Source organism: Triturus cristatus, chromosome 8 (genome assembly GCF_964204655.1).
Source record: "Triturus cristatus chromosome 8, aTriCri1.1, whole genome shotgun sequence".
Classification (NCBI taxonomy): Eukaryota; Metazoa; Chordata; class Amphibia; order Caudata; family Salamandridae; genus Triturus; species Triturus cristatus.
Window position 1 is genome coordinate 692,547,262 of NC_140591.1, and position 72,089 is coordinate 692,619,350.

The 72,089-nt window shown below is 46.0% G+C and overlaps 1 long non-coding RNA gene across 1 annotated transcript; it reads left to right on the forward strand.

Moving 5' to 3' along the window:
• The first annotated feature begins 10,207 nt into the window (after window positions 1-10,207).
• Window positions 10,208-12,191, forward strand: LOC146802544 (uncharacterized). The gene is made up of 4 exons (XR_014967415.1): window positions 10,208-10,274; window positions 11,033-11,128; window positions 11,280-11,370; window positions 11,764-12,191. It is a non-coding gene; the product is annotated as an uncharacterized LOC146802544 (long non-coding RNA).
• The last annotated feature ends 59,898 nt before the right edge of the window (window positions 12,192-72,089 follow it).

Genomic DNA, 72,089 nt, shown 5'->3' on the forward strand with positions numbered 1-72,089 from the left:
TGGATTAAACGACTCAATACCGTGGAACCAACTCACTCAGAGATAATATTCAGTATGAATAGCACAACTGAACATAACCCCACATTCAAATCTCATATAGTCATACCCTGATTCTAAACCAAAATTAGGGATACTACAGACTGAATGTTTTCACCCTGTAGCAACCAATGGCTAGATCACCTTTTTATCTATCATTATTCTAAGACCAATAGCCTTTACGCATCCAACGACACGAACAGGTTGGGTTGTGCGAGGCGTCGTGTCTTTAAGATATTGAAATATTGATCCAACAACTAGTCTCTTAAACAGATCGTCTGAGAACTAGGTGGGGGTCCCCTATGGGTATTGGATATCCCACACCTCCGATTTTTTAACCAGACTCCCAAGTCCGAGTAGCTCAGGACATATTGAGATTACAATCTCTCGTCAGACAGTTCAGGCATAGGGGTTTACATTGATCATTTGTAGTTGTAACCGGCAATTACGCCGGCTATTATGCCGGCTATATCGCCTCTGATATATTGTGGTGAAATAGACATGAGAATACGCAGTCATATTTAGAATCGACAAACACACATCAGTATATTGATAAAGTTTTGGTTTGTAAAATTCTTAAAGAAAGTATCAACAGACACGCGTCAAGCTCGCAACTACATTTCCCATGAGTCTCGGTGATAGTCGACAGATCCAGAGACAGGATACGGAAGTAGGCGGGGCAACAGTCAGTAGCAAAGCCGTTATTAAAAGCGTCCAAAAGAAACGGAACAGCACCCCAAGCAGTGGAACCACCACCGAATAGGTTGTTACGAGGGGCAGGACCCTTGATGGCGTGAGTAAAATGCTGATGAATGACCACAACGCTAAGGTAAGAGAACAAAGCTGGTCCCCTCGCGGGATCCAGCACCGAACATTACTCTAAACGAACTTTGTTTTTTGTTTATGTTTTTGTGTGTGTCTCTATATGTACGCTCACTTGATGACCTTCCCTTCATGACTAACTGGGATATTTACATCTCATTGGGGCACTGATACTTACGCTTACGATCACGAAGTGTTTGACTACAGGGCTACCCCAGTTACGGTAGTCTTCCACTTGGAGTTGATACCCCTCAAAAAACGGGGTAAGAATGCATGTATGAAAGAGAGAGAAAGTATATACGTATGTAAGAGTGCGAATGGTGAGCATGTCATCACGCGATCATGTTATATGTACAGAGATATGTATATATAAATGTATATAAATAACCACGGCGATTTTCGTGCACATTTTATAGTTTTTTCACTAGAGGACCACACGGGTGCTAGTACAGTATATAGACTTACACCTTTGAATAAAAGGAGTTAGGATGCGGCATACAGCCGCCACAAAAAAAACGGGTAACACACAAATAGGAACGTGTGAGAAAATCAGAGTGTTTTTTCACCCTCCACCCGGAAGTGTCTGTTGTTTTCACCTTGATTGAGTTGAAACGCACGTCTGCAGACATGAACTTTCCTGGAACTCCATATGTAATTATATGTGGTGTCTTTTTCCTTTTTTTTCCCCCCCTTTTTTCTTTTGTCTCCTTGTTTCTCTACCTAGAGGGAGTGAAATACAAGACTAAATAGTCTATGACAATTGATGAGGAGCGTTAGTCGCCCTTGTCCCGAATAGTGCAGGGAATTCTTCTACCTAGATCTTATCCAGGGGGCGCGTTTTCCGCCCTGAAGAAAGTCCAGCACCCTTCATGGCGCCCAGCAGGACTGAAACATGTTGGCTATAGGGTCTTAGGACCATAACATCCCATTGTGACCCTAACATTGTATTTTATTTTCACCACTGACAGTTCCAAGAATAAAAGGGATACTGGGAACTGCTGTGGCTTTTAATCTTTATCCCCCTGGCCAAAAACATCTTCATAAGAGCTCCCTGAGATATGGTCGAGCCCACCTCGACTTATAGGGGTCGAGGTGTCCCGATGATGAAGCATGACACCACTAGGGTGTGTGAGGGAATATAAAACAAAAGGAGTTGCCTCCTTCCCCACTGAGTAGTGGTGTGTATTTCCAATCTTCATTGAGGGATCACAACATCTGAAATTCTAGGTCTGTTCAAATTTAACTAATTTCACCTCTGAGTTAGTGGTGGGGAGTACTTGTTGGTAGAACAGTGTATAACCTGGGAGGGTGTACTCCTCCTCTTCCTTTTGTCCTCTCAGCCCCCCCTATAAGTTTGGAACCCCTTCCTGCTTACGTCAGTATCTAACAAAATAGACTTTGACAACCCCATCCTAACTTTGCTGTATACACAACCAGACGTATCTCGTCCTTTAGGAGGTTTGACCACATCACCCCAATCCTCATTGAGTTACATTTGTTTCCCACTGAGGTTACAATAAGGTTTAAACTGGGATACCCATCCTACAAATCAGTCCTCTTCAACTCTTACCTCCTCTAATGATCAGGAGGCATGAGCGGTCTCAGAAGCAAATAACTTCTCGGCTGGATATTCCAAGCTTCAAAACCACTTACAACCAGCATCAATCCTGCTCAGGAGCGGCTACTCTTCTAGCGAACTCTCCATGGACAGCAATTCACCAAAATGCCTGGGGTAGCAGAACTGACATCGCTGGCCATTTGACCTTTACTTTGACTCACACTCACCCAACACGTTCACACACTCTCGCGCACATCAACACACTCCCACTCACTTACATCACCCCTCTGGTCCAGTTGGCGGAGGACTTGGGAGCGAAGATAATCGCTTATGCCGACGACACACAGCTCCTGTTCACTTGGAGGAAAAACAAAGTCTCTACTTAGGCCGCCAAATACTGCCTGTCCACAGTCTTCCGCTGGCTGGCAGGCAGGGGCTGAATTGGAATGCAATGAGGAGAAATCGGAAATCTTCTTATACAGCAACTTTCCTGCCCAGTTTAGGGAATCACTTTGGCCCTCCGACTCTGCTTTGCCTTCGTCCTCAGGGAACCCAGTTAAGAACTTAGGGGTTTGGTTCGAGGAGAATCTTCGATTCTCAACCCAGGTCAAGAAGCTGGCAGGGACCTGCTTCGGTCTCCTAAAGTCACTCAGGAAGTTTCTTCCCCTTCTTCCCCAGGCAGCTAAGGAGTCAGTGATCCAAGCCCTTATTCTTTCTCGGCTAGACTACGCCAACGCTCTATAAGCTGGCATCCCAAGCTACCTATTAACCCTTTAGGTGCGCCCATCGGCCGTCGCGAGCACTTGGCCAATGCGGCCCCGCCCACTCAATGCAACGCCCCGTAAATAAACTGCAAGTGGTGCAGAACGCGGCGGCAAGGATGCTCGTGAACGTTTCCGCCAGATGTAGCGTGAGACTACACCTTTGTGCCTTACACTGTTTGTCCATGGCAGAGAGGGTCAGATTTAAGATCCTTGTAATTGCCCACCGTGCTCTTTATGCCACTGGGCCTGGCTATCTTCAGAAACGGTTTTCCTTTTACACCCCTGCAAGAGAACTGTGTTCTTCCACCCAACTCCTGGCCCAAATCCCGCGTTTCCGCCTGCAAAGGTCAGGCGGCAGCTCTTTAGCTGTGAAGGCCGCTCTGGCCTGGAACGATCTGCCTTTTGCGCTCCGGGGCATTCAGGACCCAATACTTTTTGAGAAGAAGCTGAAAACGCATCTGTTCCCCTAATCATGGCTCTTGGTGTTTCGTCTCTCTCTCAAGGCTCGCGCCGGGACACTCTTGCAGTATCTGTGCGTGTTAGAAATTCCAAATAACATAACATAACAAGCATGCATACAACATAGATTTAACAGCATTTTTTACTTACCTTAGCTTCCAGATAGGGTCATATTGCAGCTAATGTACTCCATTTTTATTACACTAATAGTGAATAATATTATTCACTATTTGTATGATAACAAAGATTGTCATAAACCAGGCAAGAGGGAACTCCAACCAACGTCCATTAGGAAGTGCTTTCCCTGTGTTCCAGGCACTGCTTTTACCACCATTGAGGCCAGGGGTCGCACAAGCAGTGCCAGGGGTTGCTAGGGGCAAGCCAGGGGTTGCATCTGTGACCCCTGGCATCCTCTAAATGACGTCCATGGAACTCTCTCCATTCTCACCTTGGACTTAAACGCACACTCGTATCCTCCACAAACTTCTAAAGACATGTCTCTTCAGACAGCATCTAACCCAAAAGCCCTAACACTGTAGTATCCAGCATGCCTCATTCTCTCTCTCTGTTCCCAGATCCCAGACCTCTAACTATGCACGTCTACTCATCTCCCCTGCACCTCACTCTGTTGTACCCCTTTACTGGTTAAATCGCTCCTACACAACCTATCTTTATCTCTTCCTCTCCTCACCCTGGCCCCACTGTTTTACCTCTCATACTGTGTTCATCATTTGAGGTACGATGGTGTTGTCTTGTTTGTGTTGTATTGTAAATGCCCTCACACTTCACAATCCCTGAGCACTGAATAAAACCACTAAAAAACAACCAAATAAATAAATGTGTTTTTAATGCTGTTGGATATTATGTTATATTTTCAATGACTTCATAAACTATATTATCCGGTAATGATTCTGGTGCTTTGGCCTCGGAAACAAGGAGCTCCTAACTCTGGCAATGAATAATCTCAGACTTTTTGATTTTTTGTTGTTGCTGGAAGAATAATAGTTGAATAAATCTGAGCCTTTAGGCATGAAGACAAATGTCTCTCGTTTTAGTATCCAGAAGATCTATAGCAGTGTTGTGTATCTCAGGGTTGTCACCTGTGGCACCCTACACTGTCTAGTTGGTGATTAGGAAGAAGATAATCTTTAGGGTAGGTGCCACCATTGATTTCCCACAGACATAGGAGAAGCTGCATGGCAAAACTCAGCAGGGACTCTACGAAGCCTTCTGAGTTTTTAAGAAAACTTTTTTTTAAATAGATATCTTTTTATTTCCTAGTTCTTTAACCAGTTTACTCTTTAATACTGGTCAGATATTCAAGCACTCGAAGGGGCACTGTCTCCCAAGGGTCTAGGGCTCTTTCATAAATGGTCACTAATAAATCACCAGAAGTGGCACAGAGAAGAGCTTTTCCTTGACAAGGAGCCAAGAGATAACTAGGCTGAAAAAGAGTGAGCTTTCTCAACACTGTATTGGACATTATCACCAGATGGTAAAGCTCTAAAATGGACTGAAGCTTCACTTTATTTTTCCTTTTATAACTTGTGGTTCTGTTTTTAAAATATAAACAAAGGAGAAATCAACAATTTTCATATTGCCGCTGTTTACATCTGTGGACAAGACGTGCAGTTTCTATGTGGTATCTTGGAAGAATATTAACAATAATTTGTATTTATATATTTTTATTAGTATCACACACAGAACGGAATATCGCAGGAACATCAGATCACAATGTTTCCAAAAATGCTCCCAGGATCTCTATTCCTTAGGGTTTATTCCTGTTAATCATTGCTGTGCAACAATAAATAGTTTCACTGATATATAAACTCTTACAAATATCTCTAAATAGTAGATACTAATATGAAAGAATGGAGAGAGGGGAAGTACTATGAGAATCAGGAAAAACAGGAATGAAAAGAAAGAGAAATAGTAAAAGGGTGGTATGCAGTAAGAGAGGGAGGGGTTATATCAATGTAAGCAACTTTGTCAATAAAGAATCTCTGTGGAGCATCTCCCAGGCAATGCCCAGTCTATGTCAGAGTGATGGGAGAAAGGAGAAAAATCAGGAAATCAAACCCAATTGCAACCTTCCTAAACTGGCATAATCCAAAACCTCCAAAAATATGGACCCACCTTTTGTGAATCCAAAAGGGGTTGCACAGTCTTATGCACTAGTGTTTGAATTTCATCCACTTAAACCACAGTAATCAAGTCTTTATTCTTATTGATCATGTTTTTATTCACAGTTAGTCCATCACGCCAATGACTCGGAATTCCACAATCTGATGCATGTTGCTTATTCCAAAATTGCCCATGCAGGCCTATTCTAGAACAGTTAAACAGATTTCCGAGTTCTTTTATTTACGATCTTTACACCCAATGCATTTCGGTTTATTTTAAACCTTCTTCAGGGGTATCTGTAGTATGTAAAAGATATATATGCGTCTGTCAGCCACAAGATCATAATAATAATAACATCCAATCACTGATTTAATCATATGACAATAACATGGAAAAATCATCTTAATTAATCCTGCGATAAACTAAAATATAACGTGAATTAATCCACCCCTCTGCTCCCGCCCGTGTAGCATTCAACAGACAAAAATGCGTTTATACTTGTGTCATTATTAATGTGCCCCACGCTTTTAACCCAAATTGCTCGACACCAAACAACCCCATGTTTCCACCAAACTCATTTAGTGCGTTCATCACTGTATGGAAACTCACCCCCCTTGTCACTTCTCCCATTATCCTTTATATAAACTCTTACATACCTGATGTAATCTACTTTTGCAAGCGCCTTGTTCTTCCCATGTGCGCACAACATAACTGAATAACCACCCAATGCTCACTCACTAACTTAAAAACTACGTAACCAACCCCACCTGCAAACACTGTGATTAGCACGTATTGCGTCCACATGTACTCGCCCCACCGCAACTCCTTGTTTAAAGCAATACCACCCATATCCTAAATCGTGTGCTTAAAAATAATTCACATCCTGATTTAATCTTAAAATCAACACATGCGTGAATCCCCGTAACATGACCTCATGTCCAATAGTCACTTAATGTATATTAACTTCTTCATATCTGTATTTTTCATACACAGTCTTTGACGTGAAAATGAATCCTCCAATGCTCTTTACTTATTTTCTTCCATCAGGGTGCTAACCAGGGTTGGAACAGTTTTAATATACATCACTTGAATAGTCTGGAGCACACAGAGCATTATAAGGGTGGATGCACACCGAACTTCATGAATTTAGAGAAAAACAAGTGAGGAATAACATGGGTATGCTCCAGACTATTCAAGTGATAATCCAAAACCTCACATAAACTGCTTAAACCAGAGACTTGAATCTGTCCAAAAACAGAAGCTTCTTCCATTCTATAGAAAACATACACTATAATGTCAGGTCACACTTTTAGGTATGCAGTATTCCACAGCAGTGCTCTAAAACCAAAATTCCAGAGTTCTTTACGTCGACTTTGGCCACCATAGTCAGGAAGAAAGAGCACTCTCTTACTCTAAACTTGCAGATAGCCCCAGTGGCAGCTACTGTAAATAAAAGAATGGTGGGCACGAAGGCGAGCACCTCACCGTAAATTCAGGAGCATAATCACTGCAACACTCTTCTGAGCTTTCTACGGGCAGAAAGGAAAAGGAAGGACTTCCTTCCTGCTTGTGGAATGCATCTCCAACCAATCCTGGAGCTGCTCTCATGCTGTGAAAGCAGCTCCCGAATTGGTGGAAGCAGGCTGACCCAGCGCTCATTTTGAGGCTGGGGGCCTGTGCCAGAAATCCCCAGGTTGTTTTACAGCCTTAGGATTGCTAGATCTACAGTACGCATGTCGGGCTGGCCATCGCAAGACGGCCGTCCAATCTGCCATGCGCACTGTAGACCAGTGCTGCCATCATGCATTTACAGAATTCAACACCGCACCCACCCTCTCGCTGTACACAGTGCGAGCCGGTGCGATGGCAAATAAATAATATGGCATTGACATGCCATTTTATTTATCTGTGTTTGCCTGCTGCACTCGCAGCAGGCTGGGCAACTCTCCTCCGTTCCCGAGAAGGAGCCGCCTATGGATAGCCCTTTAAAGAGCTTGCCTTATGCAGAATGGGGTCACGGAGGTCCGAGTCTCACAGCACATCAATTACCATACCAGCATCAGGGTGCATAGCAGACCCCCACTATCTGTAATGGAAGCCTGAACTTCTTCCAATCAATATCACCATCACCACCTCATAGAAGGAGCTGGTACTGACCAAAGAAAGCGCACACTGCCTCTGTGACAGAAACCGCAGGAGCAACTAAGGAGACAATAGCAAAATAACAAATAGGGCTCTGAAAAATGGAGACATATGCATTAAGGAGTGGACATTCCTTAATAAAGAAAAACCTAGAATGGCCAGCATCTACGGCTTACCAAAAATACATAAGAACTCTGAGGATCCGCCGCTGAGACCGATAGTAACCACGATCGGATCAGCGACGGAGCCATTAGCTAAATATGTTGATGCCATACTATGCAAATATATATCCAGAAACTCCAGCTTTCGTACAGGATACCAGACATGTCATTAATCTCTTGGAAAACACACCTTTCAATATTGAGACTCAGTATATGGTCACTATGGACATAGAGGCCTTATACAGTAACATCCCTATTGGAGGAGCCCTATCAGCTGTGCATTGGTTTATTAATGCCTATAATATCACATGCCCATCAATTTTTGTGTTGGAATGCTTAAAGATTGTGCTGGAGGACAATGTGTTTGAATTCAATCAACAACTGTACAAACAGAATCAAGGCGTCAGCATGGGGGCGTCTTGTGCCCCCACTGTAGCGAACATCTATATGACCTTCTTTGAGAAGAAATACATCTACAATGAAATAGCACCATTTTGTGAATCTGTGACCAAATGGTCGCGGTTCATTGATGATGTCTTTTTTATTTGGTCGGACACCTATGAGAAATTGCTTGAATTCATAGAGTGGATTAATTTATGTGAAGATAACATTAACTTCACTCATAACATAAGTTCGGAGCAAGTAGAATATCTCGACATCCTTATTAAACATCATATGGGAGTTTTAGCAGTCGTGTTGTTCACTAAATCCACCGCAAGGAACACACTTCTGCATTATGATAGTTTTCACCCCAAGAACCAAAAGGACAATATACCGTTTGGCGAGTTTTTACGCCTTAGGCGAAATTGTACTAATATCAGTGACTTTGATGAAAAATCTGTGATTATGAAGAAAAAATTTCAAGCGAGAGGTTACCCCAACAAAATTGTACGGGATGCATATAAAAGGGCACGCTACTATGATAGGCAACATTTATTGACAAATACAAAGATGAAAACAAATCCATCATTAGTTTTTGTAACACGGCATTCTATGTTGAATGCCAGGATTCGCCAAGCGGTTTGCTCCAGCTGGCATATACTAAATGTGGACAAATCTAAAGAAAAGGATATCATACCTAAGCCACTATTTGCGTACAGGCGCAATAAAAGTTTGAAAGATCACATAGTGCATTCAAGGATGAAAAATGAGATCACCTTCCTTCAAACCAATCTGGAAGGCACCAAAAAGGTGGTGGGCAACTTCAGATGCACTTCGTGTAAATCTTGCTCAATGGCCATTGAGGCATCGACATTTACATTTAATGGGGTCGATATTTCTCCCAACACACTTAACAACTGTAAATCGACAGACGTTATATATCTGATAATATGTCCATGCCGCATGGGTTATGTAGGAGAAACAGGGCGAGCCTTTAATGTCAGGCTTACAGAGCACAGACCTGCGATCAGAACGCAGAAAACATCGGCGCCCATGGTTCAGCACTTCATGAACCTAGGACACACACCAGAAGACATCCAGTGGTATATTTTAGAAAAGATTTTGCCACGTGAAAGCTTGCCGATGGATAAAATCAGAAAAATGAGAGAAGTCTACTGGATGTTTATCCTTAATACAGCAACATCTGGGTTGAACCAAGAGATTCCCTGGGATCAAGCCATCAAAAATAACTGATAGACGTATTTGTATCTGAAGATGCGACAGATAATTCTAACCTGTATCTCATGTTGCCAGGTAAAAAGGTTATGAAACCAATTGTTTCAGTTTCAAGCTAACCTTGGACTTTCATTTAAGTAAAATAAGCGACAAGGTATCGGTTATTTTTATGAAATAAACAGGCAGGCTAAGAATAGATATGGGTTACAGGGAAGTAATTGGACTAGTAAAGGAATGAGATAAAATTACCATTCCAATATGGCGCGAGATCCTTTAGCGTCCCTCTGCGAGATATAAGTCCTATGTCTATGATAGTGACTAAGTACGTCTTACAAACGTGTGTCCTTTCAATATACGTAAATAGACTCACTTAAGGAATTGGACCAGTAAAGGAATGAGATAAAATCACCATTCCAATATGGCGCGAGATCATCTAGCGTCCCCCTGCGAGATACAAGTCCTATGTCTATGATAGTGATCAAGTACGTCTGACAAACGTGCGCCCTTCCGACATACGTAAATAGTCTCACATGGCAAAGTAATCGGGTAGCCGCCGAAATACACGGAGACACGAAATACACGGGAGAGGAGGTATGTTTGAATCAGGTCCTTATCGAATTAGCCTCTGAGGAATAGGTTATCTGAATTCGAGTAATATCGGCCTTTAAAATGATCGTATTTCGATAAAATTAAAGCGAGAGCAGGTCTCTATTTGGAATGCTCGCATAATTGATTTGTAGGGAGCGCTCTGTATCGGTTATTTAAATGGTATTGATGTTTGAATTACGGGGGAGATAAACGGTTAGATAGATGTAATACATACTTGATCAGCTTGAATGAATTAAAAAGAACAATCGAGCAGATTAGCGTGTTCTTTAGAGTCGAACTGCACAAGCATTCAATGTAGAATAAAATACGACACGGGATCCATAAACTGATGTATTTATGTTCATGTCATTAACTAGACGGACGAATAAGGCCATAAAACACGGAAGTAATCCTACTGCCAGATAAGATGATAAAATATGAAAAAGTCAAATCAAGGATAGAACGATAATATAAGACTGATTGAGGTATGAACATCTAAATATACTGGCTAGTTATGGTAAAAATGGGATATAACTGAAGAACGAGTAAATTGCAAAGGCATTATATTGAGTAGGTAACTGAAGCAATTGTAATAATTGAGTTAACATAAATGGTAAGACATCATAAACCATTGAAGAAATACAAAGTGAGCTTCGAGATTAATCTATAAACTACTACATGACTGTCATTGGATCTTCTCTGTGTCAAATAACTTAAGGCCAGAGTTTACACCATATCCATGTATATATCTGAACCCGTAGATCCGATTCCTCCGTTGAAGAAAGGATAGAAGCTGTAATCTTCTGCCATTTTATATTGGATACCATATGGATGTCCAGATTATTACTTTTCAAAAAGTGAGTACTGGTGACTACGTATGGCTGAATGGCTATCATATACCACTCAGACGCATGAAATTAGCAATAAATATGGATTATATATCGACTAGTTGCTCCATTATGATATATGTTTACATTCCCCCCCCCCCCTTTTTTGTCTTGCAATTAGCAACACCGTAGAATATCAACCTCAAGAAGAGTATATTCGGGGTTGCACTGAGTATTTGAAGTAAAGAATTTGAATTGCAACACGAATGAGGGTTTGTATTAAATTACTTGTGAATAGATTAATGGATACATACTGGTTAGCAGTAGATCACTAAATTGTCTTACCAATAAAAGAGGCATGTAATCATCCTTGTGGTTATATCATATATATATCAACCTAAGGGCTCTTAGGTGAATAGATTAACTACAGTGAAAATGTCCTTTAAACATTTTGAAGACATTCGTGTTTATCTTCCAGCATAGGGGTGTTTCACTCAGTCGAATTTTGAGACCTTGGATCAGATCTGATCACCTTTCAAATATATTTTATTTATTAGAAAAAAACTTTGCTTAAATTGAATAATGATTGCTTTATTGACTCCCAATTTTAAAGATTGATTTTTAACTGGTATATGTTTTTTGTTGTTATCATTTTTTATATGTAGTGTAAATATCAGAGCGGGTTCCTGACGAAGGCCTAGCCGAAACGCGTTGTCAACTTACCGCCTATGTGTCCATCTATCGTCTAGAAAGTAACAATCTGAAAAAGAAGCTTTTACACTGCTTTTTTGAATATTATTATTGATTGTCAACTTACCGCCTATGTGTCCATCTATCGTCTAGAAAGTAACAATCTGAAAAAGAAGCTTTTACACTGCTTTTTTGAATATTATTATTGATTAAGAAATAATTGAAGAGCAAAATAAGTGAGAAACAATTGTAGTATAACAAGTATGCACTGCAGATTCATTATGATTGGATAATCATGGTTATATGTATTACATAAGAAACAATCTGTATATATACAAGCATTTATGATGAGATATTATTGTCTACAAATGTACATGTTTACATAGAAAGACTAATTCATTGAAAAATCAGAAAACTAAATTAAATTAATATTTATATTTTGTATTAATTAAAGAAACATAATATCAATATATTAGTCTGTTTGGTTCATTACATGAAGTCACATGTTTGTCAGGCATGCATGTTAAGGATTAGTCAACTTTGAGGTAATCTTATTAAACTGGGAGTCAATTTGCAAACCTTTTTGCTAACCACACCGTGCCCGGTGTTCTTTTTTTCCTCAGCAACTAAGGAGACACCCCATAATTCAAATATTCATTGCTCTTGCTTTGTCACTGCCCCCGGCTTATTGTCCAGCACACTTATGGCATTCATCACCATTCTTTGAAATCACTATGTCCTCACATAATCTGTTTCAGCCCACCAGATTCATTCTAAAGATGTTAAAATTTTCCAACCTGTGCATTCCTTGCTGCCTTAGATCCTTCCACTCTGGGACATGTTTTGATGCCTTAGATCGATTTCTCAACCTTATCTATCTAGTCAAGATAATTTGTGATTTCTTTCTAGCATTATGGGGAAAATATCATATTTCCTTCTTTTGGTTTGTTCCTACCTCCCCCACCTCCACTGCCCCCATGCTGCCTCAGAGCTCTCCATACACTGTCCTCATTCAGCGGAATGACTCTACTATAACCTATCTGATGGTTGCTCTCCCACACAGGGTTCACAAACTACATGAGCTCAAGTTTAGGCAGTGTCACCTCCTTGTACCAGAAGGGCCCCATCCCTCTTCTCTACTACAGCTGACTGACTGGGAGCAGAGAAACCACAGCAACTGGCCCGCACCAGCAACACCGTGGCCTCACCCACTGACAGAGCCAACTGCCCAACATGTCCATGCTGCTCTAACACTGTGTGACTAGGGTTTGGCCTCCTCTCATAGTCGTTTTATCGCACAACAAATCTTTTTCTTTCTCCAAGCAAAACCATTCTCCTCTCTGTTGTTTCCTCTCAGGGTACAACATTTAAATGGCTCCCCCAGTTCTGCAGGCTGGAAGCTTCAGAATGGGCATAGTGAGACTACGCACATAAAAAGATAGGCCTGTCTGATCTTTCTATGTGCAGAGTTCTCCATTCGGATTGCGGAGTCTCCACAGTCGTAACATTACTATTAGTAAAATTAAACTCATAGCTTGTGAATACCAAAAAAATTGAAAACACACAAAAGCGTATGTTTATCATTGGGAATCAGGCCCTTCGAGAAGATGGGTTCACCGGAGCTTCTTGCTGGCGGGTGACACAGGTGGTATGATCTTGGTGCGAATGGGCCAGTTCACATTTTGCAAAGAGACCAAAACTTCAGGATTTCTCTTTTCCTTTGGACAGGAGCCCAAACCAAGGGTCCAAGACCTGAGGGGCACCTCTTGGGGGTCAGAAACATTCTCCAGCAGGGACCAGCAGGGCTCAGACAGGTCAAGCAGCAGGTCAGCTGGGAAGTTGAGGGGAGCCTCTGAAGTTTGTTATGTCCCTGCAGTTCAAAACAGGAGGCAAGTCTGTTGAACCTTGGAGTCACTTCAGCCTGAGATGAAGGGTTTAGGTCCAGTCTTCCTTCTCAGCAAGCATGGTAGCAGGCCACAGAGCAGTAGAGTAGCAGGGCAGTTGATTGGAAGTCCTGCAGCAAAGCAGCACAGCATTCTCTCTTCTGCAGTATACACAGGTCTAGGAGTGCACTAAAGACTTGGGTCTGAGGGTTCAATATTTATATCGGGTGGCCATTTTGAAATAGGAGACATTTCTAGAGAATTCCTTGAAGTTTGCTGCCCCCCATGCCCTGGCTCCAAGCTGGTTGTATGAGCAATGCAGTGGCGGCAAGTTCTTTGTGTGAAACAAGAGCACAACCTATTCAGTTGCAAGTGGAGTGTGCCCACCTGTGCCACCCCATCCTGCCAGTTGATGGCGCATCTAGTAACTCCTAATCCCTCTATTGTGTGGCTGTCTGGGAGAAATAAACAAAGTCCAAATGCCAACTGCACCCAGTCATGTGATTGAGGAATAGGCTGCAGGCACCAAATGGTTAGGGAAGGAAAATGGCAGCTTTCTAAAAGCAAAAAGAACAAATGATGGAAGGAATGCTGAAAAAAACAAGCATACACCCCAAGTCACAGATCTGGTTTTAATCCATCATAGTTTTGCTCACCACACCACCCAAGTTTGGACCCAGCCATATGCAAATATGTCTTGACCCTGCTTCCCATGGGAACAGTCCAGACCAAACTGCCAGGCCAGGTCCTCCTTGGACCAGAAAAAGGCATCCTGGGTCCGGTTTTTGGTTATCATCCCTCATAAGCCAGGCTAGCTTGAATCCAGTGGCACAGTGAGCACAGGTCCCACATCTTGGCATACCCTTCCCACTTAGGGCGACAAAAACAAAAAGAACAAATGATAGATGGAATGTTGAACAAATCAAACATTCACCCCCAGTCACAGATCTGGGTTTGATCCATCGTTTTTTTGCTCGTCACGCCACCCCATATGCAAATCACTCTTGACCCTGCTCTCCAGCACAAACTGCCACGTCAGGTCCTCCGTGGGACAGAAACAAGCATCCTGGGCTAGGCTGGTCCTCAGATATGTATGAGGAGAGGTATGTGAGCTTGTACATCTCACTTCTGAGGAGTGCTGCCATGAAGGTGGAATGGACCCCATGTGGAAACTCAACAGGGATTGCACCTAAACTGAGAGCACAGGCATTGACCCCGCAGCAAGTAAGTGGTGGAGGGCAGCTACTCAGTTTCCCGGGGATTGATATACTTGTGACTCTCTGAGGCAATGAATTCTGACTTCTACTTGATGGTAGGGGAAATTATGGCACCCGGGATGTGGCAACCTGCTGTTTACCCACATTAATGCTTCAGAGTGTGCGCCTGTAGTCTACCGGGTTCTTCAACTATGTTGAAGACTCACAGCTTCACATCAACAGTGAAGTATTGATTTATTGATGCAAAAGCACTACCTCTGGAACATCGTGCTTTCCGTTTTTAACAGGTCAGGAACATCTGTGGGGGATTGCGTGCTTTGGCTGTGTGACGTTTGGTGGCCCTTTCCAGTGTTAAGCTGTGTGCCCTGACTTTTGAGGTACATGCAATCTCTAGGGCTCCTGACCTAATACGATATGGGGTACCTACTCCTCTGCTAGCAGCATGATACGTGAACATTTGGAATTCACCTTTTCCTGCAACTGTTGCATGGAGTTCATGCCTTGACAGTATGGGCTGTCCTGCATTATGACCTTAAAGAGCCATAGGCACACAAGCCACATCACCAACTGTATTTTGCAGGCTGAGTGTTGTGCTAAATTGTTCCTACTACGAGAAAACTGAAGACTCTGCGTGCAGATCCAGGCCTCCGCAATACTGAAACCACACAGACGCAAGCCCATGAAAGGCCTAATGCAGCATCAAGTGGAGGTCATGTTAAAGCTCCTAAACTGGACTACACCAACGATAAATTTTACCACATACTGCAAACTATATAAGGCACATATGCAGCACAATAGTCACTTTGTGGTTACTGATTTTAATCTTCTATGATTGGACCATCGTAATTTGCCAGACAGGGTGGCTGAGGCCAGAGCTAAACTTATCTCTCCTGAGCCTTGTCAGGGCCTGCACTATAGCGGCTTCTTCTCAAAATGCTCTCCACATCAATGGTCAAAAGGACCAGTCAAGGGCGTTTGCAGTAAAGTGCATTTGGCTGGTCATGTCAATTTTGTATCTGGAGAGCGGGCTGACAGCAGGTGCGTTGTGGTGAGAGGAGGAATGTTCAGCGGTTCTCCAACTGGTAATTAAGTGCTTGCAAGACTGCTGGAAATCTCAGCGGCCATCTTAGAGCAGGCAGTATAAACAGTCCTGCCAAGTACCACGCATCAGGCGATACACTAACGCATTTCAGTATGGTGGTCCGCATCACTGCACTGAAATGCAACGTCACGCATTATAGGGCCTCCTCAGCTGTTAAGCCGGAGCGCTGGCTGCTAATGCGCCATCTACAGATTGAAAGCAGCTGCATGTGCGCTGCTCCAGGAAGGCTTGGGGGCTACACAATAGGTTTCAATGTGCGGCAATACATTTCACTGACGTCTGGAGTCAGTGCCCATTATCTACTATGGAGATGGTGTCAGCCAGTGATGTGAGGACATTGAAGGTCAGACTCTGTAATAGGGAGGTCCTGCCGTCTGCTGCGTGAGTGAGCAGCAGTTTGAAAATGAATAAAGTTTTGGCTGGTGGCAGCAATGGTAGCACGGCTCACCCATGATAATGAATCCTGCAACCTGACCCCAGCCACTTAGTGAACTGTGGCAGTAGACGCCGGAGTGGTTTCTGCAATGCAGTGAGTTCCAGCGGAAAACCCGAATGCTGTCAAATACAGGCCAAAATCTGAAAATCACAAAAACGTGGGTACAACGTGTACGGTTGTGAGCATTCTAGTAGCTGGCGGGGGCGGAGCCTTGGGGTGAGGGGAAGAGGAGGAGCGAGGAGAGAAGTGGGCAGTTAGAATAGGGACGAGGTAGAGATAAGGAGTAGAGAATAAAGCTCCTGAGAAATCGTAAAGGGCGTCTGTCATTATTTGTAGCACGATGCTACAACTGGCGACGAGGGTGGGATCAGCAAGCCCACACCAGTTACAGAGCCCTGGAGCGTGGTGAAGAACCGGACCTGCCTGAGGCGATTGAGCACCTCTGGATGCCACCAGTGACTACGGAAGTCGGGAGCCTACCCCGACCCCGCCTCGTGTCCCCAGAGTGAAGGAGAAGGTGCCTGACGCTGGAGACGCTGTCTCCAAAAGCCTGCCTGTAAGCGCTGTTGAGCGCGCAAAAAAAAAAAAAAAAAGAAAAGAAAAACGAAGACCGAAAATCCCTCGCTGCCGGCTAATCTCACGCCCGATGCGTGAGCTTTGGCAGGGTCGGCGCGCAAGAAGAGCGGGAAGCTGCAGAACAAGGCGGGAGCCCACCCCGACCTCACCTGGTAGCTGTCGCCGCCGTGAATGAGCAGGGACTGGAGGGTGCCACCCCTGAAGATGCCCGCCGGTGAGTCCAACTTGTAGTAGACTGAATGAGCCGGGAGAGAGCCTCGCGCGTGTGTGCAGGGACGGCGGCCATCTTGAAGTCAGGCAATCCTCCTGGGACACCCCCCATTAAAGTGAATTGGCGGCCATCTTGAAGTCAGGCGCCTAGGATTCACTGAGGGAGAACAAACAAGCATAAGCATACCCAGGATAAGTCATCAACAAGCACAAGCAAAGCCAAGATAAAGGAACAAACAAGCACGAGCAAAGCCAAGCCAAAGGAACAAACAAGCACGAGCAAAGCCAAGATAAAGAAACAAACAAGCACGAGCAAAGCCAAGATAAAGGAACAAACAAGCACGAGCAAAGCCAAGATAAAGGAACAAACAAGCACGAGCAAAGCCAAGACGAAGAAACAAACAAGCACAAGCAAAGCCAAGACAAAGAAACAAACAAGCACGAGCAAACCCGAGACAAGTGTGCTACAAACGCAGGTGCGAGCACGCAAGCCGACTGAAGTGAACTGACCCGAGCGCACGGGATTCACAATGTCGAATCAAGGATCACCGGCCCGACAGGAGGCCAAACCCATCGTCATAGGGCTGTCACATCTGCGCCCTCCGGAGCCCCTGACGCTTGTAGTCGGTAGCAGCATGGGCCCTCGTTGGGAGGAGTGGATCGAGGACTTTGAGGACTACATCAAAGGTTCCAAGGTCCTCGGCGATGAGGACCAACTGATTGCGCTTCGAAACCTCGTGGGAAAGGACATTAGCAAGATAATTAAGGAAATCCCAGCTGCGGATGCAGGGACGTATGCCAAGGTACGGGAAGCCCTGGATAAGAAATTTTTACACAAAAAAAATGTAGACTACGAGAGGTATGTGTTCCAGCGGGCGCATCAAGTAAAGGATGAAGCGATGAACACATACATAACCCGACTACGACGGTTGGCACGCCACTGCAACTTTGAAGCATTCTCTACGGAGGATGCCATACGGCTGCGTGTCATTGACGGCTGTCAATCTGAGACCCTCCGAAGAAAATTGTTAAAGAAAAGTCACACCCTAGACGAAATAGAGGAACTGACGAGAGTGCATGACCAGACCGAGGAGCAGGCCAAGACCATGGAAGCAGGGCGTACGGAACGCCGAGAGCAGATATGTCAGGTGCGAACCGGTCGCCCTCGCCGAGGGTCCAGGGAGCGCGGGCGACACGATCGGCCATCATCGCGCCGGCGCCATTCTGGGCACCGTCGACCGGACTCGGGGAGAAACAACAGACGACATGATTATGTGAAGAAGGCGACAGCACAAAAATGTTACAGATGCGGGTACGACTTCCCACACTCCAGAGTGTGCCCGGCTATGGGCCAGCAGTGCCGCAAGTGTGGTCGGAGCAGTCACTTTGAAGCCATGTGCGGAGAGTATCGCCGCGAGAAAGGAAAGAAACCGCCCGTGACGTCGCGGAGTGACACTTGCCGGCAACATGCGCGAGCGGTGCATGGTCGCCCAAAGTCGTCATCAAGATCATCGCACTCCAGCAGGGAGTCGCGGACATCGCGATGGTCGAGGAGATCACCCTCTCGGGACTCTAGATCGACATCAGACGAACAAGAATATTCAATTGAATACGCGAGCATGGTTGCCGACCCGGACCAACTTAAGAAATATTCCCGACTGGACATCAGCGTCGGTGGACATGCCACAAAATTTGTGATGGACAGCGGAGCGTCACTAAATTACATTCCGGTGACGGAGTACAAAAAAATGAAACCCCTCCCGCGCCTGAGTCCTGCATTTGTTCGGGTCTACACCTGGATGTCCAGGAAGCCCCTCCCTTGCCTCGGGAAGTTTTCAACTACGCTGAGACACAACACAATGTCAGTTCCCGCTGTGATCCACGTCATAGAAGGGCCGGAGGCTGACTGTCTCCTTAGCCTGCCGACGGCCGAGCGGCTGCGTCTGGTGGAAGTTCTCTATCGCGTCAGCAATGACAATGACATCGTGTACAAGCCAGGCAAATCAGTCAACGTGGCTGACTACAGGTCGCGACACCCCAGGGCACCACACTCACTTGGACTGTCCGTTGTGGAGGAAGATGTCCACCTTGGGGAGGATCAAGCGCGACCGCCTGCGGGCCCCCTGGAGACCACCCCTCATGCCACCCTGAAAGAGTATCCACAGTGTCCAATAGTAGGGCACGGTGATCTTCCGGCCCCGAGTCAGATGACACCGCCGCCGCCTGGAGTGTGGCACGAACTAGCCCTGGACTTTTATGGCCCAATGCAATCAGGCAAATATGTTCTCGTAATAATGGACGAGTACTCCCGGTTTCCCATTGCCCAGTTTGTGCCGTCCACCAGTGCTGCCGCCACCATTGCGGTTCTAGATGAAGTCTTTGCAGCCTGGGGTGTGCCCAAGGAACTGAAAACAGACAATAGCCCATCGTTCACTGGACGGAAATTCAGCGACTTTGCGAAATCCGTGGGTGTCCGGCTTCGGCGGATAACACCTGTGTGGTCACAAGCCAATGGCACTGGTGAGAGGTTTATGGCCATACTCAAAGAGACTCTCCAGCAGGCTACCTGTGATAGACGAGATTTGCAAATGGCTCTCAACGAAGTGCTTCGAGCATATCGAACAACACCCAATGCCACGACAGGCAAATGTCCAGCGACACTCATGTTAGGGCGCCCCATCTGGACGCGGATACCCACTTGGGAGGGGGCATCAAGACCGGTGTCATCAGGTCATCTTCACCAAGAAATAGTAACTAACGCTGATCGCGCTGACAAGGAGAGCATGAGAAATTCTACGGACCACAAGAGACGAGCCAGATCTCTCTCGCCTCGGGAAGGGGATTGCGTCGTGGTCAAACAAGAACCAAGTAAGGAAACGGACTGTTGGTTCCGGGCAACGCCCCTCACAGTCACTAGACGAACGAGTACCGCGCTGACGGCTGAGTCGGAAAACAGGCGCACCACTCGCAATGCCCCCCACCTTCAAAGATGCGGTCTCACCATGAAAGAGACACTCACGCTGGGGCCTACAACGTCTGTGACTGGACACTGTGAAGGGCATGGTCGAACACCTATAGGTCAGGAACGGGACGCTGAGGGCGGCAATGGAACTGTGTCTGAAGGCCTGTCCCTCCGGCCAAGAAGAGATATTCAAAAACCGAGACGGTTGATCGAAGAGATGTGAGCACTGTCACAAGCTTTAGTAACAAAGGGGGAGATGTAAGGTTGTGAGCATTCTAGTAGCTGGCGGGGGCGGAGCCTTGGGGTGAGGGGAAGAGGAGGAGCGAGGAGAGAAGTGGGCAGTTAGAATAGGGACGAGGTAGAGATAAGGAGTAGAGAATAAAGCTCCTGAGAAATCGTAAAGGGCGTCTGTCATTATTTGTAGCACGATGCTACACAACGGTAGTCGAAGAAGGAAATCCGTCGCCAAATGCAATGAAGTTGAAGGTCCACAAAGGAGAGTAAGTGCAAAAAGGTAGCTTTATTCCACAAACCTAATCACCCACGATGTGCCGCATTGAGCTGGTTCAGATGTTCAACCGCAACTAACTTGTTACAGTTAGAATCCTCTCTCAGTGTCCGCTGCACGCATGAGTCACACTTTACAAACAATAACACAGCATGATGACGGACCCGCTACACGTGCGAGCGAGGCAAGCATTTTAACAATATATCAACAAAGAGAGAGGGACTGAGGGCGTTTTCGAGGACCAGCATACGTACAACCGGCAAGACAATTGTATTGAAAGGAGTATGCAGATCCTAAATGAAAGAAGCAGTGAAGAGGGAGGAGGCTAGGAGGGTTGAATCCCTGGTATACTATGGTGGAGACAGGGTGTCTCCTAATGTGGGAAATAGGGCCCTGACACACCCAGGCTGGGTGCCATGCTTCATCATAGGGCATGCTCCTCCTCAGGCCGGCGCTGCAATGCCTGACGGGCACCCTATAAGAGGCTCTTTATCGGAGATCTTTTTATCCCAAGCCGTTTGGTGCAGTGCAGGTAAAGGGCCTAGAGGTGTAGATGTGTATGCGCAAATGTGCGGTGAAAGTGTGGTGGAGAGTATTAAAAAGGGGTAACCAGTGGTGCCCTCTTCACTGCTTCTTTCATTTTGGAACTGCATACTCCTTTCAATACAAACATTTCAACAATAATATAGGGTGCTGGTCACACGCCTCTGGTATCCCACAACCAGACCCAACCCTACAGGCGCCACTGACAGAGACAGTGCATTCAGGGCCCGGCTGAGTCTCAGGAATAAAGGGGAGGAGGATAGCGAATATGGCTGTTTTTGATATTTAATTGGAGCCCTCAGATATAGGCAGCGGAAAAATGTGTCATCTGATGAAAAGTTCTCAGGGCACCTAACAGGCTTATATGGGCAGGGCACTAGCGTGGTTTTTAGAGTGTTTACTTACACTTATCAATACAGCTATAGGGGGACTTAAGACGTGAGTGATGGATTCAGTAATATGGTGGTATGATCACAAATATGCCTGTGCTTGGGCAGCATACAATGTGCATACAATGTGCCATGTGGTGATTAAGCCTGTTACAACGTGGGTCACATGTGCATTATCGCAGTCATTCTGAATATAGTTGTATTATGCTCTTAATTGGTCAAAGTGCCAAAACTCCTGTGTCCTGGTAGTGTTAGAGCCTAACTCAATAGCTCTTGCATGTGTATCACAGACACCTAAAGTGTTGAGCTGGACCCAGGGTCAAAAGAGGACTGTGGTTGTCATAGATACAGTCATTTCAGCCAGGGTCCTGCTGTTTACCTTGTCTGGCTCACCGCTTCCCCTCATGTCACTTGGCATCCGACCCTCTTTACTTATTGTCAGGCAGCAATAGCTGAAATTTCTGATATTTATGTTTACCTCGTATTCGCTTGATTTTGCTTGCGAGTGTCACTCATAGTTGTTGAAATGTCACTCATAATTACACTGAAATTATGACAATGTCACACATACTAATCTGAAACCTTGGCAGCTATGTATATGGTCACACCCTAAACTGCTCTGCTTCTGATTCAATATCACGGTTGGTGTGAAAGCTGTTTGAGGAAGCTCATACTTGACAAAGAAATTTTACCAACAAACAAAAAATGCAGCCACGAGGAGAGTCACTGAACATCACGGACATCAGATGATCATGGAAGTTCTCTGGTAAGAAAGAGATGTTAATATTGCTGATTCAGGTTAATGAAAGACCTTCTGATGCGAGTTTGCAGGTGGTCCCCATTTGACAATATTTGAAAAGGGAACTAGAATTGAGTATTTAAACTGGAAAGTTTAATCCAGCGCATTTAATGTCAAAAACCAAATTCGAAAAGTTGAACATTAATATCTGCAAAATTAATCTGAGACATATAACTTACTATTTTATATTTTTTCAAATCCTCCGTCTTCCATGGACCAAGCAATTGTTTGCAAATAACGATTGGTTAAAAGAATGACAGTGTAGCATCCTCCCCAGCAGTGTACATATAAATGATCACCCCACACAGGGAGCTCTGTAATACACGTCTTTATTCTGCATTATTCAGTCAATCAATCAGGGAATTGTAAGCGTGCTACTCACCCGTGACGGCCTCAAGGCGCTGGAGGGGAGGGGGGTTTGAGCAGATCCGTTCAGTCGAAGAGCCAGGTCTTGAGGGTCTTCCTGAAGGTGTTCAGGTTGGGGGTGAGTCTGATGTCTGCCGGTAACTCGTTCCAGGTACTGGCTGCAATGTGGGAGAACGATCTTCAGTCTGCCCTGGCTCTGTGGATGCGAGGGGTTTCAGCAGTGCGAGGTTGGCAAATCGGAGATTTCTTTTGGGTACGTGGAAGTTTAGTCTGGCGTTGAGGTATTTGGGTCCATTGTTGTGTAGGCATTTCTAGGCATGGGTGAGGATTTTGAAGGTGATTCTCTTCTCCACGGGAAGCCAATGTAGTCTCCGCAGGTGTTGGCTAATGTGTTCGTTCTGGGGGATGTCTAGGCCGAGCCTGGCTGTGGTGTTCTGTATTGTCTGAAGTTTGTGGAGAAGGGACTTGTTGATGCCGGCGTAGAGAGCATTTCCATAGTCCAGTCTGCTGGTGATAAGTGAGTGGGTGACTGTCTTCCTTGACTCCGGGGGGATCCATTTGAAGGTCTTTCGAAGGATGCGGAGGGGGCTGAAGCAGCTGGAGGTGACGGCGTTGACCTGTCGGTGAATCGTGAGTGATGAGTCGAGTGCGATGCCGAGGTTTTTGGCGTGGTCTGTGGGAGTAGGTGGGCTTCCGAGGGCAGTGGGCCACCAGCTGTTGTCCCATGCTGAAGGGGTTGTTCCGAGGACGAGGACTTCTGTCTTCCCGGCATTGAGTTTTAGGCAGCTGTTGGTCATCCAGACTGCGACGTCTTGCATTCCTTTCTGGAAGTTAAGTTTTGCGGTGGTGTGGTCTCTGGTGAGGGAGAGGATGAGCTGGGTGTCGTCGGCATAGGATACGATGTTGCCTTCATGTTGTCAGACAATGGCTGCGAGGGAGGCCATGTAGATGTTGAAGAGTGTCGGGCTCAGTGATGACCCCTGAGGGACTCTGCAGGTGATATCCATGGGGGTGGAGAGGAAGGGTGCCAGTCTGATCCTTTGACTTCTTCCGGTGAGGAACGATCTGATTCAGTTCAGGGCGGTCCCTCGTATGCAAGCTTCATGTAGTCTGGTGACTAGAGTGCGGTGAGAGACGGTGTCGAAAGCTGCAGACAGGTCGAGGAGGATAAGGGCTGCGGAGTGGCCTTAGTCCAGGAGGGTGCGGATGTCATCTGTTGCGGTGAGTAGGGCGGTCTCGATGTTGTGGTTGCTCTGGAATCCGGATTGGGATGAGTCGAGGATGGCATTCTCTTCGATGAACCATGTCAGTTCTCTGTTGACAGCTTTCTCTGCTACTTTGGCTGCTGAGTTCTTGAGGTCGGTGGGGTCAGCCGTGGGCTTCTTGAGCAGGGGCCTGACTTCTGTGCACTTCCAGCTGTCCGGGAAAGTGCCTGTTGTGAAGGTGGTGTTGATGGTCCGTTAAAGTTCTGACACAATGGTGTCGGCAGCTCTGTGGTAGATGTGTGCGGGGCAGGGGTTGGTGGGGGCTTCCGAGTGGATGCCTTTCATGGTCGCGACGGTGTCCTCGGTTGTGATTGGAGTCCAGTAGGCAATGGTAGGTTGGCTGGTGTCTCTGGGGGGTGGGAGGCTGGCTGTGGCTAGCTGTGGCGTCTTGCGGATGGTCAACGAAGTTGTCGTAGAGTGTTCTGATCTTGAGGTGGAAGTAGGTCCCAAGCTTGTCACAGAGGTCTTGGGATGGGGTGATATCTGTGGCTGCACTGCTTGGGTTGGTGAATTCATGAATGATAGTGAAGAGTTCCTTGGAGTTGGTGGCATAGGTGAGGGTTTTATTGTGGATGAAGTTTCTTTTGTTTGTTCTGAATTGGTTGTGGTAGTTCGTCATGTCGTCCTTGTAGGTGGAGTAGTTGTCGGTTGTTTTGGTGCTCCTCCACTTCTTCACCAGGCGTCTGCAGGTGCGTCTTGCTTCTTGGAGATCTGTGGTTAACCAGGCGGCTTTCCTGGGGCGTTGTTTGCCGGGGTTGCTTAGCGAGGCAAGTTCGCCTGCACAGTTGGAGATCCAGGTGTGGAGTCCTCTGGCTGCGGTGTTTGCGTCAGTAGCCCAGGTGGGGTTTTCTCGGGTGAGGGTGGAGCTCAGTTGCTCGTCGGTGACCTTGCTCCAGTTCTTTCGGAGTGGGCGGGGCGTGGTTTCGGTGCCTTGAATTTGCAGACGGTGAAGTGAACGCAGTGGTGGTCGGTCCAAGGTGGTTGCGTTGTGTAGTTGAAGCGGACGCTGTTGCCTGCTGTGAAGATGGGGTCGAGGGTGTGTCCTGCTCTGTGTGTGGGCGTGGTGACAAGTTGGTTGAGTCCAATGTTGGTGAGGTTGTCCCGGAGGGAGGTGGAATTGGGGTCGCTGGGGTTGTCGAGAAGGAAGTTGAGGTCTGTGATGAGTATGATGTTCATTGATGCGATGGCGTGGGATGCGATGAAGTCAGTGATGGTAGTGGCAAAGGGAGTCTGGGGGCCGGGGGGTCTGTAGACGAGGGCTGCTCGGAGTGTGGAGTTGGGGCTGGTCTGGATCTGGAAGTGCAGGTGTTCGGTGGCAGGAAGTGTTTCGCTGGAGGTGGTGAGGCGTAGGGTGTTCTTGTGGGCGATGGCGAGGCCCCCTCCCAGGTGGTTGGGACGGTCCTTCCTCTAGATCTTGTATCCCTCCAGGATGGCGGGGTTGATGTCGGGGGCGGAGGCGGCGTTGGTCCAGGTCTCAGTGAAGAAAGCTATGTCGGGCGAGAGAGAGTCAAATAGGTTCCAGATTTCAGTGGCGTGTTTGTGTAAGGAGCGAACGTTGAGGAGGATGCATCTTAGGGTGTCGTTGGAGCCGGTGTCTGTGGTTCCGGGAGTCGAGGTGGAGGAAAAAGTCTGACGGCAGTGGTGGCAGGAGAACTTGTCGTGGGTCGAGGCCGGTGAGGCCAGGAGGCAGTCTCTGAGTCTTCCGGGGTTGAGTGCGAGGAGGGCGGCGTTGTCATAGCGGTGGGGGGTCCATTATTTAAAGCAGTAAATGAACGTTCTGCATCATGCATTTTTATTAACCACACCCACTTACATCACTGTTTTATTGTTCTAAGGAGTCCGTCAGGGACCCTTAGTCCCTTCATCACTAACTCACCAGACTCTACAGACAGTAATAGTTTGAGGATTAAAAGGCAGTATGAATTAAACAAAAACTGAATAACGCCTTTAAGAAAAAGACTCATATTGAAGTTAGTGGCGTGCGGAGAACATATTGTAATGCTAGTGCCAGAGCAATGAGCCTAATATCCAAATTTCCCTGCAATAGACCTTCTTTTGGGCCTGAGAAATAAAGTGGAGCTAACATCATAAAAAATTCAATTTACAGTGCAGCCCATTTGGTTACACAGTGAGGACCCATCAGTTGATAGATGGATGAGGTTAAGTATATGTTAATTGCAATTTCAAAGCCAAGCTGATGTACACTAATCTCAAGAATACGTTGTAAAAATACAGAATCGCTTCTGGCAATTCAAATCATCAGACAAAGTTAAGGCTCAATAAAATGAAGCATACGAGAAATTCAGCAATGGCAATGAGGAAAATAGGGAACAAGGTCTGGTTATGTTTTTCAGTCCTCTTGCCTATACATGAGTAAATCTAATTTATCTAACTAAACCAGAACTAAATTGTATTGATAGGAAAACCCTAATTAGATACAATAAACAGGAAGATGACAGCATTGCAGAGACTTCTGTAGAAGTTCTCCAAAACCAGAGTTATTGTATAGCATGAAGTCACGCAATGGAAACATAGCAAAGAGGTCTGTATCCCCTGAAGTCTAAAGGAATCTGCTTAAAGCTAAAGTGTGACCACCAATTAAAATCTCAACAGAACATTCAAGAATCCCACAGCATGTGTCCCAGTACTTTTTCCCCTTCTCACGGAATACCTTGGCATTCCCACCCGCTAATCCCATCTTATGATCGAACATCAGAACGTCCTTGGATTTCTCTCGTCTCCAGATACAACGTGAATAGTGGTCCTTTCTTTTTTCATTAGCACCTCTTGTCCTTGCCAAAAGTTCTCCTCTCGAACTTCACTATATGTCACACACAATGTGTCTTTCGCTAACTTTGAGATCATATGAACACACATGCAAGAAGAACAAAACATTGCAACCCGAGCAAACATTCCCTTTAAAGGTTAAACATCAGAATCCAAATGCTTAAGGCCTTTGGTCAAGCTAACAGTGCAAAACACTTCAATACATTTAAATGCACAGTTATTGATACATATGAAGTTATAAAATAGATGCAGTATATTATTCAAAATAATGCATGATTATATAAGAGTTATCAATATTATCAAACCACTCAAATGCAGATATATATGAGAACTGCAATTGGGTGACACTGTAAGTAAAACATTAGTGTACACATTGATGTAAATATCGGGATTATACAGTAAGTGCACCTTCAGTATCTGGTTAAATGCACTACTTTATGTTAATGATATTAAAGCACACAAATAAAAGGTACCACATGTATATATTTTTAATAGGCAAACGTGAAAAATGGAGAAACCAAAATTACGCTGCTCCACTAGTTAATTAATGTTATTCATCTTTTAGACCCATATGCTTATTGTTATATTCCCTTACTATGAGATTAGTTCAAACAGAGCTGCTAGAAGAAATATGTGCAAATAGTAAAGGTAATGCTATGTGCAAGGGACACATATTGCTGTTAATGATTGTGTAACTGACTTTTATTTACAGTGTTCCTGCTTTGCATACCATATCTCCTTCCTCGAAATACCCTCCCTAACACCCCTCTCTTCATCTGGCTACACTGAACATCTGTTGAACACATTGCAGTGTGTGTGCTGCAAGAAGGTGGGCTTGGAAGATAATGTACCCAAGGATCAGTGACAGCCTGATGTTGCAAACCTCCATAGGCAAGTGCATGACCTCATGGACTGAGTATTTCCTCAAATGTCGGACTGAGGATGCTGAAATGAGAGTGTGACCTCACCCAGAAAGTTTGAAAAGTTGGGACATGAAAACCTATTGGACTTTCAAGACCTTTGGAGCTTGGTCGTAACCTTGTAGCAAAGGTGTCCAGTTTCAGATGGACTTTTCCAGATTTAGTTTCAGGCTTACCCTTCTGGAAGACTTTTAGTTCCAAGAAAAGAGACTAAATCCAAAGATAAAATCTTGACCAAGCAAAGGCGAGAAAAGCATACACCAGACGAGAAGACTTCAGCAACCACAAAAGTTGAATCCCCTGACAAAACCAGTGGCTTCAGGTGGACCTCATCCAGGGCTATCCAGATTCAAGAAGACTTTATCAGATGCAGCCTTCAACCTTGCCCCACTGCAACATTTTAACTTCCATAAAAAAGACTAAGTCAGAAGGTAAAAACTTTGATTAAGATGACCCGCTTGGTGTATTCAATATCCCTTCCATTGCAGTCGGCCTGAAATTGTTCCTAGGTGTTGGTCAACCATGAACATTGATTTCTAATCAGACCTTTACTTTCTCTTGGTACTTTTTGCAGTATAATTTTAAAAATTCATATCGCCAATCTCCTTTATTGGACTCTATTCATTTGGTGTTATTTTCCTTATTACAATTTCTTAGATTTTAGAAATTGGTTGTCGTATTTTTATTGCGTTGTGTTTTGACTTTTTGTCTATATTAGTAATGGTATATACTTCATACATTTTCCTACATTTAGCCTGTCTACTCTGTGCCATAGCTGCCAGGGTTGAGTCCAGGTTTAAATTATTGTAATGAGTAGTTAAACTTATAGATTTTGGAACTTGTTACTTGGGTATGTCTTACATCCTCCCCAACTACAACCCATTGCCTTACAGAGATCCAGACGGAAGACATCTGCATTTTGGGCATTCCTGTAAGTCTAAGGGGCCTCTCAAGGAGCTTTTCTTGGGGGACTGTTTCATCGAATCTGTTGCTCACAAAAGGCTTTCACAATGTTTCACTGTTAAGTGAGCACAGAGGGCCTGAGTGTTGCTCCCTCCTTCTGGACTCAGGTGACAGCCTGTAATAGATAAACTGCAGTAGCTAGACTCTTGAATTTCAGAGACAGAGATCACATACTCCAAAGAGTGAGGCAGGTGCAGCTTAAAGTATTTGAAAATTCTAGTGTACTAATTTTTCCAGGCTAAGCACTGGTGGTCCAACTTCCTCACAATTCCTACTTTGATGAAAGAAAACCTCTGAAATGTAGGACTCAAATATATGCTGCTTTTTCCTGAAAATGTATGGTGACCGGTGTTGAGAAGTATCCCCTCTTTACTAAGGCTGTAGCAGCTGGTACTGCACTGCCAAGAGAGGTGGTCTACAGTCTCAACATGAGCAGCATCTTGAGAGATGGGTATGGCAAGAGCCTGGAAATCGAAGGGCAGAAGAACATTCATGAAACCAGCTGAGGACAAAAGGTGTGGAACAGCTATAGCCAAGAACCTTGAAGATCAGCTACAGTGTGTGCCACTGAGAATGATGCAGGACTTCATACGAAGATTGTTGAAATCGGACTCAGTGGTGGCCCCGGGACTGATGCAGAAGGTGTATGACTTTATTTTAGTTCCTAACATTGCTAATGTCTACATATGCCCTCATTAGACAGGGTTTGTTATCTCATTTCCTAGTTGTTGTGGGGAAATAGTATTATACTGGCTGCCCAGGTTGGAGAAGCCCCCTCCCCCCCAAACCCACAAATTATTTCTGGAGTTGAATATCAACTACTCTTACTGTTACTAGATAATAGTTGTTGTTTATATTACTCTGTTTTATTTCCCTTTTGTCTCAATTTTTTTTTTATTCTGTTAATTATCGAGTTTGGTTGGGGAAATGTTGGCTGTGGCCTTTCAGTGCTCTGCCAAGGTGGAATTGATTGGTTTGGAATCTAGACTACATTGGCCTACTGAAATGAGCACCTCTTCTTGCGCGTTGGTTAGGGTGGACATAGGGCACAGATAGCAGTACAACTGATCACAGTTTTTGTGTCTAGACCCTTTGCAGGCTACTCATACTGTTTTCTGAAGAGATATGGTATGAACACAATCTCGTGAAAAACATATGGCCACAGCAGAGTACCCCCTTTAATTTTATCACTTGAAATGTAAAAAGCATGACAGGCCCATTAAAGGGCAACAAACTTCATGCCCATATGAAACGCAGAAGCACCTATTTCTCATTCGTAGAGTAGATGCACCTGGTGGGTGGTGAAGCTGAGAAGATGCTATCATGCTGGAGAAGCCAGATATTTAGTACTAAGGCCCGAATTTACTAAGAAACAAAAAAGATGGGTGGATGTGTGGGAATGATCATGCTCCACCTATGCATTACCTTCCTGACGCAAGGTAACACAAGGCAGCATTATGTGTTGCCTTGTGCTACTTTTTTTTGACAAAGTCACGCAAATCAGCAGGGGCGGATCCTCCGCTAAAGCGGAGGAGCGTCGATCCACTGCTCTCAGAGCAGAGCAGCAAAAATAAAATGATAATAATGTTGTTATTATCATTATATTTTTTGTAGCTGTGGAGCCGGGTCAGGGTGGGGCGGGGCTGATGGCACAGGGGGAGGAGTGGTTTGCACACTCCCTAATTGCACATGTCTGTTTGGCCGGCCCTCTTGGGCCAACCAAACAGTCATGCGCACTTTGCATGTTTCCCACCAGGCTGCATTACACAGCGTGGTGAGGAACATGCAAAGCATCCCTGTCCACGTCTGAGCGCCGAACCACGGCACTCAGACCACTCACAACGCTGCATTGGCTCAGGGGAGCCAGGGAGCCAGATGCTTCCTGCTGCCGGGACTGCAGGAAGAAGGAAGCTGAACAAGACGGAGGAGAGGCTGCGGCCGGCTAAAAGGTAAGTGGTATTTTTGGGGAAATACATGTAGCCAAAATGGTGGCAGAGTTCAGGCACTGAATTACACACTGGAGTCTCAGTTACATTTGGAGGGATACTCATTCCTCTGATCAGGAATATGCATTCTTCTCCCCAGTTTATAATTGATATACTACACTTGATAGGTTTTTGATTTACGCACATTTTATAGGACAGAACAGTAATGTAAAAATATGGCAGACTAATGTGTATTTACGAGACACACCTTCTGCCTTGTTCTTTCTCATTTGGTTAGTGAGCCAAGACTCCTATTTATACCTCACACACAGAAAATTACAGCATAAGGTTTTGCATGTAAGGCTGAGTCCTAATCCACGTTGGTCAGTTGATGGTTTGTATTATTTGAATGAAGCAAACAATAATAACTGTCGTTGCTCTCTTTCTAAACAATTTGATTTATGGCATGTTTTATTAGACCCTTCATCGTTTTTGTTGGTATTTATGTCCTCTATTGTTAAAATATAATAATTTTATTTGAGGGAATGCAATCAATTTTTTAAGTCTGGTGGCTTCTTTTGAAATTGTTGTGGGAGTAGATTATTTCCTATATGCAATTAAGTATTTTGTGATGTTTGATAAGACTTTGTCTCAATAAACGGTGTTTTTAAAAATAATATGTTATTGTATGTGAATGACGTCTTCCTTTACTCACAAGATCCACTGCACAAACCACATATGCCCCCCCCTAAAATGTGTGGCGCCTTGCACGATTTCTGAGTTTATTGGAGTAAATTTTGTCTTTATGCCTTGCGTCCCAACTCTGACCAGCCTCGATATTTAGCTCTAAATACCCGTCTATAACGAGCACCCGTAACATCTAAAGATTAAGGAGTTAGAATTTACCACCGAGATATAGATAGCTGTGAGGGTATCCTTATGAGAACTATGGCAGCCTCTCTCGGAGGAGTGTGTCCTTCTGGCATAGCTTGCCACTTGCCCTGTGGCATTATCCAAAATGCTCAGGCTCCCAGCCACCTATATTCTTTTATATATCTTCCCCGCAGAGCTTTTGTAGATTCCTATGGTCATTAATGTTGGTACTGGTATGGCGTGGTTAGAGGAAGGGAGTCATGAAGTGAAGACGTCAACCAGGTAAGTTAGATCACCTTTATTAAGCTTCAAACACATGAGCACCCTCAGCTTGCTGGTAGTCGGACTCTAAGGTGAAGGCAGCCTGTCAACATTCCAAAGCTGCCTTCACAGCAACATTCTAAGCCATACCATTGAGGAGGGGTGAGGTAGGGGGGTGTGGAACATACCAAGTGGCAACTTACAACACATCTTCCCCCTTAAATAATGGCAACAGAGAATAACTGGTGTACCACCGGCGGCCGGGGCACCACTGACAAGACCAGGCAAGAGCCCCCCCCCCTTGTTTATACTGTTCTGTAATCTTTGTACCAACTAGGGGGTTTGCGTTGTCTGAGTCCCCTTCCCTCTTGGGACTCCCATGCTCTGGGCCTTGGTTCCTGATTCCCCCTTTGTCCCTCTATGTTCGTCTCCCTCAGACCTGGGGCCACCCGATCCATGCTCCACTTTCTCCCGTCTTCCAAGATGACCACATTTCTCTTCACCTCTCTAATTCTTTCTGGAGCATAGTACTTGTCACCTTTGCTTTCCAAACTCGCCGGCTTCCGAATATATACACTTTGACCTTTGATAAAGGGTCTCTCCTTTGCACCCCATTTGCTGTCGTATCTCTCTTTGTACCTCATTTGCCTTGAGTCAACTTTCTTACTGAACTCTTCTGGATTGATCCTCACGGGATCTTTGGGTTTCATCCAATTTGGTGATAGTTTGGAACCTGCCTTTCTTCCTCTCAACAGTTCAAAGGGGGTATGCCCCGTGGATAGGCTTGGTGTTGTGTGGTAGGACCAGAGCATGTCTCTCAGAGCCGCTTCTATGTTCCCCCCGGACTTAACCGCTAGTTGGATACACTCCTTCAACATCCGGTTGGCCCTCTCCACCTTGCCGTTGGCTCTCGGGCAGTACAAAGGGGTGCGTATGTGTTTTATGGACATATCCCTTAGAAATTCTCTCATTTCCTCCGACACCAATTGTACTCCATTGTCCGTGATCAGTGTGGAAGGTATGCCCTCCTTTGAGAATACGTCACCCAGGAATTCTACTATAGTTTTCGTGTTGATGTTGTTTGCAAATTTGTGGGTGACCCAATTAGAGTAATAGTCAATGAGCACCAAAATGTACCATTGCTGTGGACCCTTAGCCTTAATAGGGCCTGTGATATCGAATCCTAATTTGTCCCACGCGGACCTGGGAATCTCCACTGGACTAAGTGGGGGTCGCCTGGTATATTTGGATTTGTCGCTAACCCCACACGCGTAACACTCCTTCACCTTCTCTTCCATGCTTGAATCCATGCCGGGAAACCAATATTCTGCTCTCATTCTTGCCTTGCATAGACTCCTACCCAGGTGTCCCTCATGGGTTAGATCAATGATTTGTCTCCTTAACCCCTCAGGAGGGACTATTCTTCCCGCCTTGAGGAGATACTCGCCTGCTATAGATAGTTCATTGCGTACGTTCCAAAACGGTTGTATGTGCTCGGGTAGGTCCCCACACTTGTTTGGCCACCCTTTTACAACCCATTTTTTTACCTCCTGGAGGGTCTTGTCCTGTACCATGTGTTCGTCCCACTGTTCTTTAGCTATAGCCGGGAGTTTAATTTCCAGGACACTCTCCTGGCCACTGACTTCTTCTTCCTGTCTCTCCACTGGGGCTCTGGATAAAAAGTCTGCCACTTTATTCTGTTGGCCCGGTACATATTTTGTTCTGAAATTGTAGCCTTGCAAACCTAACACCCATTTAGCTATGCGGGGAGTCATATTTTCTAAGACCTTGTTTCCAAACAAGTTGACCAACGGTTTATGGTCTGTGCATACTTCGAATGGCAAACCCCACACGTAGAAACTGAAATGTTTTATGGCCCAATACACCGCCATAGCCTCTTTCTCAATGGTGGAATAGTTGGACTCTGCCCCGGACAAGGATCTTGATGCAAAGGCTACTACTTTCACTGTATCGTCCACTCTTTGTGAAAGCATGGCTCCCACTCCTTTACCACTTGCATCCGTTGTGATTATTGTGTCCTTATTTATATCAAAATTGCCTATAAAAGGCGCTGACACAATTGACTCCTTTATTTTTTCAAAAGCCTGTTCTTGTTCCTTCTCCCACTGGAATGGCGTGTTTTTTAAAAAAATCTCTCTGAGGGGTTGTGCTATCATTGCAAAGTTCTTAATGAACCTGGCCATGTATTCGGCTAGGCCCAAAAACGATAGTATTTCTTCCTTGCAAGATGGAGTAGGTGCTCTCCTTACTGCCTCCACCAAATCTATTTTGGGCTTTATCCCCTCTTCCGAGATGGTGTGCCCTAAGTAATCCACTGAGGTTACTCCCACTTTGCATTTGCTCTCTTTGGTGGTGAAGCCTACCTCCCTCAACTTTGTGAGTACTCTTTTTGCATTCTCATTGTGCTCAATGTCACTTGACCCATAAATCAATATGTCGTCCTGAAAACACATGGACTTTGGACAATCTCTCAACACGTGTTGCATCGCTCTCTGAAATGCTGATGCCGCCGACGCCAGCCCAAACGGCATCCTCAAAAATTTATAGTTGCCAAACGGAGTGGTGAAGGCAGTCAAAGGTTGGGACTCAGGATGCAGCGTGATTTGGTGGTAGGCTGATGAGAGGTCGAGCACACTAAAAAACTTAGCCCCCTGTAATGTACTCAACATTTTGTGTATCCTTGGTAGGGGATGCCTGTCCACTACTATGTTGGCATTCAACGCTCTCAAGTCCACACATAGTCTAATGCTCTTGCCTCCGTCCTTACTTGTTATAACAATGGGCGCCAACCATGCTGAGCATTCTATCTCTTGTATGACCCCTTGTTCCACCAATTTCTCCAGTTCCGTTCTTAGGGGTTCCCTCATCAATAGGGGAATTGAGCGTGTTTTGTGCACTACCGGTGTTGCTCCCTCCCTGAGCTCTATTTTGTGCATGTAGTTTTTAAGTACCCCCAGCTTTTCATTAAACACTTCTGGGAACTCTTTCACTAGGTCAGAGCCTACCCCTGGGGGATCTATGAGAAGTACCTGCTCCTGATTGTTGGGATCAAGCTTTATTCCCAATTCCTTCTGGTGTTTCCACCCTAAGAGACTTGACCCCTCCCTGGTTACATATACCTTCCCTACTGTGTGTCTGTCTTTGAAGGATATCCTCATTCTCACCATTCCTTCCAGCGGGATGGGCACTCTATTATAACCTGAGGGCGCTATATCAGCTGTCTCCAACCTGAGGTTGTGCTTCGCGAATTTTTCCTGGAACACCTTCTTGTCTACTAGGGTAAACGGTGAACACGAGTCTGCGTACACTTTGAACTTCTCTCCATCCAGACTTATCTCACATGTGGGGTACTGTGTATTATTCTCCTTACCCTCATCCTCTATTTGACAAATAAAATTTTTTTCTTCCCCCACCTCTTCTTCTTTGTGTTCCACCATGTTCACCTTAGTACGGCTAACATTGCACGCTTTAGCAAAGTGACCCTTTCTGTTGCACCTCCTACATATGACATTTCTTGCAGGGCAACGCCAATTATTGGCTAAGTGATTGTGGTTCCCACACCTAAAGCACTTCAGACCTTCCATCTTATTGCTCGCCCCCTCTCTATGCTTGTACTCCACTTTACAAACTGCTTCCCCGTTCACCGCCTCTTTAGACGTGACTTTCTCCTTACTTTCCTCTGACACTTTCATCTCTCTCATACATAGTGCTGTGTGTTCCAGCCCTTTTGCTATGCTTATCGCTTCCTTTAAATCTGGATTCCTTGTGAGCAGCTCCTCCTGTACCTTTTCCTCATTGGTGCATCTTACTAACTGGTCCCTGATAAGGGAATCCGTTAGCGCCCCAAACTCACATGTAGCTGCCATGCCTCTCAACACTGCGATATATGAGGACACTTTCTGCTCCTTCCTTTGAACCCGTTTGAAGAATTTGTGCCTTTCTAGCGCCACATTTATCTTAACTTTAAAATGTGCCTCATACTTTCATAGTGTGTATTCATAAACGTCAACCCCTTCTTCTTCTTCAGGAATCTCATCATCCACCAATCTACCCGTGATGTCCTCATAAATTTTCCTACCATGTATTCCTAAATTATGCAACAGTATATGCTGCTTCCTTATGTTAGAGAAGTTCCCGCCTCCTATGGCTATCAGGTAGGACTTAAAAATACCTTCCCATCTCTTCCAAGGGATCTCCGGTTCCCCAAACTCATTTAGAAATGGTGGCGGTTGGCTCATTCCTGCCCCTGCCATTATGCTAAGGATGTGCTCCTACTCCAGTGCTGTGACCCCCTGAGCCTGTGCTACCCTCTTCAGGGGTGGAGTACTTTCACCTTAAAATCAGTGTTAAAAGCTGCAGGATACACCTTTCTGAGCCCGCCCCCTTTTGACCTTCTAAGAAGTATAGGCAAAAATTACTAACAGACTAAATATGGCTGCTTATGCTATGGGACACCTTTGCTCCTCCCTCTACACTCCCTACAAATGTCTGTTAAAAGGCTTCTCCATAGAATCCTAGGACAACCAGGGTTTTAGGGTTATACACTCCTCCTACTGTATTGCACTCACACTGTCCAGTCCTCTTTCTATCTTCATGTGATGTGCTCCCAGGGTTCCCTCGGCGGGGTTCAGACGCTCCTTCCTGTTTCTTCCTCGTCAGTCCATGAGGGAAGATAGTTCCTCAGAGGGAACTAAGGTTGATGCACCAGGGGAAGTCTATTTTTGAGAGGCGACAGACTTCAACTCCCACCGTGCAGTCCAGGAGGCAGCCGCCAGCTCAATTTCCTCGACGACGTTCTCACAAGCAGTTGCGCTTTATCTCCGACGCTCCGCTGAGATGCGCTTCTCCTCCGTTCCGCTTGCGCCGCTTGGACTCCTCCCTCGGTGCTGTGCACTCTAAACAACAGCCTGTAGGTTTTTTCAATCAGCACCACAGGCTAGGTTTAATCGTGAGGTTTCCCCCCGTCAGTGTAGCGAGGAGGACGGTGTGGCAAACTCCTCCTCTAACCTTCTCCCGTTACTTTGTCAGCCGATCAGATGCAACGGTGGTTTTTCCTTTTCCTAGTCACTTCTGCTGGGGCACGAAGCTTCCTCATCCCCAAAGAACAAACGGAAACTCTATACTGGCCCTTCAGCGCTTCACCAGCTTAATTGAGGCTACCTTCAATTCTCCGCCCCCATCAGCTGTAAGCCTCGGCTCAGTCCGCCCTCATGGTCACGGCGTTCTGCCACAAGATATATTTATGTTGCCCACCTCGACTGCCTTAATTCTCTCACCTTTGAGGTGGTGGCGCCAATATACAATTATGAGGACCCACTCCGGAACGTCTCACAGCTGGAGAGTCACGCCGTTACGCCAGCAAGCTTCAGTCACTGCAGGGAAGGGTGCTTCGCTGTCCCTGCCACAGCCGCTGTCATCCTCGTCGCCAAAATGAAGTGAAGACGTCAACCAGGTAAGTTAGATCACCTTTATTAAGCTTCAAACACATGAGCACCCTCAGCTTGCTGGTAGTCGGACTCTAAGGTGAAGGCAGCCTGTCAACATTCCAAAGCTGCCTTCACAGCAACATTCTAAGCCATACCATTGAGGAGGGGTGAGGTAGGGGGGTGTGGAACATACCAAGTGGCAACTTACAACAAGTCACTTTGAAGAAACTCGTATTTCCGATTTCCAAGGATGATCTGGCAGTCCTTGACTTTGAATGATACCTCCTGGTGACCCAAGTACAATGGACTGCCTGGTAGTTAGCGCTTGTCAAGCACAACCAAGTTTGGTAGATAGAATGAGCGTCATCACCTCATGTGATACTGGAGGGAATCTGAAGTGAGTTTCCCAATAGCCAGAATCTTACAGCACTTCTGCATACTGCGTAGAACTGTTAGGAAAGGTGCCATGCATTGTCTAGTTGTAAAGTGGTGTACACAACAGACATTGCTTGTGGTGCTTTCTGGGGTTCATCCAGACTGGTTGAGAGAGGAAATTAATTGCACAGGAGGTTTGTACGAGGGTAGTTCCATGCTTATGCTCAATGAACTAGGAGTCCAAAATCTTTCAAGGGAAATTGATAAAATCAGAGTGCACTGCATGTATGGTACGTGGTGGCACCTGTGTTTGTGAAAGTAAGGAGCAATCCCATCATAGAGCATTGTAAGTACTGTGCATTCTGAGTATTGCCAGGAGGGTGATATCCTTTTTAGGTCGCGCATTCAAGACCTCTTGTATATACTTTAGTATATACTTTTTTTGTGTATGTAGTTTGTGGGCCCTGGATATCAGCCCTAGGACTTGTCTGCTTTCGCATAGGGAGTTTTTTTCTATTCAATTGCCTCTATTTAACTGTCGTAATAAAAAAGGACCAGTAGAGGTCAGTAAAATACCAGAATTGCTTTCTGCTGAGGGACTTTCTTTTTTCAATTTTTCTGGCAACTTCCTCTATTTAACTTTCTTGATAGAAAAGGACCAGCAGAGGTCAGTAAAATACCAGAATCACTTTAGCATTCTCTAGTTTCCACTCCATAGAAATTGTTTTCCACGAGCACCCGTAGACAATAATATTTTTTTCAAATCTTGTATTTTCAGTGATATGATCACCGAAGGCCCTGATTTTATGTTAAAAACAGTTTGGACTAAACCATTTCCCGCTGAAAGGCAATATTTCTCTCAATATGTTCCCATACCTGGTGTGTCCCGCAGTTTTGTGCTTACTTTCCACCATGTTAAAGAATAGTAGATGTTTTAGCACCAGGCCCGGTTCTAGCAGGTGGGCCGGGTGGGCCAGGCCCACCCAAACATGAGCCTGGCCCACCCAAACATGAGCCTTGGCCCTCGCAGTGACTGCACGAAGGCCAATAGAAAATGGGTAGTATACTTTAAAACGTACCTCCGAACGGTGTGTTTCTTCCTGTTCTGGGAGTTACGTAATTGGGGATGGCTGTGAGAAAAAGCCCAGACCCAATCACGTAACTCTGTTTAGAAAGGTGGGTTTTGTACTGCAGGTACAATACGGGCATGGCAAGGGGAATAATTCTTTATTTGGCACAGAGTAACTTTTGCCTACTGTCCTGCTGCTGCAAGGATATTTCCTTTTCTATTTCAACACTGGAGAAAAGAAGTTTGTTTATTCTGTTTCACCTTTACTGACCCCTGCAGCTGCTTGTCAGATCAGGCTGTGACACAAAGTTTGACTATCTGAGTAGGTAAGAGAATGTGTTACTATTTGGTCTTATTTTGAAAAACTGCACAGGCCCAGCAAGGCACATACTTTGGTATGCTTCATTTAAATCGTTTTTATCAGGGATGCAAGAAAACAATACCATGTCAAGATAACTGGTGATTAATGATCCTGCTGGATATCAATCCTTTGTTGGTAGTTTTGAAATGCATATAAACTGTATTTTATGTGGATAGCTCATTGTGTTACTGCCATTGTCACAGAGATTCTTGTTTGACTTCCAGTTCAGAAGTTATGCTCCTAACATAGGACAGTGACCTATGAAATGTCATCATAGAGCTGCATACAAACATAAATGGTATAGTTAGAATTTCACTTTGTTTTGTGTTATGTATTTAGAACTTTCCCAGTCTTTCATTATTTTAATTTTGTTAAATAGCGTTTGGGCCGATATACATTTTTATTAGTAAAGCCAACCCCTAACCCCTAGAGTATGCTTTAAATCCTGAGTTTCTGCTTCCCCAGCTCAAACCCTCTTAAAATATACTGCCCGCCCTTATGGATGACGTGATTCCTACACCTGGTATTCCTCATAGTCTTATTGACATTCCCTATAGACTGATTTACATACTTGTATGATTCCTTGTCTCAGTATAATATGTGCATGATGTAAAGTACTGTGGCACCCTACACTGATATGAGTAGCGCTATACAACAAATTAAATGCCTATGAGAGAGGCTACGGAGAGATGAGGGGGCTGGTGGAGGGTGGCATTGTGGGAATCAAAGGAGGAGGTCCTGGGGGGTGCTATGGAGGGATGAGAGTGGTAGTGAGTGAGTCTGAGGGGGGAGAGGCTACGGAGTGATGAGGGGCCCTGTTCGAGGGTGGTAGTAATGGTATCTGAAGAGAAAGAGGTCAGTGGTAGGGCACCAAAAAAGACTTTCGCACTAGCGCTAAAGCTGGCCCTGTCATGGCCTTTCTGTTTTTATTTAATTAGCAGTCAGGTAATTAGGGCAATTGTGGAACATATTTTAAAGTGCGTGCTAATTATATTTACTGCTATAGTCAATGTTTTAAGTTTGAAGGTGATACTACTAATGTTGTTTAGGGGAATAATGAAAGAGGAGCTGGATGGTGGCTGATATGGGGCGGGTGCCCAAGGTCAGCTGTGAGAGAAGGGGCACAGGAGAGGGATGGTAGAAAAGTGGATAATCGTGCCTGGAAATACTTGTGTTGAAGCCTGCCCTGTTGAAATTTGAGGGTTTGCACTGTGGTCCAGCCTTTGCTCTTACTTTCAAATAACTCTCCACATGCTCTGTATCCACACAGAATCTATCGGCTGTATCATCGGGACTGTTTGTAGGTATGATGTAATCTAGGCCTTGTAGGCTACCACAGGAAACGACAAATTGGTCCCGCAGTGGCCCACCCAAATGCACCCTTGGCCCACCCAAATAAAAATTCCTGGAGCCGGGCCTGTTTAGCACCCAGGTTAATGTGCTGCATAGCTAAATACATAGAAGGTGCGAGACCGATTGCATTGTCAAATGCTTGATGTATGTGGTTTGAGTAGTAAAAATGCCACTCTGCTAAATGATCTTAGTGTGAAGTGGAAAGGCAACTTGGAAAGACTGCTTTCTAATAATGATCTTGATTTTGCTCAGAGGTTTATGAGCATGTGAATGAATGAATCAGTGGCGGCTGGTGCATTATGGAAATGTAGAGGCCCAAAAGCACTATCTAGCACTCTGCCTCGGGCCTTGCCAAACCCTGGGCCAGACTTTCACATTGCACACAAGCAGACATGCATACATCCACATACAGTTGCAGGCACGCATACAAGGACATTCTCACATACATACAAATGCAATCCCCAGCACAGAGACCAACACACACTTAGACTTTTATTCACAAAAAACGTATCTGAGACAGGCCCACGATTTCCAATTCCCCCGTCTCTGCAGTAGCCCAAGGCAGACCCTCGAGCTTCCACCCAATACGAAGCTGGAATAGTGTTGAATGTACCTAGAAGGACATTTTTCTCTATTCCAAGGCAAGAGGGTGTGCGATTGACAAGCCCTGAAGCTCCATTATATGACATGCTGCACTGCGTGATGCTAGTGCAGCATATTAGTTATGTTTTGTGTATGTGTGAGGCCGGGCTGTACTAGCCCCCATAGGACACATGCACAAAACAGGTAGTGGAGTCCTCTTCTGCTAGCAAGGTGATATTACAGCCTTTACATACAAACAAACGATCTGTGAGATATATAAAAGCTATGCCGACAGGGCCGGCTCTAGGGCGGTGCGATCGGTGCCACCGCACTGGGCGTTGACTTGGGGTGGGGGCGCCTTGTTTGCAAATAACTATGGCTTGTAACCCATCTGCTGCCACGTTCACTGCCTCCAGCAACTTTTAGACATCAATAAAAATGTCGAGTTAACTCTGGTGATTGATTAATGTACTTTCTAGAGAAGAAAGACAGAGTTTTGTCTAGTGGAAGTTTGACTCGTCGTATGAGGGTTAATATGCCTGCTGCTAAGAATGCAGATCACAAAGGGCATATAATGTTAATAGGTCAATGGGCTACTGCTTTTGTCAGAGAGATCTTTTTGTTACTTGCAGTTTATAAGTTAAAAACCTAATATAGAAAAATGAGCTATTAACTGTCATCAAAGAGCTGCATGCAAACTGCAAGGTGTATATTATATTTACATGTTTATTTGCCCGGACTTTCCTTAACCTAATCTTGCAAAAAGTGTTCTTTTGGATAGAAATGAATTATTAATATTAAAGTGAACCGATGACAATTAATGTTATGTTTTAAAATCTGAATTTGTGCTTTTCCAGACCAAGGACTCTTAAACTATACTGCCTACCAGTATGGATGACATGTGACTCCTGGGAGACATTCGTCACATCGCGGTCTTCACACCGCAATAATTTTACAACGCAGGCATTACAACGCAAGTCATGCCTCCGTTGTGAAGGTATTGCGGTGTGAAGACCGCAATTCAATGTCACATATTCGTGACTCCTACATCTTGTAATCCTCTGTCTTATGTAACATTTCTTATACATTGATTTACACGTGTGATTGTTAAATGTGTGTATGATGTAAAGTGCTCTGACACCTCACTGGTATGAGTGGCACTATAAAACTAAATGAATCTGAGAGATTGGGTATGGAGACATGAGGAGCACGGTTAAATGGTGGTAGTGAGGGAATCTGTGGCAGCGGTGGTCATTGGGGGGCGCCAACAAACATTGTCGCACAGGGCACCACCAGTGCTAAAGCCGGCCCTGTATGCCGAACAATAATGGCAGAGGGTAGATGCCCTGGCACTTCCAGGGGCAGCTGCTAATGGGATAAATGATGCATAATACATTTTCCATCATGCTCAGCTACTCCTACGAGTTAAGGGCAAGGAACTAACAGGCTCAGAAAACAGAATCATAACGTAAAAAAACATGTTTTAGTAAGTTTACATAACTAAACTTTCTTGCCGATGCTACCGATCTTGAGTGAGAGTGGAAGGCGGTTCCAAGCTTGTGCTGCAAAAAAGGAACAGGAAGCGCCCCCTTTCCTGATCTGTTTGATTTTAGGAATCCCTGCAAGCAGAGCATCTGAAGAATGCAGGGCAGGTGGGGTAACAATGCGTAACCCTGACTGTGAGATATTTTGAGGGACATTGAGGGATGCACCAAAGTTTTAGACAAGATCCTTTAATTTGTTGCCAACCAATGCAGGGCAATGAGGTTGGGGGAGACCCAAACAGCAACATCTCTGTCTTGTCAGTTTTGCATTGTAGGTTGTTGGTCTGCATCCAGTCGAGGACTGCCCCAAGGCAACGTTTAAAAGACTCCTAGATGGCAGACGACTCATTCTCAAATGAGAGAAACAGCTGTGCATCATGGAGAGAATCTTCACACCAAAAGACTCCACTAAGGGGCTAAAGGCCAAATTTAAACGTTAAATAAAGTGGGGCTCAAAGATGAGTCCTGAGGCGCACCAGGGTTAAAAGCTTTGGTAGAAGAACGAATTGATGTCATCCATACAGTCAGACCTCTGTTTCCTAGGAAGGGACTAAGCCACTCAAGCGCTTGACCTCCCGCTCCAATATCCATCCATGCAGAAGGACGGGTGGGACACAGTATCAAATGCCGTAAAGAGATCAAAAAGCATTTTAACCTTGGTCTCACAACTTCATGGAATCGACTACTTCAATGAGAGCTGCCTCGGTTCTGTGTAGGGGTCAGAAACCCAACTGAGAGGGGTGTAGAAACCTAAATTACTCGTCACCCTGAGAGTTGGATGTTAATCAAGTTTTCCAACATTTTAGAGGTGGCCGGTAGAAGCAAAATAGGTTGAAAAGTCACCAATTAGGCCTGATTTGCTGTTGTTTTGTTCAGCAATGGGATCACTTTTGCATCCTTCTACCTGGCTGGAACCCGTGCCGTATGTAAAGAGGTGTTGCAACATGACGTGATGTTTGACCAATCTGTGTGTCTCAATTATGTTTTTAAACTGTATTGACATTGTTGGATTTTTTAACACTGCTATCAATGCCAATTTGTTTCCCACGTATAGAACAGCAGATCCTGACCCCACATCTGACCTCCTCAAGCCAAAAACAACTCAGCTTGTGGCATATTTCCCAAATTCTAACAAGACTTGCTGTTACTGCAAGGCTGGGAAATCTCGGCAGCCATCTTGGAAACAATGATATTGACACCGCGCTTCTCATGTACTCGATTCTTGGCATTCAGGGTCCGAGGTTAGTAGCGAGGCAATTTGTCAAGCTGGAAGATCATGGATTCTGAACAGGATACAGAAGTATAAGATATGTCACTAAACAATAGAAGTCTGCAACCATGACAATTGGAAAGGGATTTGATGTCCCGCATACTGGATATTGTGTTTTGGCAAAAGGAAAGGCGATGCCACCTTTCATGGAACAGCTATGCAACAATCTGGGAGGCAGCTTGTTGTATAAACTCATGCTCACAGAGAGCTTGGACTCTAAATTAGTGAACATTACATGTTAGAAATTCTCGAATAGTGATAATCCTATTTCTTGTTCAACGTGTGTGTGTGTGTGTGTGTGTGTGTGTGTGTGTGCGCGCGCGCGTGTGTGTGTGTGTGTGTGTGTGTGTGTAAAAATTTGTAATAAAGTACTCGAGAGTTATGATTTGATTAGTGTGTCATAACACTGGAAGAGTAGTCAACTCATGTAAACTTGTGAAGTGTTTTTTCACTGTCTATTGAATACCATAAGTATTCAGGAAATTCCACAAAACCTCTTGAGGGGTATAAAGAGAAGAGGAAAATGAGACATGGAGGTCCAGAAAGGTAGCAGCACTTCAGTACAAGGGTAAGTGAAGCGTTACTGAAAAGTATCCCTAGGTTCTTTGGGTAAAAATGCAATTGTTACACTAATTGAATGTTCTGTTCTAGATCTTGCCATCTTCTGCTAGAAAAGAGAGAAAGAGGAATTCAAGATTCTAACCTAAGGCATTAAACTGAGGATACCTTCAGGATGGTGTTGGTCATAGAATTGTTCTTAGAGGATCTGGACATAGGAAGCATATGGTGTAAATATGAACAAATACTAAAGCTTCTTTCTTTTCCAACAGGGATACAAGCAACCTGTTTCTTTTAGTCTGTTCTCTGAATGCAAGTATTGTGAATCAACTCATATAAATCAATGTTAGTAGAGGAAGTGTAACCGTTTATTATCCATTATGTGCCAAATGGTTGCAACAAGTGCTGCTCTCACCCAAACTACATATTGGGAGAGGTGTGGGTTCTCTAGTAGCCAGCGCAACTGGAATTTGAGAGGCAGCACTTAGTTCCTATGGTGTTGAGTGCCAGGACGCTTCTTTTGAAGCAGCAGTTGCACTTTATAAATTTGTTTTCATTCATTCATTCATTGATGCCATTAAAAACAAATTATCATAAATAGGATATACTACAGGGGAAGCCGTTAAAGCTATAGGTCAGTGGGGTCCCCTTCCTTCACAGGAAGTATGAAAGATAATGCAGGGGATGTACCAACACTGGCAATAGCATAATTTTATTAGAAAGATCTATTTAGCAAAGCTTTAAAAAATACTCATAAATTAGTCAAAAGCAAAATAATTATAATATGGAAAAATATTGTAATTCCTATCTGTAAAGCGCGAACATATCACCCCCTTAAGGGTTTCAAGGCGCTGGGGGTCGTCGGGGAGATTAAGTGAGCCACATGATGCTGAGTTGAGCTGCCGCCAGTGATCGAACTGTGAATCCTCCTCTCCGGAGTCAGCTGTTCTGGCCGCTGCGCCACACCTTACCCTCACTGTGAATCAACATTTTGCAGAAATCACAGTTGAATGGGGACAGCTACAGGGGGAGTATTGGAGGCAACAGTTACAACTACCTCGAGATACGTGGGTCAAACCAGTACAATTCAATTGTGATGGGGACATTTGTTATGTTCACCTGAAGTCGCAGAGAAGCAACCATCATCCAAAGGTATAATGTCCCTTTGTACTGCTTCTCATCTCCATAGGAAATAAATGTGGGTACCACACACTAAAATATATAGATCGATCAAAACAACCATCCTGGAGGAGGAGCCTAGCGCGCAACCAAGATGGCCGCGTAGGTGCGAAGCTCCCGAGGACCTCCGCGACCTCCTGAATTAATCCTGATTATATCCTGTCTTTGACGAGGGGACTGTGTCTGTGTACCCGAGCTGAGGCGGCACCCGTTTTCCGTTTTCGAATCGGACCCCGGACACTGGTGGGAGCACCGATCGAAGATTGCGGCCTTCTCCGCGCCGGCCCCCCGGATTGGAGTTGTGGGGCGATACGGGGACAAAGCGAACAACAACGGCGGGCAGGGCTGGGCGACTCGCGTACCCCGCGCTTTCACTTTCGCTTTTGCGCCCTCCTTGCCCTCAAGCGAGGTAGGGTTGCGGAGCGGGGTGCGGTGGTGTGGCCTTGCCCCTGTGCCCGGCTGACCCGCCGGCTGTGAGTTGTCCTGCGGTGCAGTGGTCAAACCCCCCCCCCCGGAACCTGTGAACTGGTTTATCGGCCCTTTCGAGGAGATTGGCACGACTTCGGGAGAGCGACATGTCCACAAAGCAAGATGGCGACCGGGCCAAGGTGAAATCGACCCGCCGCGGCCCGGCACAGCAGTCAAACAGTATGGACCGCTACACCCTCCAGAAGGGATCCCCAGAGGCACAGCGTACATCCCCCGCGGGCCCGGCTGAGGCGTCTGCTCAACCCGCGGATCTGACCCTCCGGGACGTCATGGGCGCCATTGCCGAAATGAAGGCCTCGGTGGACCAGCGCTTTGATACTCTGGCGCAGAAGATAGACTCGGCCCTGGTGGAGGTGGGCCTGGTGAGAGCCGACTTGTCTAAAACAAATGACCGGGTCGATTCCCTGGCCCACACCACCTTAAGTCTCACTACAGACGTGGCGGCCCTTCAAAAGGAGGTGCACCGGCTTGGCCAGGCGAGCGCCATGATGGACCGTCGATTGGAGGACGCCGAGGGTCGGGCCCGGAGGAATAACGTTCGTATTGTCGGGGTGCCGGAGGGACGGGAGGAGGAGGCGGCAGATTTGTTTGTGGAAGACCTGATCCTCGCCCATCTCCAGCCCCGGGGGCTGAGTAAACTTTTTGCGGTGGAACGTGCTCACAGGGTCCCCGGAGGAAGACCTAAGGTCGGAGCTCCGCCGCGGCCTCTCATTGCCCGGATTTTTAACTTTCGGGACAGAGACGCTATCTTGCAGACTTCCAGGCTACAGGGACCGGTCAAGCTTGATAATATGGAAGTGAATTTTTACCCTGACTTTACTCCGACGGTCCAAAAGCAGAGACTGAGTTTTCTCGGAGTTAAACGTCACCTACGGGACATGAACCTTAAGTACTCAATGCTTTTTCCAGCTAAGCTGAGGGTAGAGGTGGATGGTCGCACGCATTTTTTTGACCGTCCCGAGGCGGCTGGGGACTGGTTGGATACTCTGCCTGGGGATCGGGGCCGGGGGGGTGGGGGGGGTGCGGTTGGCGGGGAGGGCGCACCGGATCAGAACTGAGGGGTGAAAAGTAGGCCTTGCTCTGGACAACATTTTGGTTACCATTCACTGCTCGTGTATGTTCCCCTCCTATGGAGGTCGTACGGGGTCCGTTGGGGGCTTTCCCTCCTCCTCTGGGGGACTAGTTAGTTTTTCATCTATGGGGCGACAGGCACACTGCACTTTGGGGGGGCTGTCTGGGCTCATGCAGGGGTGCAGGGAGGGGGGAGTTCTGTTGGGATGGGTGGGTGGGGGTGGAGTGTTGTTTGTTTGCACCGCAAGGCGAACCCTTTACTGTATTGTTGTTTTTGAGATGCTCTTTGGGGGACGATTGATGGCTTCCATGTATGATGGGGGGTAGGGACCTGACTGTGTTATCATGGAACGTTAACGGACTGGGGGATAGGATTAAGCGTGGTGTGGTCCTGCAGTATCTGAAACGAATTTCACCAGATGTGATCTTCCTGCAGGAGACACACCTTATTGGTAATTCCTTTCATGCCATGAATCGGAGAGGCTATCGCTTGGTGGCCCATTCGGGCTTCACCTCGGGCTCACGGGGGGTGGGCATCATGATTAAGAACTCGCTCCCATTGGAGGTTGATGAGGTGCGCCATGATGAGAGGGGACGTTACACTGTCTTGGTGGGTAGAATGGAGGGCAGAGTGGTCGTTTTTGTATCAGTGTACGTTCCGCCGGGGTTGCAATCTACCACGTTTGCAGATCTGGGGCGCCTCCTCCTTGACCTCCCGGATGGGCTTCTGGTAGTTGGGGGGGACTTCAATGCGGTGGCTTCAGGGTCTATGGATCGTCATCCCCCCAGGGACCTCCCCCGGGCACAGGCGTGGCTGTCCGGCCTCTTAGATACACTAGGATTGGTGGATTGCTGGCGACTAAAGCATCCCGCTCAGCTGCAATACACCTTCCACTCGGGTGCCCATGGTAGCCTCTCGCGGCTTGATTATATCCTTGTTCCTGCGGCCTATGCTGGGAGGGTGGGAGAGGTGCGCCACTTGGCGCGGGGTATTTCAGATCACTCCCCACTACTGCTGCATCTGGATGTCTTCCCGAGGGGGGAGGGCAGGGTGGCCCCAATTAATGCCTGGTACCTGCGCGACCCCACTATTCGAGCCGAATTGATCAAATCCTTGCAGCGGTACTTTGAGGAGAATGTGGGGTCTGTCCCTTCTGCCATCTCCCTTTGGGAGGCTTTTAAGGTAGTTCTTAGGGGGGAGGCCCTCTCCTTCATCTCCCATGCCCGGAGGCGCGAGCGGGAGGAGGTAACCCGGGTGGAGGCCGAAATTACTGAACTAGAGGGTGACCTGGGGAGCGGGGTGACGGATGCCACATTGCATGTTCTACACCTCAAGCAGGCGGCCTATAGGGCCCTCGTCACGGAGGCGGCCAGGGGCCTCAGTAGAGAGCAACAGGGGCGACTGTATGATGTGGGTGATAAGGCTGGTAAATTGATAGCGTGGTTGGACAAAAAGGAGAGAGCGAGTCGTGTGGTTCCGTTGATCGAGAGGATGGATGGTGTATGTGTCACCGAGCCGGACGCCATTGTCTCCTGCTTCGCGGATTATTTCCGCGAGGTATTTTCCCCGGTCTCTCCCTGCTCGGAGGAGGATTCCCATGCCCTGCTTCGGGACATCGCGCTGCCCTCCCTTTCGGTGGAGGACAGGGATTCGCTGGACGCTCCTCCCACCTCGGACGAAATTGCCCTTGCTATCCGCTCGGTCGCATCTGGCAAGGCCATGGGCCCCAATGGCATTCCTATCGAGCTGTACAAGCTGCGACCGGATGTGCTGGCGCCCCACCTGCGCGCGATGTTCCTGGCGGCCTGCTCGCGGGGTTCCCTTCCGCCGGACCAGCGTCTGGCCACGATCGTGGTGATCCACAAGGAGGGGAGGCCCCGTGAGCGGGTCACATCCTATAGGCCTATCTCGCTCTTGAATGCGGAGCCCAAAATCCTCGCCAAGGTGCTGGCCAACCGGCTGGTCGGCGTGGTGGGCGACTTGGTCCACCAAGACCAGTCCGGCTTCATACCCCATCGTAACACGGCCCTTAATCTGCGACGCTTGCACGGGGTGCTCGCGCGTGTTCCGTTTGTGCGGGAACCGGCCATCTTGGCGTCCTTGGATGCCACCATGGCGTTTGATACGCTTGAGTGGCCATACATTTGGGCGATGCTGGCGAAGTTTGGCTTCGGACCGGGCTTCATCAGCTGGGTCAAATTGTTGTATTCCGGCCCATTGGCGCAGGTGGTGGTGAATGGACGAGTTTCGGCCCCATTCGCACTGGGACGGGGTACGCGACAGGGCTGCCCCCTGTCGCCTCTCCTGTTTGCACTGGCCCTAGAGCCCCTGGCGGAGTGGCTGCGGTGGCACCCTTCCATCCGTGGTCTCCGTTGGACCCCCGAGCATGTGGACCGTGTGTCCCTCTACGCTGATGATATCCTTCTATATCTTGCCTCCCCGCGTAAATCACTGATCGTCCTAGTTGATGTTTTGCGCTCATTCGGTCGCAACTCAGGCCTTGTCATCAACTGGGCGAAATCCTGTGTATATGTGCTTGCCGGGGAGGCTCCGGTCCTACCACGGGACTGTCCGATCCAGATCGCCTCCCAGGGGTTTCGGTACCTGGGTATATATATTACTCTGGACCCGGAGGCCCGCTACGAGCGGAATTTGCTGCCCCCCCTCCAGCGCTTGAAGGAGGACGTGGTGCGTTGGCGGCGTCTGCCGCTTTCGCCGCTTGGCCGAGCGGCCTTGTTTAAAATGATGTCGTTGCCGCGCTTTCTGTACGCTCTCCAGAACACTATGGATTTGGTTCCGGCGCGCTACTTCCGAGAGGTGGAGAGTTTGCAGCGTCGCTTGTTCTGGGACGGGAGGCCACGTATCGCCTTGGCTAAATTGACGCTCCCGTGGTACGATGGGGGGGTTGCCCTCCCGGATATTAAACGGTATTACTGGGCCTCCCAGCTAGCTGCGATTAATCATGGCCTTTACGGGCCCGCCCTGAACCCGGCATTTGAAATGGACAAGATGCTCCTGCCCGGTGGCGACTACAATCGGGCGCTTTACTCTGGCGCGCCGGACCCTCGCCTGACGGGACCGACGCATGTCATGGTGCGTGTATGGCACGCGGCTAACGCAGCTATGGGGTGGAAGGACCGTTTGACCCGGGCGTCACCGCTATATGCATCGGCGAGGTTGGGCTCCTTGTGGACCTCGAAGGGCTTCGAGAAATGGGACACGATCGGCATCAGCACAGTGGGAGATCTCTGGACGAGGGGGGGATTCAAAACTTTCGAGATGCTGCAGACGGAGTTTCAGTTGCAAGGCAGTGAGTACTTCCGGTACTTACAAGTCCGCCACGCGCTGGGCTCCGTCTTCCCGGATGTCGCGTCCATTCCGGAGTCTTCCCCCCTGGAGGACAGAGTGCTGGATGGCCATGTCCCAGACAGCACGATCTCCCTCATATACAAAAAACTGATTAACGACCGATCGGGCCTGCTGACTGGCCTCCGCGAGGCCTGGGTTGCCGATGGGCTGGAATTGGACGACGAGGACTGGATGTCCGCGGTGGCTTCTCCGAAGGAGGTGGCCATCCCGGCTCGCCTTCGCTTCGTCCAGCTTAAGATCCTCCACCGGGTCTATGTGACGGGGCCAAGGCTTCTACGTATGGGCTTAGCTGAGGATGGACTGTGTAAGCGTGGCTGTGGTGCTTTGGCAACTTTCTTGCATATTCTGTGGGAATGCCCAAAGGTGGAGCGATTCTGGCGTGGTGTGCATGAGGTCCTGCGAGTGGTTACGCGTGTCGTGCTGTTGCCTGAAGCGAGGAGATGCTTGCTGAATGTGTGGGAGCCAACTGACTACTCGGTTCCGCAGACGCGGTGGGTGACTCTGGGATACATGATCGCTAAGCGTGACATTGCTCAATTGTGGGGATCCCAGAGGCCTCCGGCGGTGTCGGCCTGCAAAGAACACATGGATTGGTGTATGTTTCGTGAAAAGGTGGTTATGTTGCGAGGGGTAAACCTGGGGCGTGGGTGAAAATCTGGGGCCCCTGGAACGCCTATCGCGGGGGTATTTGCGAGCCGCCGCTGCTGCCGGCTGGTTCACCAGCTCCGTCCCCCTAGCCGATCCCCTCCCCCAGCCATGGGCACGTGGTTCCCCAGTCCCTGATCTGTTCTCATTCCCCTCTTCAGAGTTTGGCGATTGGTTGGGGTCCCCCACTTAAGGAGCGCGTGCTGTCACTTGGGATTGCGGGTTGCCTTGCGGGTGTGGTTGTTTTTGTGTTGTTGTGTTTTGACAAAAGGAAACCGTATTGTTGGTTCGGAGTTATGTGGCCTGCACTACTGATATCTCCTGATTTACTCTTTTCGCACCGCCAAGAGATTTTTCTGTACGTATGTCATATGCTACTGCTACTCTAGCGGCCGGCCAGAAGGTTGTAGGCCCATACTTGTAACTATTTGAGATTGTAATAAACGGTTTCAAAAAAAAAAAAAAAAAAAAGAAAAAAAAAAAAAACAACCATCCTGCAGACACTGCACTGTGTGGAGAATGGTCAAAGGGTGGGTATGTACATTAGGAGAGCATTAGACCCATGTCTGCATATTATACCATGGGATTGTGAGTGTTTCCCCTCTCCCGTTAATGGTGCTGACTTATAGAAAGTAGGGGAAGATGCCATTTGCGGTGTCATCAATCATCCATTGCTTATCAATGGATTAATACAAAGTACGGGTGAGCAATTAATGAGTATGCACAATGCAACCAGTAATACTGGTATCTGTCCACATATATATTCTACCTTCCTACCAAATTTACTACATCTGGACTGGGTGTGCCGATGGTGGTAGTTTGAATGGGAAGTCCCATTTGCCATTAGGCTACCTAGATTAGTGGCTTTTAGACAGTATGTGCAAACTGCTTTTGCTGAATTTGATGAAGCTGCAAAATATGCAAAAGGCACAGCTACCCGTATGACTACTCCACACAGCCTCACATATTCAATTCATAAAGCATCACTGGTATAACCTGATCATCACCTGGGCGCCAGAATCTACAAAAATCCTACACCTGGTATTACACCCTCTAATTTGGTGATTCATTGCTCTCAGCGACTTAACTGCAATGATATAAAAGCTGAATTTGGAAACTAAGGAGCTTAATGTCAAAGTAAAATTACTCAGTGCAATGTTTACTGGACTCCGCATTAACATGTATATAAGTGGGGATCGTTTATATTAAGAACTGTACAGATAACTTGGTCTTTGCAACCGCTGACACTCACCAAAGGGGTAGCTTGTGTAGTATATAAGAGTGCGGGGAAGAAATTGTCACTTTAAAAGGGTTAATCAGTTTAATCGGTGTTCATGAGTGAAAATGCATGCAAAAGACTACATATTGCAGAGAGATGTTGAATGGCTTCATTTTATACTGGATTTGTTACATAAATATATATTTGGATAAATATAAAAAGCTATTTGTCTTCTCAATGTTTTACATTGTATCAATCGAAAGGTCTGCAGATAGGGAGGCGTACAGCTTGGGTCATGTCAACCAGAATGGATGCAACTGAGCCTAAGATCATATGAAGGAAACTGGGAGGATATTTGGTCAAGGGATTCGCCACCACTGCAGAGAAGCAGTTGCAACATGAAAATATAATGTGGGATAGCACAAGCCAGATTAGGTGTATAAAAAGGGGGGTGCAGGACAATCTTTGAAGCTCACGGACGGAGTTGTGTACATATGCCGTCGTCCACGGGCACTGTCCCTCTGCGCCATCCGCATGGTGTGTTTGGAACAGGCTTTCCAGTGCTGTCTCGAAAAGCAAAGGTGACTAGGGGTGTATGGCTTTATCTCTAACTTTATAAGAATTAGTAGCAATGTTATGTTTGTAATTTACTCCATTGTAGCATTGCAAGCCATCATTGACAATATGTGTGTCTTTCTTTGTATTGTTCTCATTAAAGTTATATTGTGTCACCTAAGTGTTTTGCCTCTTACTGGGTGTCTTTATTCATTTGTATCTGATAAAAATAGCTTGGGATGCTTGCAAGCAACAAATCCAATATAAGGTGGAAACTTCAAAGATACCTCCTGTAATCAAGGAAATGTAGTCTTTCATACATGCAGCAGTGAAAGCTATGGTAAACCTTGATGAGAAACTTCTGTTGCTTGACAACATGCAGGTGGGTGCCCAACTGCATGTGCTGGGGATCCCGGTGACTACTCCTTCTGAGCTGCGACAGGGCAAGGTGACTGAGGTTCTCGTTGACTTGTTGGATACATGACCTGCTAGCCTTGCTGATGGAAACAGAAGGAGTTTGGATAAAACCCTGGAGGCTGATCAGAAATAGAAGCAGACATGGGGCGGAGGTCCAATATTAAAAATAAGCCCAGTGAGTCAAGGTTATTGAAGAACAATGCAGGATAAGATCAGGTCGAGTAACTTTCTGGGGAAATAATTTTACTCCTAGGCAAACGTATGCATGGAAAGGAAGACAAATGAAGTATCCAGAACACTAAACAAAAACATGGTAATAAGTAATTAAAATAGCAATAACTGGATGAGAACACCATATAAGTATCCACCTCCACACGTTATAATATCTTATCCCAACAAAATGATTGCTTGGACCAACTCCATGCAATGTTGTAGAATAGTTTTGGGGGCAATCTGGCAATATTAAATTAGTGAGCTGGGGTGCTCATTGGTTTGAATAGATGATTATGGAAAATGATATGACAGTAATTTTAAATCAATGTCACAATCTAATGACCCCACAAATTTGACTGAGAGAGAAACCCACTTCATTGGCACAAATCCATAGTAAATAAGAATCAAACAAATAATGATAAGAGGCACATGAGGCACACTATCCAGAAAGCAGTTCTTGGTTTTTAACCACAAATATAATGTGATAGTAAGATATATTCAATTTTCAGATTAAATATTTTTTCGTCTGACTTATACTTTAATTGCTAACTAATAACAAAAGAAGGTCTTGTACAGAAGGATTTACTTGTAGTAACAGGAAAGTGAAGTTGCACTCATTTTTAAAAAAGAAAGATTTAATTAATAAGCACTTACAAGTATAAATCAGGTTACAGTGCACCCAGCAAGTGTTTAGCCACCCTGGCGCTTTCTGAAGGTTGTAGAAAAATAATACATAATGATGATATTACTATTGACTAACAGGGAATTGTGAACTCATTATGTGTTAGATATCCAATCATTAAGTTCGATTCTGCATATCACTTCACTAAATGAATTGGTTCAGCCTACTAATTACAAAGAAGCTTAAAATGTATGAATTAGCATTTAAATTGAGTTTCCTATTTGCACCTATACTATTTGAGACATGAGTTAACCCCAAGGATTAGATTGTGTTTGCTGTATTTATGATTGCGTGCATACTGAAAAATTAGAATACAGGTTTTCTGACAAAATTAATGTGAGGAAATATCTTAGTACTGATAAGATGTAAGGTCACTGCCAGATGCTCGTAGTTAACAGTAGATGTCAACTGAAGATATAGATGGAAAAGTTCGAAATATATCCTCTGCCTGATAGAAAATTAACAAAATAATCCTTCTTAAAATGAACTTTTAAAAAAAAAACATCAATCGTAATCATCAAGAGCAAGTGTTGCCAGTTATTAGTAATAATGCTACAACCAAGGGGCATATCATCAAGGCGGCGCTATAAAATTATCGCTGCTTTTGCGTCCGTTTTCAGCCGAAAAGCGGCGATAATTTTATCGCTTTATCAGCAAGGTCACGCTATCACGTGAATCCTTGCCTTAGCGCCTTTTCCCTTACACCCAGCTTTGTATCTCTAATGAGATACAAAGTGGGCTTTCCTTCCCAAAAAAACGTGAGAAATGTCACTAACCGGCATTTCTCCTATTATCTAGCCTCACGCTAACCTGCAGAGCGATAAGAAAAGTAGCGCTAACCGCAGTTATCGCTACTTTCCTTACGCCTGCTTTTCATCGGACTTAGCCATGATATCCAATGGAAGGTGGATATCATGGCTGAGTCTGCCCTGCCCTATCAACAAGCTATCGCCAAACGTTGTGCGATTATCGCTGGATTTCCAGCGATAATCGCACATTTGGCAGCTTGCGCCTGGAGTTTTATCGCTGTTGAGATAAGAGTTACTGATAGCACGCTATCTCAGTGATAAAATTCAGCGTTAGCCGGTGATAATTATCCTCGTACTAAGCGCGCTGAGCAAAAATTATCGCCGGCCCTTGCTGATATGCCCCAAAGTGTGCAAGGTGGTGCGTAAGTGTTTGGCGAGTGACCAAATCGAATGTGTCTTTTATGAGAATGAAAGGAAAGAAAAAATGTATTCATATATTTTTTTTAATTAGGCCAAAAATGTCTGCCATTGATACAGTTGATGTTGAGTGGCAGTGGAAGGCACATCCACACCTGTTGGCATGTCTCACATAGGATGGAAATCAAATGTGATGGTGTAATATTGAAACTAAAAAATACAGTCAACCATCATGGTAGCAACAAAAAAAAAATATAAGAGGAAGTTGTTCTACAGATCTTAGACTCATTGTCATTTTATCAAATAAAAAGTGATAAAAACACCACCAATTGGTGTAATAAAGGATCAATGAAATATACTAAGGAGTAAGGGCCTGATTCCCATAGGTGACTTACACTTTTGAGCAATTTACACTTTGAAGTAAGTTTTCAGCTTCTTCTGTATTCACTCCAAGTGCAAATTTACTACAAAAGTGTAAGTTACATATTTCCACCCACAGTGTAGAGATATTGGCTCACTCTTGTGTGGGTGAGTGACGTCCCTCCTAAAACCCTCCCTGACCCTCCCTAAACTCCTCTTACTCCTCCCTAATCCCATCCCCTTTTGTGGTAATTGCCTCTTTTTCTACATACTCCCTTCAGTCCATCCCACATTTACTACCAAAACGTATACTTACATGTGCAAAAACTACGCACTCGGGGAGGAGAAATTGGCACACATAATTATAGAAAATGTAAATTCTGTGCCAGTGCGTTGCGTGGAAGGGTGGCCAAATGGACAGTCGTCCCGGGCGCAACATTTTTAACGAGTGCAAATTTTTTAAAGAAAACAATTCTTACTTCTCATTTTTTATTTTATTTTATTTGCACCAGGAAGTTCTAATTGTCCATGGGTTAGAGGGTGCAATACTTGCCTTCCCCCGGGTGCTGGCAACCCAAGCTTGGGCTGCTCAGTAAATAGTTTGCCAATAGTACTTTGTAGAATGTTTTGTAGTACTACATAATGTACTACAAAGTGCTATTTGTGAATCAGCCCTGCATATGTAGAGAGTATGGAAAAACACTTTTGGCAGACATATCTTCCTAGATAGAATGGCACACAAAGGAAACCAACTGCTGGAAATGAACTATTGGTAAAATACACGAGGTATTGTTTTGGCTCAGTATAATTCTTTCAATGGTGATCTTTCTAAAGTGAGCATGTCAGTGGAGGTTTGAAAGATATAAAGATGTGTCACAACATAGGACTTAAAGGGCAGTTCTGCTCTGGTGTCTAAAGAGCAAAATACAACAAGGCTTCACTTACATACACGGAATATGATTCCACTGTCAATCAGGAAAAGGTGTGTTCAGGAGCTGCCCAAGAAGATGAACCCTAAATGTAATTGAGTCATTGGGGAGCAGACAGATTAGAAATTAAGCAGCTTTGCCAAACGATTATTAGCTAAAAAAATGAAGTTCACAGGAGTGCAAAGAAAAGAGATTATTATTGTGCTTACCAGTCAAGTGAAAAATATCCCTGTTAATTAAAGCTGAGTGTTGCGTTTGTAATTAATATAGTAACAATGCCGTTTTGGAACATAGATCTTAGTAGCCCATGCTAATATCTGCAGAAAAAGGGAATGAGCAAGAACGTTACCAGCGCTATCAATTGTAAAGAGGTGAGTTAATAGCCTCAGGTATAAATAATAATGTCTCGTAGCTCACCAGTCTCAATCTCAACATTGTTAATTCTTAGAAACCCATGAGTCAGTCTACACAAGAAAAAGGGCAGAGAAAAGGCAACAGTATTAGCACGGATTTACTCTTGTATTCAAGGCAGATTAAATACAGAAAGAGTTTTAAAAAAAGACCCTGCAAAAAATGGTGTGAACACTAAAATGTATAGAAAAGTATAAAAAGGTATAAAAAAAAAGCAACTATGTTAAGTCATGGATAAAACTCAAGCTCAGCGTGGAATTGAAGGCTAGAATGTGTTCCAATATGCTCCATAATGATGATAAAGCAAACCACCACTATATGCTAATGACTAGACTGTCTTGAGTATCTGCCATGCTAGAAGTATGTACATTTAATAAAAAAGAGCGAAAAGGAGGCAAAGTCTGTACCTGGATACAATCCATGTTCACACGTTCAATCTTCTTGAGATTTTACATATAATCGACAATAAAGGTGGGACTGAGCACAGCCTACCACAAAATTATAGGTTACTAAGCTTCAATGATGATGGCTGAAAGGTTTCTGAACATTCTTCTAACTCATCTACTGGAATGTAGTATTTGTAAAAATCTTATACTTTTGGAGCAAGGTGGTTTCCGAGAAGTCTATAGGAGAGTGGACTCTGTTAGAAATGGGGGTATCTAGTTGTCAGAGGTAGGTACCTTTGTCCGAATCGGGACCCTTGCTTCTAGTCAGGGTAAGGGGGATACACACTTTAGATAACCCCTGCTCACCCCCTCGGTAGCTTGGCATGAGCAGACAGGCTTATCCCAAAGGCAATATGTAAAGTATTTGTACCGACACAAACAGTAACACAGTGAAAACTCCACAAAAGAACACCACACCAGCTTGGAAAAATAAAATATGTTTATCTAAACTAAACAAGACCAAAATGACAAAAATCCAACATACACAGTTAAAAATATGACTTTCAAAAGGTTTCAAGAACTTGTACCATAGAAAACTATGGATGCGTGACTTTTACACAAATTACCTGTAGTTGCGTCAAAATTCACAAGGCCAAACAGCCGCAGAGTCGGAAACAAAGAGATGCGTACTCTCCTGAGACCTTGGGGAGGTGATGCGACAGTCCCGCTGCAACCAGAGGAAGGGTTGCCTCGCATCCGGTCTGTATGGAGAGTGATGTGTCGATTCTTCGTGACGGTTCCGGTTTGCAGGTGATTCGGCGGGAAAACTTGCCGCACAAGTACGATGTATGTAAATCCTAGATGCGGCGGCGATCGATTCAGTGATGTCGAGTGGTGCTGCATTGGTTTTCTTCAGCCGCGATCACTCGATGCATCAATTCTTGCAGCGGTGACAGGCGGTGCGTCGGTTTTTGCAGCGGCAAAGCGATGCGTGGAAATTCTTCTCGCGCCTTAGAGATGCGCCGGAAAAACAGCCGCAAGAACAGCAGTGCATCAAATTTCTACAGTTCTTCTTTCTTCCAGCTCCCAAACAGCAACAACAACCTCCAGAGGCCCAAACCTAGCACAGGCACCTTCTAGCAGGTCAGAATCCACAGCAGCAGAGCTCAGGGGAGCTGGGGGTGAAGTCTTTGTGTCCCTGAGACTTCAGAACAGGAAGACCAGCACACACAGGCCCTTGGATATCTCCTTCAAGCAGGGGACACAACACACAGAAAATTCCTTCTCCTTTCCTTGGCAGAAACAGCAACTGCAAGCCACCCCCACACACCACACAGCAAGAGGCAGTACTTATCCTCAGTCTCTCCAGCTCTTCTCCTTGGCAAAGGTTCCTCTTGAATTCCACGAATGATCTAAAGTTCTGGGGTTTTAGGTCTGATACTTATACTCCAAAATGTTTTTGTTCTCTTTGTTCAAGGAGCTCTGAGCAAGGGAGACAGGCTCCATTCAGGTGTGAGGTAAATCTCCTCCCACCACTCTAAATGCAGCCAGGGTCTCTTCAGCTCAAGACTGAGTCATCCAGGAAGGGCCAGGCACACGTCAACCCCCCCCCAGAGGCTGTCTACAGGAAATGCACATCCTCTGTCTCTTTCACACCAAAACCAGACAGTCAATCCACAAACAGGCAGAGGCATACAGGATGGTTGAACAAGAAAATAGCCACGTTCTAAAAGTGGTATTTTCAATCTCACAATTCAAAAACCATCTTTACTAAAAGATGTGTTATTACATTCTGAGTTTAGAGATACCAAACTCCATTTTTCCATCTTATCCCTATGGGAAGATATGTCCAACACAATTCCCCCACCAGTTCAGGGGTGCTATCCTGCAACTGGTATACCAGCCTAGGTTCTGTACCCTTAGGCTGGACAGGGGTCAGGGGTGAGGCTTCCCACTCCCTGTCCACCCTCCTGGAGCTCTGCACCTTTCCACCTAAAGCTGTACCCCCAGAAGACAAACTGGTATTGGCACTGCTAGCAGTCGCCCCTTCCTCCAGGTCAGGGGGGCACCTGGAACCTGGTCCTCCAACCCAGGGTCTGTACCCTTAGCCTGGTCCTTTGCTTGGCAACCCAGAACTTCCGGGGGAATACACCAACCCGCCCCTCAGGAAACACACTCCACATGAATTGTGCAAGAGTCTGCCTGGCGCAGGTGTCCAGTCTCCTGTCCACCTGAGAGAGAATGAAGTCCCCCCCAGGCCAGAAGTGGCCTCACCAGGGTCAGTCATGGGGTGCTCCGACCTCAGAGCTGGCAACCCCTAACCTGCTGGTCCTTCCATTGGGGACTGCACCCCCTCACCCCTCTCACTGGACTCATTGCCTTTCCCAACTGGAGAGGTGCTGCCAGACACCAGAGCTGGTGGAATGCTGGTCACAGCAGTCTCCCCCAGCTCAACTGACACCTTGGGATCCCCCTCAGGGGATGGCCTCCCTGTACAGACCAGGCCCCCTCCTGGTGTTCCCTCATGGAACAAACCAGGCCTTGAGACTCGGTTTGGGGCACCTCAGGACATAGCCCATTCCCACTCCCTCTCCTCTGAGACAGGACATAGAACCCTACACCCCTCCCATTACTCTAGCACCTATCTTGGCCACCACAACCTTCCCCTACCTCACTTGGTTTGGAATAACCTGAGCCACCTCCTTCAGGATCACCCCTGAATGCTTCTTCAGACCCGCTGGAATCCACCACAAGGTCTGCCTCCAGTGTGAACTCCCTGGGGTCAGAGAACTCGCACTCCACCAAGTGTTGGCATAGCTCTGGAAAACAGGGCCTTTAAATATGCTCTCCACCAATTGAATCACACAGTCCCACACAGGTGTTCTTTATGGCAATGATTTAATCCTGGTTGAGTATGCAGAAGAGTCAGAAGAGAAAACAGATGCTCTTGCCCAATTCTGCAAGATAAACTTCCTGAATATAAGTATTGAAGCAACAAAGACAATAATATTTGCGAGAAAATGCCCTTTTTGTGTGGTCATTTCCCACTTTTTGTTGAAATGTATTGCTGGTGAAAAGACTCTGAGCACTGGGGTACTGCTGTTCCTTGTAAATACATGTCTACCCCCGGTCCCGTCTGACCTTAGGGTTTCCTTGTTCTTCATTTCACGTAAATGCCTGTAGGGCAGGTGCAAGGTATTAAAAAAGTAGGGGTGTGCACCAGGGGCGGCTCTAGGCTCATGGTGGTCCTGTGCAGGGAGCGCAGGTAGGGGGCCCCGGAAGAGGGGGTCCGGGCGGGGCGGAGCTCAGGAAGGTGTTTTAATAAAACGTCCAGAAAAGGCGTTAGATGACCAGTAACATGGTAACAGAAAAACGACGTTTACTTTTTGAGTGCTCATCACTTGGATACTTTGTTTTAGAATCTGGGTCTCTGGAGGGACCCCTTTCAACAAGAAAAACACGTTGCGCGTCCGTAAGAGAGTTCGGCCACAAAGTAGGATCCCTCCAATCACATAAATCATATTCAGAACACGGGTCTGTAATTTGGTCTTGCTCTTTGGCTTCCTTTTCAATACCAGCATCATCCGTCTGTAAACTCTGAACCTCCTTCAGAATGCCAGATGTTGATGGACCGATGAATGATGTTTCAGTTTCTCTGTCTGAGGGTCTTTTGTAATAATCCTCATTCTGCGTTGGTAATTGCTGCATGTTTGTATCAATTTCAGAGTCACCTGTTTCATTTTCATTGGTCTGCTCATGAGTATCATTCTGCTCATGGATATCATCATTTTTTTGTTCTTCTTTATGGTCGTCAGCGCCTGTTTTACCTAGTGCATCAGCAGTACTCGGGCCAGAGGATTCTCCATCTTTAGGTTTCCCGTGGGTGATAAAGTTCAGGATTGCTCCTTCCTGTGACACTACGAAAGCCTGCTGAGCCACCTTTCTCTTTCGTTTCGAATAACCAGATTTGTGTACTCAAATTCTCTTCATTTTGCTTGCAATGCAGCGGGTGAGGCTAGTAGTGGGTAGGGAAAAAAAGAAGACAATCAGCAGTGGCGGCTGCTGAAAGATTTTGATGTGTCATTTTTATTTTCTTGCAAAAACAACAGTTGATGGACAGAATGCAGAACAATGTCATACATTCACCCCAGTACAGAGATCTGGGCCTAAATCCATCGTTTTTTTGCTCACCACACCACCCCAGTTCAGACATGGCCATATGCAAATCAGCCTTGACCCTGTGCCTCATGGGAACAGTCCAGCCCGAACTGCCAAGCCATGTCTTCCCTGGACTACACAATGAAGGACCAGCATACCCTAATGAACGAGTGAATTTCCACCAACCTACCAGGAAAATATGTTCCAGAACCATCTCCCTAGCAGCCACCCAATGCAGCCGCTGATAAAACAGTGGAGGCCGCTACTTCTCCCACCTGGCAGTGAAGACCTGAAAACCCTCCCCCTGCACCTCAGAGCCTCACCATCGCTCCAGCAGTTCAGGAAGGACCACAAGACCTCGCTGTTCAACCAACAAGCAGCATGATCCAGCAGCATGAATCCCACACCGCCTCGAGACCCTTATGTGTGAAGCAGCTGAGCTTTACAAACCCTGACTGATTGATAGTAATTACCCTTCCCACTACATGTATGACACATTATGAGGACTAGCCACATATGGAAGGTTTATTTGAAGAGTGTTATAAAACTATAGGGTAGATCATGTGACTTGGCATACAAGGTCTGTTTTATCAGTCCACTGAGAACAGTAGAGCCTGGAGAATAGTTCATGATCTATTTGGGAAGTGACCTTAGCAGGAAGAGAGTAAGCTACCTTGAAATCATGGCACACAGAGACCTGTCTCAGTACGTCACTAACTGATCCTGAAGACAGCCTACAGGTAACCAAAGACTCGTCCACTTTACCACATTGTCAAAAGACAAAATACAATATATTTAATTAAGGTTTCTTGTATAGTGCCATATTCCAGCAACCAGTTCTGCTCGCTTTACAGAGCACCTATTAAACAAGGATTAATTACAGTGAGTCCTAAGGCAATGAAAAGGCACTAGAGGTTCACTGAAGCAAAATGAATGTGCAAGGAACATCCAGTCAGGAGACAACTTTCAAGCAGACGTACGAATCACTAGCACAGCGTACCAACGACCCCATGGGCCGTGGCATAAGCAAGGAAAATGGCCCCTTTGGCTGCTGCTCAGGAAGTAGAATATAGCAATTATCAGGGTTCAATGGGCCCCTGAGGGTTTTGGGTCTCAGTACTACTGTACTTGCTGAACCAATGGTAACTCTGCCCCTAGTATGGACAGAGAAGGCTGCTTCACCAATTGCAAACTGAGGACTAGTTTAACTAGTTTTCTCTGCTAGTCACATGACAAGCACTGGAATGTAATTAAAGAAATGATCAAGAAGCCAGTCTCCTACCAAGGTCTCTGCAAAAGGGCATTAGATTGAGTTAACATGGGTAGGCACTGCCATCCTATTCCAGGCGTCCATCCATAGGTGCTTGCATTTCATGTCTGCCTCAACACCATATAAACAGCCATATCCAAATGCCAAGTACATTCGAACACTCGATGTTTTAAAAGATTTGTGCAGGCAGATCCACTCATTAGATCACAAGTATCAGCTTCATACTCTGCTTTCATGATTGTTGATAAGTAATTGTAATCATTTTAATGAATCCTTAACATTACGTCTAACACCTCGTACCCTGCTCTCCTCTTCCCCCCAATACGACCGTGCCTCCCAAGTTACACCTCCAAAAGTCACCATGCCTCCCCTCAGCCACAAGTAAACACCGCCCCTGCACTCCTGACTCACATTTCCCTCAACATACAGCGCCGATCTGTACCACTCCCTACCCCTGGCGCACAGTGACCACCTCTCCGACCCGCGCCCTCTCAGAGATGAATCGTGAGAGAGAGGCTCTCTCTCACGATTCATCATGCCCTCCCTTCCCATGACCACCAGAATACCTCCAGCTCGCCACCTCACATGGCTTACCTCCACCCAGACCCAAAGCACACACCATCTACAATAACATACTCACCCAACCTTCCCCACGCCCCCGGCTCCTCACCCCCACGGGCTGGGATACATTCCCATGCCTGATCTGCCCTCCTCCCCAGGGCTCCCCACACCCTCGTCCAATGGCTCACCTTCCCTCGGGTTCACTCTGCAGTGGCACACGCTGACCTCCTCACTCCCCCTCCCCATGCCCTGACCCTCGGGCTGCTCACCTCGCAGCTGGCACCAAAGGTTGCACACTGGCATGCTATCCTCTGCAAGGCGGCCTTTCTTGCCCAGGGTCTCTAGGCGCGCCGGTGCATGGCCTCGGCCGGTCTCGGTGCTGCTCGCTGCACGCCGGGCACGGGTGCTGCCACCCCTCCTGCCGCCAGTGATGTATGATGCTTCTGTAACCCCTTCGCTGCAGGACTCGCGGGCACTGCGCATGCGCGCGCATGCGAGCCTCCGGAGGTGCCAGATCTGGACTATTAAAACACGCCCGATTCTCCTGGAAAAAAAGTTCTTAACAAGCACAAGACCTACCAGAAGAGCCCGAAACAAGGCCGACCCCACACAAAGACGAGACTGGGTTAGAAAGGAAAAGAGTATAAGAACAACCATTCAGCGTGCATCACATTAGATTTAGCACGCCTCAGTCGTTCATGCGCCAAATCCCTGCCAGGGGCCGCCACGAATATGTATTGTATCCGATTCCTCGTGGTGGCCCCTGGGGTTTGGTGGCCCTGTGCAGGTGCACAGCTTGCACATGCCTAAGGCCGCCCCTGTGTGCACTTACCTTTTACATGTCCTGGCAGTGAAAAGTCTCAAAAGTCGTTTTCTACTGTGGCCAGGCAAAAGGCACCGAGTTACATTATAATTCAATATAATACATAGCTTCGGTATGAGAAGGTCTCAAGGACTCAAATTAATAGTAATTGAAAATCCAATCTAATGGTCAATTCGTGTTTTAAATTACTGTTTTAAAAATGGCACTTTTAGAAAGTTGATATGTTCCTACCTGAGTCAAATGTGCCTTTCAGGCAGAATCCAGTGTAATCTGACTGTTAATTGCTCTGCGGTGGTGAGCAGTGTATTGATAATAGACAATGGACTAAAGGGGTGGGCTGTAGGGGTGATGTTTTCTCCCTTGCCAGGATGAAAATCTGTGTTGTGCCCAGGAATTTAATTAAACTTCAAAAGGTGCCTACCCTGTCACATGTAGATGTGGCTCACACCTAGGCCTGCCCCATCATTGCCCTGATAGCCAAATAGGCGCCAATCCCAGTCTGAGAGGGGATACCCCCCAGAACTGGTTTAGAGTGACCACAAAGAAGGGTCTGAATGTTATACTAGATACAGCGCTGGGTAGGCTCAGGGAGCTCTACACGAGAGAAGAAATGTTCTGCTATATTGGTATTTGATGGAGACTGGGACTTTTGGAGCGTTCTGCAAAAGTGGGTACTGGCACCCCTGAGAATTTTTAACTCATTGGTTAGGGAGTGACCATGAGTTTTCCCCACCCACAGGTTGACACTGGTCATGAAAGTGGCACCCTCAGTACCCTCTTCAGAATACGTCTGGTACTGTTGAAGGCAGAAGAAGGGCTTGACCCGCTCCCACTTGTAACCAAAACGTAAGAATTGACTCCACGAACCATCTCTGCTGAGCCCAGCTGACGAGTTGCGACTGGATTTGCCTTGGACCCTGCAGGTGGCTTCTGAGAGTTTGAGTCGTAATCCCCAAGTGTGGCCCTAAATGTTCTAGATCCCTTCCTGCTGTTAGAATGTACTCTTCCCCCCTTCAGAATTGCAAGAAGGACGCGTAAACATTTTTTGTCAAAAGTACAGAGGCTACAGATGGACCCCTGCAGAGCCTCAGTCGCCAACACTGACCTGCCAGTCAGACTCAACTTGCTGGTTTGCCCCGCTGAAAGGATCCTGACTTCCAGAAAAGGTTCTAATTCCAAGCATAGAGAATTTCACCTGAAATCAATGCCGAGCAGCACCCCGATGATGACAATGACATCTTCTTGTGCCTAGACTTCGCCTGCTTGAGTTTTCCTGACATAGACGTTGAGAGACTCAAACTTTCTACTAAAGCTGAGGCTCCCACCAAGGTCCTACGCTTCAACAAGACATTGTTGATGAGCCCCTCTTCGGATCCAGCCTGCACCCTCACCTGTCGACGACCTTATTGACGAGGACTATTCTCCAGAAAAACAACTAAGGGTCCTATTATAATGCGGTATTGGGACCATCCGACAAGTAGTCGGCAGTCCCACCTGCCAAATTATGATGCGCCCGCCGTGTAGGTGGTTGGAATCAGGATTTTTCCATTGCGGCTTATGCTGCGGCCCAAAAACGGCTGCAGCACAAGCCACAATGCCACAAGCCACAATGGAAAAACTCATGTTTTTAAACATCCATGCACTGTGTGCCAGGCACCAAGTGGTGCCTAGTACATGGGGTATGGATGTTTGAGGGGGCACCACAGGTGCCCATTGGGCCTCATAGTGGAGTCCCACGGATGACGACAGCCCTGCTGAGGGCACCCAAAGTCCCTGTCCAACACCTTTCCAAAAGCCTGTCGGAAAGGGACATCGTACTCTCTACGGCAGTGCCTGGGCAGGCACCGCCTCTAGTTTAGGGTTTACAATACTACTGATGCCACAATGGGCTCCTTGGGCAAAGTCGAAAGCGTTGGCCGGTCCCTCCAACCGACCACATCATAATGCTACCATCGGACCACTCTGCTGGATGTTGGTCAGACCGCCACCGGTGGCCTGTCGGTAGTAGTCCAACTGCAATCCTAATGTGGCCCTAAGTCAGAAGGTAAACTTCCCACCAGAAAGAACCTGGTCTGTGTATCCGACCTATATTCCATCGCATTTGTGTTTTGTTTTGCACTTCTTAACTTTTTTGGTACTGATAAATGCTGATATATTTATTTTAAGTTAAGCCTGTCTGCTCTGTACTACAGTTATAAAGGATTAAACTTGGGTTTAAATTATTGAGACGTTACTGGACCTGGAAAGGAATAATGCATTTGTTTTATTATATTTGTTTTTACTTCGGAGCATGCGCAACACACCAAGACAGCACAAATATTGTTAATGTTGATCATGACATTAAATAGTCCCTCATTTTCCCCTATATATGTTGAAATTTGACAGTTCATACTCGCAATTTACCTCCTGAATGCAAGTTCATATGCTTCTATGATTTCTCTCCATCATACATGGGTATGGACTCAAGTTTCTACAATAGTTAATACATAGAAAACCCAACCTTCAAGCCCAACTCACAGTAGAATCATTTTAGAAGTGAGAAATACCCTTGTTTGTTGTATAGAGACTATTTTTTGTGAGATCGAGCCCCAGAATTCATTAAGTTTGAGACAGTTAACAATCATGTGGGTATTATCAGCAGCCACAGTTAAACATTGTGGGCAGCAATGAGGTATTTTGTACCATCTACACAGTTTTGAAGGTGTAATATAGAAATCAAATAAAGTCCGATAAACTTGACCCCGCAGTCTAGTAGGTTTAATTATTTTGCAAAAGCGGACAAGTATCAGCCACTTCTCATTCATTAACAATCTTATGTAAGATTATTGACCATTCGTCTGCCCATAATCCTAAATCATCCTTGTGATGTTGCATTAAGCAACAGTATCTATCAGAGATAGCAGATGGACGAGGACTAAAAATCATTTGAGCAAAATCAGACTGAGTCGGTAGTTGTGCTATACTAGCAATACTCCCCAGTAAAAAGGTTCTCATCTGCAGATACTTTTAAAAATTCATTTCGATGTAATGAAAATTCCATCTGTGGATCTAAAAAGAATTTTAACCCCTGATAGTCAAACTGATCTGCTAAATACCTAATCCTGATGCGGCAGCCAAAGTAGAGCTCCGGTAGTTTTCAATCTAACTTTCTTGAGAAATTTGCCCCTTATAATGCTTGCGTTATTGTTAATGGATATTGCACGTTGCCAGTTTATTGAGCTATGATCATAAAGCAGCTTGATACATTTACCAATGCTTGTCCAGCAATACAATCACCAGTCGGGGAGTGCCCTGCCCCCTCTCATTATGGAACGTTTTAGTAACTTAATTGCCCTTCCCTCTTTCTTCCCTTTCCATAGAATTAAAGCTTTTTAAATATTTATTACGAATAAAAAAGTTTAATGCCCAGAAGAAGTATAGAATTTTAGGTAGGATATTCATTTTAACTAAATTAATTTGCCCGATTATGGAGATAGGTGAATGCTTACACTTAGTCAATGGAGCTTTTATCTGCTGTGATAATGAAATATAATGATATTCAAATTAGAGTCTTAAAGTAGACACAGTAGTAATACCAAATATTTGGCTCTTGTGACCACTCACAAATCTTGGCTAGTAGCCCGCCCGCCAATATGTGTGGAGTTTTGTGAAAATTCAATTTGTCGCCAAGATCTTATCAAATTTGAGGGCTGCTTCTTCAATAATATTTAGAGTAGAGTTAATATAATGTGAAACTATTAAAACATCATCGGCATACACAACAAGGGGGTATATTAGGACTGCTTTGGATATTATTTCGTAAATACCTAACATATGGCTCCATATATAAAGGATACAAGGCTGGTGAAAGCGGAATGCCTTGTTGGATGCCCTGCATGATCAGGATGCGTATTCAAGCCTTAGGTGTTTGGTATACTGCTCCAACTCATTTGATGAATTGAGGGCTAATATTAAATTATTTTAACAATTTCCATAAACACTGCAATAAATCAATCAATCAATCAGGGTCTTTTAGAGCATGCTACTCACCCGTGAGGGTCCCAAGGCGCTTGGGGGTGGAGGAGGTGGTGCAACTCCGGATCAGTCGAAGAGCCAGGTCTTGAGGCTCTTCCTGAAGGTGTGCAGAGTGGGGGAGCATCTGATGTTGACTGGGAGCTCGTTCCAGGTCTTTGCTGCGACGTAGGAGAAGGCTCTTCCACCTGCTCTGGTTCTGCGGATGCGTGGGGTCTCTGCCAGGGCGAGATCGGCAGAATCGAGGATCCTTTTGGGTACGTGGAAGGAGACTCTTTCATTGAGGTATTTGGGTCTGATGTTGTGGAGGCCTTATCAAATGCCTTTTCTGCATCTAGTAGAATAATTTTTAGTCGTTCCCCTAAAGTGTCAGCTTTATGTAACAGTGCAGTAATGAGGTATGTATGAAAAGGTGGTATCGTTGCCAGGATTAAATCTGTGCTCCTCAGCTGATGCTAACCTACAGATTATTTTGTTATTCCTAGTAGCCAAAAGTTTGTTTTAAGTCATAGAATCAGCACTGAGCTGTGTTATAGGATGATATGCATTGCACTCGAGAGGGTCCTTATCCTTTTTTTTTTAAATATGGTTATTATGGCTTTGCACCAGGAAAAGGGAGTACGGTCCATAGCACGAATCTCTTTAAGTACATCCAACATTAATGGAAACACTGTGCTAGCCACCAAAATCTTGTATATTTCAGCCGGAATGCAGTCAGGACCTGGGGCCTTCCCAAGTGGTAAATTAGCAACTGTGGTTACGACTTCTTCTACCACAAACTCTGCGTTAAGTAATGCATTACCACTAGTGTACAATTTTGGCAGATCAATAGTCCTTGGATAGTCATGAATATTAGTCATGTTTCTACCCTCATCCTCTCGGTATAGTTCTGAGTAGTATCTTTACAAAATGGAAAGAATTCGAGAGCGTTGGGTGCATATCTCCCCTGTTATAGCTTTTATCTGAGTGATTATGGTTTTCTGAGTATCTAACCGACTTGGGCACACAAGTAATTTCCCTGACTTTTCTCCTATTTAACAGATCTGAGCTCGGGACTGGAAAGCTCTTTTATTATGTAGTGCAATTATTAATGCTGTAATGTACCCTTGAAGACCCATTATTTGTAGATATGTTCCTCATGCTGCATCAGAGCGATAAATGGTCTGAGCTATATGGGTCGGACAAAGGGCCTGATTATGAGTTTGGCGGTGTGGGAGCAGGACGGCACACCACCGCCCCGCTCCCACACTGCCCTTCATCCCCCAAATTACGGGTTTTCTTGTTGTCTGACGGGCGGTCTTTTGGCATTCCCACGGCGGTGCCTATTAAGAAGGCACCACTATGGGAACGCCAAAGCCTGTTCCTGCACAGCATGAACTGTGCAGTCCATACCATGCAGGAAATGGGGTGCATGCAGACAGGGGGGCACACAACGTGTCCCCCTGTATGCATTCTCAGGCCATGAGGGAACAACTCACCACCACAGGTTTTATGGTGGGCTAACTGCCATGAAATCTATGGTGGTGAAGAAACTCATAATATGCTAGGTGGAGCAATAGCAGCACCACCAGCATATTGTGGCCGTTAGACTGTCGTGCCATCGCCAGGGATCACAGATCCCTGGTGGTTGAGGTGGTCCTATCGCATCCGACTGCTGTAGTTGTAATACGGCAGTCGAACCACTGGTGCAGCATTCCCCGACCGCCACTGCACATCCGTTGCAAGTTTGGCGTTCCTATGGACCGCCAAACTTGTATTTGTCCTCTATTTGCCTACGAGACATGCAATTTCAGGACAATGGCACCTACATCTGTGTGGTAAAGAATCCTCCCTATGTTGATGTCATGGGTGCAAAGCAGCTACTGCGCGTTTTCATGAGAGACAATTTGACCTCTGTTGGTTCACAGGATGACAATTTAACCTCTTTGGGTTCACCGGCTTTGGTGCTGCAGGACTTGAACTAAAGGGTTTTATTCTGCTTGTAGAGATCATTGTGTTTGATTATTAAAGCTAAAGTGCCACTGTTAGACCTGGCATTTCTTGACGTGGTTACCCCTGACTTCTTGCCTCTACCTCCTCTATTTTTTTATGCTGTGATGGATTTCGTTTTACTGGCTAAGATGCTTTGGGCACTTTGCCACTGCTGACCAGTGTCAAAGTGCAAGTGCTCCCTGTATAAAGTGTTATGGTATTTGGTTGTCCATAATTGGTATGTTTGTCTTACCAGTAAAGTCCCTAGTAAAGTGCACTATGTGTGCCAGGGCTGGTAATGCAAATGCTACTAGTGGGCCTGCAGCACTAATTGTGCCACCCACACAAGTAGCCCTAAAGAGAGATCTCAGGCCTGCCACTGCAGTGCCTGCGTGCAGTTTGTTAACTGCCTTGTAGTCCTGACAAGTGCACCCACTTGCCAGGCCTTACCCTTCCCTTTTAATGCACATCAGACTCCCCTATAGTAGGCCCAAGGTACCCCCCTGGGCAGGGTGCAGTGTATGTGAAAGGTAGAACATGTACTGAGGTGTGTACCATGTCCTGACAGTGAAATACTGCCAAATTCGTTTTTCACTGTTGCAAGCCCACCTTGCCCATAGGACAGAATGGGGAATGCTGGGCCCCATGTTTCCAGCATATCTTCCCATAGGCATAAGATGGAGAGAAGAAGTTTAGTGTGCCTGAATTCAGAATTTAATAACATATCTTTCTATGAAGATGGTTTTTAAATTTTGTGTTTCGAAACCACACTTTTAGAAGTAGCTGGTTTCTTGTCCTAACCCTCCTGTGTGCCTCTGCCTGGTTGTGTATTGACTGTCTGGGTTTGGATGTGACGGGGTCTGGGGAGTGTCCTGACACCATGGAGGAGTAGGTTTGACAGCACAGGCTGGCCTGCATTTGGTGTGGTGGAAGGAGTAGCCCCTTTGATGTGAAGAGGGCTGTGCTGCTGCCACAAAACAATGGCTCCACCTCCTGGGGAGTGTGTGGGGCCCAGACCCTCACTATCAAAGGAAGAAGGTTTGCACTGGCAGGAAGACACCCAGAACTGTTTTGGACCGGGCTCAGAGCCCCCTGAACACAAAGACTTTAAAGGAATTTAGGGGTATAAATGTAAGAGCTGAAACCCCTGAACTCGACTGAAATCCAGACTGAAAAAGGATTGAAACTACTTCGTGATCAACAGCGGAAGAGTCTGAAGAGAAGGACTGCTCTTGCTGTGTGTTCTGGGGCTGGCCTGCAGTTTGCTGATTTTACTAAGGAGAGGACAAGGGACTTTGCTGTGTGCTGTGTTCCCCTGCTTGAGAGGACTTTGCAGTGTCCTGAAGTAACTTACCTCCAAGGGCCCAAGGAGAGTTAGTCCCCTGTTGTGGAAACTCAGGAACATCAAAGTTTCCAACCGTGCCTCAGCGACGCTTTGTGCTTTTGCGCACCTGAGACTGACGTGTGGTCTGTGGTGCTGTTTACGAGGTGCCCCTAGACCGCATTGCCCCCGCAGCGTGAAACATCATCCATGCTGCTGCATTGCTGTTTGTGGCTCGAGCCGTCATTGTAGCTGAGGCTGGGAGTGAGGATTGCCGCCGCCGGCCCAAGCCGCAACGTGCTAAAGGATTTCTTGAAGCTAAGGAAGCAGTGCACCTCCCAGGTAAAGCTTGGACTCCCGTTGGGAGCCGCAAGCATGTGTGGCCTGGGGAGGCATTAAGGAGGAGTACAAGAGTGCTCCGATCTCGCTCCCGCTGCACCGCGTTAGACGCGCTGAGTCCCCAAGTGGACCGTACCTGCCCAGCAGTACCAGGGCCGCCTCTTTAAGCTTACGACTGTTGTCTCTGCTGTTGGGGACTAGTGGTGCCCGA